The sequence below is a fragment of the Homarus americanus genome, unplaced genomic scaffold, assembly GCF_018991925.1.
Source record: "Homarus americanus isolate GMGI-L3 unplaced genomic scaffold, GMGI_Hamer_2.0 scaffold54679, whole genome shotgun sequence".
In the NCBI taxonomy this organism is placed as follows: Eukaryota; Metazoa; Arthropoda; class Malacostraca; order Decapoda; family Nephropidae; genus Homarus; species Homarus americanus.
In genome coordinates this window covers 2,364,481-2,436,569 of record NW_024722701.1, presented here as the reverse complement: position 1 = coordinate 2,436,569, position 72,089 = coordinate 2,364,481, and the positions used below count along the sequence as shown (strand labels likewise).

The 72,089-nt window shown below is 47.0% G+C and overlaps 1 protein-coding gene and 1 long non-coding RNA gene across 15 annotated transcripts in view; both read right to left on the bottom strand.

Moving 5' to 3' along the window:
- The window catches only part of LOC121863069, a 14,344-nt gene extending 9,790 nt beyond the window's left edge, over positions 1 to 4,554 (bottom strand). Inside the window, exons 1-3 of one of the 9 annotated variants that reach the window (XR_006088325.1) lie at positions 981 to 4,554; positions 672 to 759; positions 1 to 62 (exon numbers count right to left, since the gene is read on the bottom strand). The exon at positions 1 to 62 is cut by the window's left edge and continues 71 nt beyond it. This is a non-coding gene — a long non-coding RNA (uncharacterized LOC121863069). The other 8 variants (XR_006088323.1, XR_006088319.1, XR_006088321.1 and 5 more) reach the window with 8 other exon arrangements.
- Positions 4,555 to 23,796: 19,242 nt separating this feature from the next.
- On the bottom strand, positions 23,797 to 56,788 carry LOC121863066 (tyrosine-protein phosphatase non-receptor type 4-like). Of its 6 annotated transcripts, XM_042361557.1 has the most exons (10): positions 56,076 to 56,213; positions 49,955 to 49,987; positions 40,125 to 40,307; positions 37,262 to 37,379; positions 29,938 to 30,192; positions 29,452 to 29,665; positions 28,830 to 28,959; positions 28,335 to 28,452; positions 27,611 to 27,777; positions 23,797 to 27,117 (listed from the first exon to the last, which is right to left on the bottom strand). In XM_042361557.1, exons 3-10 carry the CDS (start codon positions 40,260 to 40,262, stop codon positions 27,031 to 27,033), a joined length of 1,227 nt encoding a protein of 408 aa, XP_042217491.1. In that variant the 5' UTR covers positions 40,263 to 40,307; positions 49,955 to 49,987; positions 56,076 to 56,213; the 3' UTR covers positions 23,797 to 27,030. The 6 variants fall into 6 exon arrangements, with proteins under 6 accessions (XP_042217491.1, XP_042217489.1, XP_042217490.1 ...); XM_042361555.1 differs by lacking the exon at positions 49,955 to 49,987 and having other exon boundaries at positions 56,076 to 56,788; XM_042361556.1 differs by lacking the exons at positions 40,125 to 40,307; positions 49,955 to 49,987 and having other exon boundaries at positions 56,076 to 56,788.
- Between the last annotated feature and the right edge of the window lie 15,301 nt (positions 56,789 to 72,089).

Genomic DNA, 72,089 nt, shown 5'->3' with positions numbered 1-72,089 from the left:
CCATGACGGACACTATCAGGCAGTCATCACAATAGGGCTGTGGTCCTCTGGCCATAAGGAAACTGTGGGTGGGGTGAGTGTACACAACAGATGGGTAACAGCAGCCTCAGTGGCAGGGCATCCAAGGAGGTTTACACAGATAATCATTTTTGTAATCTGGCAATATCTTGGGAACAGATAAATTGTTCCATTGTAGCTGCCAGAGGCAAGGATGGCTGACCTGACAGTGCTGCTTTGGAATAAAAAATATTAAAACTCCCAGCCTTATTGGAAGATTGCTCCAAACCCAACACCAGCATCAGATTTGGAACCCTCTGTTCAAACACACTCCAAGCAAGAAGGACCGTAGACATGAATCATTCAGCTATGAAACAGTCTTAACCAGTGATGAAACAGTCACCATGAGTCTAGAAGACCTCAGGCAGTACATGTATATATTCACCTTCATTTTCCAAGATGGCGGCCAAACTATAGGATTAGTAGACACTCTCGAGCTAAAATCCATCAAAAATGAGTAGATAATAAATTTAAAACCTTAAAAAAGGTCCCCCAAAATTCTGACTGGACCCTTATGTACACAGCTGTTGTAATGTGAATTATTTGTTTTATTTCATCTTTTTGGGTTCTCAAGATTTTAGATTTTAATATAAAAAGAAACATTTACTTATCACCATTTTGTGATTAATCCAGGTATTGATGTAGTGGGAGCCCTGGCTGCCTGTGTTTCTTGCAGGGCACAGTCATCCAGGGGGTCATCTTCTGTAATGGAATATTAACTTAATACCTGTACTGTAGGTCTTATGTTAAATATTTATAGATAACTTTATTTAACTTTAAAATATAAAGACCACATAAGAGACAACAGCCATTCATTTGTAGACCTTAATCTCTTGGTCACACAACATAACCTGTACTGTACACCAACCAAAACATAACATTTACCACACAGACAAGCTCCAGACATACAGCACCTGGTTTACCTTTATCCTCTTCACCATTGATCGGCTCGTTAGCTGCTTGGGCGGTCGGTCACGGCTGTTACTGTTGAGAAGTACTGGCAAGCACCGACACAACTACTGCTACAGTATTAAATGGTACAAATTGTCAACACTACAAATAATAAAACTACAATACTGTATTAAGTAAGGTCAACTTACACATGCTAAGATGGTCCTACAATACACTATACATTGTGGTAAATACATTTAATACAATAATGTACAATGCAGCCTGTATACATACTAAATACAGCAGTTTACTCATCTACAAAATATAACAAAATATAACAATGAATCAGACGACTACAGTACTGTAATCATGCTGGTAATGCACAGTAGCAGGGTGCCTGTTAAACATTCCTGAAACTACAGCAGCACAGTGCACCACTTGACCTGGTAAGAAGCCAACAAACAACTGGATAATTAGTTATATAGCGGAGGGCAAGCGGATCATATTACATCCGCACGGCTCTTACGCACGGTTTAAGACGAGTCGATGCAATACGTATTGTCAGAGTCCGCTCATACATTTAGTAGATGGATCGCACCGGTCACAGTTTCATTTAATTCATCTCGTAAATGTAATTAATTTCACACGGTTTGGTAGACCTGTACGCATCAAGATGGTGTGAACTGAATACAACAGTTCAATGGTGGAGTGACTAAGCTGTTGAATGATTGGAAAGAATAATATTGCAATATGAAAAAAACCGGTAAAAAAGTAAATACAAAAATAAGATTACATGACAACATAATTAAGACCTGTAACATAACCCTAAAAAACATTAATTAAGACTGTAACAAACCTGAAAACAATGAGTAAGACCTGTAACATGGCACCAGAGATAATTAATGGTAAAAAGTTGAAAATATAATTAAAATGACAAACTAAAACAAAACGAGAAAGAAAAACCCAAAAGGAAACAACAACATTAAACCTTTAGAAAATCAAGAGTTAAGTCAACATTATGGTTCATGTTGGTAATCTACGAGGAAACTGCCACCAGGAGTTAGGTCTGGTTTAGTCCACATAGTAAGTACTGTACTTTAATTATAAGTAGACCGCTTTTTATTTTAATTATTTTTAGTTTTCTCTACGAACATAAATCACCTGTAGTGGACAGGGCATGAAGGGTGAGAGAAATTGTGGGGCAAGAGTGAAAAACTGATCATATGACTAAAATGATGTCGGAGTTCTTTGTACGTGAATTAATTAATTACTGTAAATACTACTAAAAAATCTGCAGTCACGGCATGTCGGCTGTTTGTCTACAACCGACCCATTCGGTCCGAGTGTACACAAAAAATGTAAATTACCTGTACTCCATAATGCTTCAACAAAGTAGCTTTAATTGGTACCAGATATTAAAATAAGTACTTTCTGTTTAATATGGCAGGGGGTCTGCCCTCTGGCTAGGAAGTTAGGTAAGATAGGTAGGTTTATTTGGTTGGTTAGGTCAGGTTCTAGTAAATGTTGCCTCTTAAAATACTTACAATAATGTTAAGAACATCTGTGGAAAAAAATGAACAAAATCTTAACTCGTCCTAGTGGCAACAGTGTTCTCATACATTATACCTTCATGTTTAAGCGGCTGACCGGCGATATTTTAAGGTGATCAGCAAAGACGACCTGTTAGGAAAAATAATCACAGGTAATTAAGGATAAAAGGTAAAAACAATAAGCAGTAGCCTCAAATATATTAGGCATGTTTTGGCCACAACTCTGTAAACCACATCTATCATCACTGTTCCAGCCTCTGATGCCTGAACCAATATGGGAAGACCTTATCAGACCTTTCTCATGTATATATCAGACCTGCCACATGTATATATCAGACCTTCCTCATGTATATATCAGACCTTCCTCATGTATATATCAGACCTGCCACATGTATATATCAGACCTTCATGTATATATCAGACCTGCCACATGTAGAGATATAATAATGGTACACATGGCAGTGACGAACCCTCAGTAAAGTACCACAACAAGGAGGTAAAAATCATTGCTTAAGTCAGTCAGTCAGTCAGGGTTAACTAATGCAACATAATAGTAAATATTGGTGAGCTGGAAGTAATAGTCAACAGTTAAAGCGGTGATCCATCAGGGCCACGACTCCTCTTATCACGTCTGAAAAATACGTCTACTGCATTAATGTGACGGACATTAAACAATATTAATCTAAACAAACCTCCAATAAGTATTCCTCGACATAACACTAGCAGTAATATAACCACGGCCTTTTAAACTTACTACGCCATTCATAGCGGACTTTAAACTGTACCAGCCAACATTTAAACTGGTCCATTCCACTCACAAATTTAACTCCCTTAAATTAATTGTATTTATAGTACATGGAATTCTGCTTGTTTATTGTTAGAAAATCATTATTATAAAATGTTGTTATACTTGACTTTATCCTCTGTTATACCGTGTTGACAAGAACTGGCTGTTACACTATTGGCAAGTATTAGGTGTTGGATTACAACTGAATTTACGTAGAAATTATAAACTGGCAAAACGTGTAGATCAAACCTAACTATCTTTAAATATATGGCCACAAATACTATACCTTACGGCAGATGTGGAGAGCAAGGAGTAACGGGATAAAAGACATATTGTAACCTGTGTCACATTATTCTACCCATAGACTTGTGAACTCTTGGAACAATCTGCAAGAGAGTTTTAAACAAGTGACCGATTTTTCCCAATATACTCTATGTCCATAATGTGGGTAAAATTAGCAGTTTCGGCCAATATGCCCTAGTAGTTTAGAAATTAGTTTACCCTGTGTATTTTGGGACGAATTAATCGAATTTGACTCTTATTCCGGGAGGGGGAATACCCGAGTTAGTTATCACCCAGAAGCATGGAAAAAATTTTAAATCCATTTCCTGTTATTTTTCTTTGCCCTCGAGGTTGAAATGGGGTGAGAAATACTCCCAATAAAACCATGTACAGGTTGGAGAGGTTAAAACAGTCGGTGGGGCAGACAACACCCATGTGGTCAGCCCACCACCTCTCCCCCACCTTACATATTTAGTTAAAAAGTTAATGGTGGGCTTCTATTTGACGAAGGGTCGCTAAAGTTCTTAAATTAAGTCACTCTGGAGACTGTAAATGCAATACATAATGGAAAAATAGATCTAACTACTTGGCTGGGTCGTAAACTATCCTTGTAATGGTTAACGACGCTAAGCGGTTGTTACCTCACGAAGCCGTTTACACAACACTAGTAAATCAACCTATTAAACATTATCTACGTATCACTTTATATCCTACAAGTTATTGATTGTAAAATTAATAAATAATTAAACTTTCCCTGGACGTTCACAAACTGTATAACGACACCGCGTCTAATTACACTGTGCCAGCCTCCAATTGACCCACATAAACTCCCCACATCTGGCCAATCAAGAAAGATAATAGATAAAAAATAATAGTAAACGGTTATACTTACCTTACACGAGCCTCAAAGAGTTGTTAAAGTAGTCTTAATTGATGGAAAACCGAAGATTCCCGCAGAGAAAACTTTCGATCCTTTCACTACCACACCCGAGGAGCAACTGACCGGCGTGACTGTTCAGTGTTCAGTCATGTCCCCCCCGACCCCCCACCCCCCACCCTTCAGTCATGTGCCCCCCAACCCACACCCCCTGTCATCTTCGCCAATAAATGGACTATGGACGCGGCCTTTACATCCTAACATGGAGCAGTGAGTCTGATATGAATAATAACACAAGAAGTAGAGGTGGAATTTGAGATTAACTCCTCACCCCCATTAATTCTTCATCCCTCCCACCCCTCTCACCCCTCTCACCCCTCTCGGAACTAGATTTTATTTAGGGCCTTGCTGATAGATGGCGCCGATTCAGGCTTTGGGGAGCTCGGTTCATTCAATAGTTCTCCTACAAGCTTTCCCATCTTTCTTATATATAATCTTGGGTCCAGAGGAGACTGTAATGGCCTCCCACAAAACACAATAAAAACGGCTTAAATTATAAAGAATTAATTTCCTATATCGTAATAATTATTGTAGTTTATTTTATAGTTTATTATCCAGGCGAGTTCAAGTTATATTAACAAGTAAATCCGGATATAGAAGTCAATTATCTTTTAATAGGAAAAAGATAACATTCTCAACAATAATGACAGGATATACAGCATCATAATTGGTTAACGTTGTCTCATTGTGTTGGTGTTGGTGGTGGTGTTGGTGGTGATGTTGGTGGTGTCGACGGAACCCCTACGCTCTGGATTCTACATCACGACGATTCAGTAACAAGAACTTCACTGGTAATATAATCTACTTGACCTTCGCGTTAATGTATCGGCAGGGAAGGGGCGGCTCCTGATGGTGACTAGCATATGTGTGAGTATTATAGTGGTTTGTTAAAATGGCTTGGTTATACCTCGCTAGTTTGTTTCTGAGTTAAATTATTACATGTTACAAGACACTTCCCCACCATCTTTCCCCCCCCACCACCACCACCACCACCTCCCCCAACACACCCCACCACCACCTCCCCCAACACACCCCACCACCACCTTCCCCACCACCACCACCCCCCAACACATCCCCACCACCACCACCACCCCCACACACAACACCACCACCCCCAACACACACCACCACCACCTCCCCACCACCACCACCACCTCCCCAACACACCCCACCACCACCTCCCCACCACACCCCCCAACACACCCCACCACCACCACCTCCACCCACCACCACCACCTAACACACCCACCACCACCTCCACCACCACACTTCCCAACACACCCCAAGACCACCACCTCCCCAACACACCCCACCACCACCACCCCCAACACACCCCACCACCACCACCTCCCAACACACCCACCACCACCACCTCCCCAACACACCCCAAGACCACCACCCCCCAACACACCCCACCACCTCCAACTCACCCCACCACCACCACCTCCCCAACACACCCCAAGACCACCACTCTCCACACACACCCCACCACCTCCCCTAACTCACCCCACCACCACCACCTCCCGCACACCCCACCACCACCTCCCAACACACCCCACCACCACCACCTCAACACGGTGGATACAGGCCGGTGTCTTTAACATCTCCCAACACGGTGGGGATACAGGTTGTCTTTACATCTTTGTTTTTCCAAGATGATGGAGAGTACTATTAAATAGGCTCTTGCATATTGTGTAATCCATCTTGTAATTTCCATTCTATTCTTTTGAGCTTTGTCGCACTTCCAGACTGCGTTTATAAAATTGATCAAACGACGTGACAGACGAGATTCTTTGTGACTCTACGTTTATACCTGGATGTGCTCCATGCCAGCTGTTTACGAAATGAACCTGTCAGTTCCAGGCACTCATATGGTTTTCGTTCACATCCTGATTGTATGACCACTTGCATGAATGATAATCTGTATGTGTACCGTGACGTTCTGTCTCGATGGTTTGCCACCATCCAGCACTCTCATGTATACTTATCCAAATGTTATTTAAATGCTTAATGAACAAGATAGCCTCACACAAATATTCTAAAGGAGTTGTAAATTCATTGTTTATGCAGACACATCTTTTATTTTCAAGGAAATCTCTGTAATTTGTAGATTGCATTACAATACTCTTAGTGTTCTTTCTCAAAGATGGGCTTAGTTATCAATGGGTTGAAAAACTATGAAATGTAAAGGAAGAGGAATTGAATCTTGCTTAAAATGGGAAAATTTGGTAGAGAAAGTGTCACATAAATATTTAGGAATGTATATTGGTTTTACTAGTGGAAAGTAAAGAGGCAGAACATATCATGTCCCTCACTCAATGTAGAGAGCAAGATTACAGCCCTTGAAGGCTCTAGCATGTTGTAAAGGTGCTGAGTACCCATACCGAGAATGAGTTTGGTTATTTCTACCATCAGATCACTCTTACAGACTATGCTGCAGTTTAGGCCAGATAGTGGTGGCTGCTTGATTATTTTTTTTGTCTCTTATTGACTTTTGCATAACTCCTATAAAATGAGTATGCTCACAGACTTTGTACTAAGGTTAGGTTAAACAGACACTGGAGCAGTACACAGCACACCCTTTGCTGTAATGGGAGCATTATCGGGAGCGTGATTTGTCCTCCATGAAAGTTATGGGTTAGTTAGGTATATCTTATAGTGGTTGGTTGTTAGGTAGTTGCCTGTATTATTATTCTATAAAAATTTCATATCCCCCTGTTAGACCTTTTTGGCCTTTTCACTATCAAACAGTCTGTTTTTGATAGTGTATTGCCTGACTATTTCTGTCTCATTGACTCTGCATACCTCTTGTACCTCAAGAATATGAAGTTTTCTGAGATCGCTTTTTTAAAATGAAGTAAATGAGAATAATTTTAGAGTGTCAAAAGAATGCAAATGATTGAGATAAATGAAAAATGGAACTAGGGTTACAGTATATTTTCATAGAGGGTCACGAAATTAAGCAGGTTAGTAGCAGTTCGATTAATGAGAGGGAACAGTGGGGTAATTTGTACAAGATATAAAATGATTGTTTAAAAGATAAAAGGACCTTTCTGCAGGTAAGCAAGAGAGGATACATGAATAGATTAGTAAATATTATTAAAAATGTAATCTACAGATCATGTACAGCTGTTATAGTTGAGTTGTAAGAATCCACTCCTGGGAAGAATGAGAAGTAGAGTTAGACATAGTGCCTCTCACAATGAAGAAATCATTACATGAACCAGACAGTTATATTTTATATGGGAATAAGATTAGTAATTTGTTTAAATAAAATTATTGCATGTATATTGCATTTGTCTAGTTATGTCATGTAGGTGTTATGGGTGTGGATCCTTATAAGACAGTAAGGCTATGAACAAGGAAATGATGACATCAAAATTGACTCTGGTTGAGTGTTTTATTTGTCAACACAAGCGAGTTATATGCAATGTTAGTAGGATTGAAAATGTTAAATGTGTATAAAGATGTTATTTTTTTTTTACATAGGGCAGCTAGATTTTTGAAATATGGGAGTCTCAGTTCTTTGGACACATTATTGGTTCATGTAAAAATTAAATGGCTAACAAGTACTTACATAATGTTAAATTTGTATGGGTCCCTTCATTAGCTTTTGGGATTGGTCTTAATTTAGCTATAGATATATTGTTAAAGAGAGCTAATTGAAAATGTCGAGGATCTGATTATTATAATTAAAACCTTAGCTAAATTATTACAATCAATAGAAGATAATTTCAAAGGAATGAAATATACGAAAAGTGAAACAATGAAACATTACCATCATGTTCTCATGAACACAAAAATTTACACATGGGAAAGATAGGGTAGGTGGAAAGATTCAGTGTATATGAGGTTAAGATTAGGATATAAATATTATTGGGAACTTGGAGCTGAGAGAAGTGAACAGGATAAAGAATGTAGAGTTTGTAGAACATCAGATCCCATACCTGCCACATTATATACTGGGTGCCCATTGTGATAATATACAGAAATGCCATATAAATAATGTCCCTAAGCAAATAGAGGTGGATGTTTGGAAATGGGAAAATAGATGAAATATTAAGAAATAGAAATTTTCATCTAGAATATATAACTATGTATTATAACTAATTATATGAAATATTAAGGATTTATGTGAGTCCTAGAGGACATTCCTGGACTGGGGTGAGGATGACTTATGTCACTTCATCCCTTTGAGAATGTTATTAATGTTTTTGTATCTCAATAAACGTATAAATCAATCAATCTAACACACCCCACCACCACCTCCCCCAACACACCCCAAGACCACCACCTCCCCAACACACCCCCACCACTACACCACCTCCCCCACACACCCACCACCTCCCCCGACACTCGCCACCACACCCACCATCTCCCCCGACACTCACCACCACCACTCACCACCACTTCCCTCAACAGCTCGCCAGCAGCCCACCACCACCACCTCCCCCAACACCCCCACCACCACCACCCCCAAGCACACCCCAGCACCACCACCGCCCCGCCAACTAGCCGCCTGCACCACCACCTCCCCCGACCTCACCACCAACACTAGCCGCCACCACCACCTCCCCACACTCACCACCAACACTACGCCACCACCACCACCTCCCCGACACTCACCACCAGCACTAGCCGCCACCACCTCCCCCAGCCTCATACCAGCACTCGCCACCACCACCACCTCCCCGACACTCACAACACTAGCCGCCACCACCCACCTCCTCCGACACTCACCACCAACACTAGCCGCCACCACCACCTCCCCACACACTCACCACCACCACCTCCCCCAACAATCGCCACAACCTCACCACCCCTCCCCGACACTCCACCACATGCACCACCACCACCTGCCCCGACACTCACCACCAACACTAGCCGCCACCACCACCTCTGCCGACCTCACCACCACCACCCCCAACACTCGCCAGCACTCCACCATCACCACCACCTCCTGACACTCACCACCAACACTAGCCGCCACCACCACCTCCCCGACACTCCACACCAACACTAGCCGCCACACCACCTCCCCCAACCTCGCCACCAGCACTCACCACCACCACCACCTCCCCAACACTCGCCACCATGACCAGCCGCCACCACCACCACCGACACTCCATCCCACCACCTCCCCTGACACTCACCACCAACACTAGCCGCCACCACCACCACCACCTCCCCCCACTCTCGCCATCAACACCAGCCGCCACCACCACCTCCCCGACACTCATGCTGCCACCACCTCCCCCGACACTCCTCCGCCACCACCACCTCCCCCGACCTCCTTGCTCACCACCACCTCCCCCGACACTCACCACCACCTCCCCGACACTCTCCGCCTCACCACCAACACTCACCAACACTAGCCGCCACCACCACCTCCCCGACACTCCACCACCACCACCTCCCCGACACTCATACCAACACCAGCCTACCCACCACCAACATAGCCACCACCACCTCCCCGACTCACCACCGCCTCACCACCAACACCAGCCGCCACCACCACCTCCTGACACTCACCACCTCACCACCAACACCAGCCGCACCACCACCTCCCCGACACTCGCCGCCACCACCACCTCCCGACACTCACCACCAACACTCACCACCAACACCAGCCGCCACCACCACCTCCCCGACACTCACCACCAACACTCGCCATCAACACCAGCCGCCATCAGCACCAGCGCCACCACCACCTCCCGACACTAGCCGCCACCACCACCTCCCCGACAATCACCACCACCACCACCTCCCCGACACTCACCAACACTCGCCACCAACACCAGCCTCCACCACCACCTCCCCGACACTCACCACCACCCGCCATCAACACCAGCCGCCGCCACCACCACCTCCCGACGCTCTACCAACACTCACCACCAACACTAGCCACCAACACCTCTCCGACACTCGCCGCCACCACCACCTCCCCACTCACCACCAGCACTCACCACCAGCACTAGCCGCCACCACCACCTCCCCGACACTCGCCGCCACCACCACCTCCTCCGACACTCACCACCAACACTAGCCGCCACCACCACCTCCTCCAGCTCACACCACCAACACTAGCCGCCACCACCACCTCCCCGACACTCACCACCACCACCTCCCCCAACAATCGCCACCAGCACTCACCACCACACCTCCCCGACACTCACCACCGCCACCCACCACCTCCTCCTGACACTCACCACCAACACTAGCCGCCACCACCACCCTCTGCCGACACTCACCACCACCACCCCAACACTCGCCACCAACACTCACCATCACCACCCACCTCCCCGACACTCACCACCAACACTAGCCGCCGCCACCACCTCCCCGACCCTCACCACCAACACTCACCACCAACACTGTGCCACCACCACCTCCCCCAACTTCTCGCCACCAGCACTCACCACCACCACCACCTCCCCCAACACTCGCCACCCAGGCCAGCCGCCACCACCACCACCGACACTCGCCGCCACCACCACCTCCCCGACACTCTGCCAACGCACTAGCCACCACCACCACACCTCCCCAACACTCGCCATCAACACCAGCCTGCCACACCTCCCCGACACTCGCCGCCACCACCTCCCCGACACTCGCCGCCACCACCACCTCCCCGACCTCGCCGCCACCACCCTCCCCGACACTCTACCACCTCCCCGACCTCACCACCAACACTCACCACCAACACTCACCACCAACACTAGCCGCCACCACCACCTCCCCGACACTCCCACCACCACCACCACCACCTCCCCGACACTCGCCACCAACACCATGCGCCACCCACCACCAACACTAGCCCATCACCACCTCCCCCCGACACTCACCACCAACACTCACCACCAACACCAGCCGCCACCACCACCTCCCCGACACTCTACCAACCTCTACCAACACAGCCGCCACCACCACCTCCCCGACACTCCTGCACCACCACCTCCCCCGACACTCACACCAACACTCCACCACCAGCACCAGCCGCCACCACCACCTCCCCGACACTCTCACCAACACTCGCCATCAGCACCAGCCGCCATCAGCACCAGCCGCCACCACCGCACTCTGACACTGGCCGCCACCACCACACTCCCCGACAGTGCCACCACCACCACTATCCCAGGCCGCTCCACCACCAAGCACTCGCCCAACAGGCCTCCACCACCACCTCCCCGACACTCTGCGCCGCCACCGCCATCAACAGCACCGGTACTCGCCACCGCCGCATCTCCGACACTCTCCACCAGCACTCACCACCAAGCACTGGCCACCACCAGCGCATCTCCCGACGCTCGCCCATACCACCGCACTCCTCGACACTCACCACCAACGCTCACCACCAGCGCTGGCCACCACCACCTCCCCGACGCTCGTAGCCACCATCTGACATCATACCAGCCTCACCACCAACTGGCCGCCACCACCACTATCTCCGACACTCTGCGCCACCACCTCTATGCTCACATACCACTCACCACCAACTGGCCATACCGATATCCCCAGACGCTCATGCGCCGCCACCACCTCCCCCGACGCTCACCACCACCACCACCTCCCCAGCACTCACCACCAACGCTATTGCACCACCGCATCTGCACTCACCACCTCCCCAGACGCTCACCACCGCCTCCCCAGCACTCATGCCGCCACCACCACCCCTCTGGCACTCACCACCAACACTAGTAGCCACCACCTCCCCGACCTCACCACCGCCACCACCACCTCCCCGACCTCGCCACCAACACATCTGGGCCTCATGCACCAGCACAAGCCGCCACCACCACCTCCCCGACCTCCTGACCACCTCCCCGACGCCACCACCAGCACTCACCACCAACACTCACCACAACACTGGCCGCCACCACCGCACTCTCCCGACACTCATGCCACCACCACCTCCCCGACCTCTCCACCAACCTCACCACCAACACTAGCCGCCACCACCACCTCCCCGACACTCACCACCAGCGCACCACCACCAACACTAGCCCATGCCACCACCTCCCCGACGCTCGCCGCCACCACCTCCCCGACACTCGCCGCCACCACTCACCACCAACACTAGCCGCCACCACCTCTCCGACACTCATGCCACCACCACCTCCCCATTCCACCACCACCACCACCTCCCCAACCTCACCACCAACACTGGCCGCCACCACCGCATCTGACCTCACCACCACCACCCCATCTGACACTCCGCACCACCACCACCTCCCCAAGCACTCGCCCGCCACCACCACCTTCCAACACTCACCACCAAGCACTAGCCCGCCACCACCTCTCCGACGCTCACCACCACCACCACCACCACCACCTGCCCCAGCCTCGCCACCAGCACCAGCCACCACCACCTCCCCGACACTCACACCACCAACCTCGCCATCAACCTGACCGCCACCACCTCTGACCTCACCACCAGCTCATCAGCACCAGCCGCCACCACCACTCCACCGACACTCTGCCACCACCACCCCTCCCCAGCCACTCACCACCAACGCTCCACCAGCACTGGCCGCCACCACCACTCCCCGACGCTCGTAGCCGCCGCCGCCGCATCTGACATCATACCAGCACTCGCCACCAGCACTCACCACCACCACTGGCGCCGCCATCGACATCGTGCCACCACCACTATCCCGTATACCACCAGCACTCGCCACCAGCGCTGTGCGCCACCTGCACCACCACCGCACTCCCCAACTATCGCCAACAACGCCAGCCGCCACCACCACGTCACGACGCTCGCCGCCACCACCACCACCTCCACCACCAACTGTGCGCCGCCACCACCACCACCTGACACTCACCACCAGCACTCACCACCAGCACTAGCCGCCAGCACCACCTCCTGACACCCTGGCCGCCACCACCACCTCCCCGACACTCACCACCAGCACTCACCACCAACACTGGCCGCCACCACCACCTCCCCGACACTCACCTGCCACCTCTTCCCCGCCACCACCGCATCCCCGACACTCGCCGCCACCACCACCACCTCCCCCAGCACTCCCACCACCACCATCTGCACTCACCACCCTTATCACAACACTCTGCAAACAGCATACCACCGCATCGCTCGCCACCACCCTCCCCGACACTCACCACCACCTCGCTCACACCAGCCGCCGCCACCGCCACCCTCCTGACTCTACCACCTCCCCAGCACTCACCACCACCACCCCTCCCCAGCCTCGCCACCAACACCGGCCGCCGCCACCACCAGCTCCCCGACACTCGCCCGCCACCACCACCTCCCCGACACTCACCACCAACACTCATAATCAGCACCAGCCGCCACCACCACCTCCCCAGGCCTCACCACCAACACTCTTACCAGCACCAGCCGCCACCACCACCTCCCCGACACTCCGCCGCCACCACCATCCCCGACACTCACCAACTCGCCATCAGCACCAGCCGCCACCACCATCCCACACTCGCCGCCAGCACTCACCACCAGCGCCATCCACACCACCACCACCCCGACGCTCATGCCGCCACCACCCATCACCACCAACGCTCATAATCAACACCAGCCGCCACCACACCTCATCTGGCACTGGCCACCACCACTCTGACACTCACCACCAACCTCGCCACCAACACCAGCCGCCACCACCACCTCTGACCTCCACCGCCACCACCACCTCCCCGACACTCACCACCAACACTCGCTCAACACCAGCCGCCACCACCACCTCCCCGACGCTCTACCATCACCACCAACACTAGCCGCCACCACCTCCCCGACACTCACCACCACCACCACCTCTAGCACTCGCCACCAACACCACCTCCCCGACACTCACCACCAACGCTCGCCATCAGCACCAACCACCACCTCCCCGACACTCACCACCAACACTCAATCAACACTGCCGCCACCAACCTCACCACCACCACTGGCCGCCGCCACCACCACCTCCCCGACACTCTGCGCCACCACCACCTCCCCGACACTCATGCGCCACCACCACCTCTCGACACTCACCACCAGCACTAGCCGCCACCACCACATCCGACGCTCGCGCCACCACCACTCCCCGACACTCACCACCACCACCACCTCCCTCAGCACTCACCACCAACACTATACCGCCGCACATCCCCGACATCGCAATCGCCGCCGCATCTGACTCACCACCAGCTAGTGCCGCCACCACATCTGCATCACCGCCAGCGCTCGCCACCACTCACCCCAACTGCTACCAGCGCTGGCCGCCGCCACCGCATCTGGCACTCGCCAGCACCCGCCACCACATCTCCGACCTCACCACCACGCTCTGCATCAGCACCAGCCCATACCTCTGACACTCTGCAACCACCGCACCTCTGACACTCGCCATGCCGCCACCACCCCTCCCCGACCTCACCACCTTCACCACCACCACCACCACCTCCCCGACCTCCACCACCAACACTCATACCAACACCACCAGCCGCCACCACCACCTCCCCCGACAATCGCCGCCACCACCACTCCGACCTCACCACCAACACTCACCACCAACACTGGCCGCCACCACCACACTCCCCGACCTCGCCACCACCGCATCTGACCTCACCACCAGCCTCACCGCCACCACCACTGGCCGCGTACCACCGCATCTAGACACTCATGCGCCACCACCACTATCTGATGCTCATACGACACTCACCACCAACACTGCCGCCGCCACCAATCCCCGACACTCGCGCCACCACCACTATCACCGACACTCCTACAGACACTAGCCATCACCACCTCCCCGACATTCATGCGCCACCACCACTCCCCAACACTCACCACCAGCACTCACCACCACCACCTCCCCGTCCACCACCACCTCCCAACACTCATGCGCCACCACCACCACCTCCCCAACCACTCACCACCAGCATAGCCGCCACCACCACCTCCCCGACACTCACCACCACCACCACCCTCCCCAACACTCTCCTCAACACCAGCCGCCACCACCACCCTCCCCACCTCGCCGCCGCCACCTCCCCGACACTCACTGTACTCATAACTCACTCCAGCCGCCACCACCACCTCTCTGACCTCACCACCAACCTCGCCATCAGCGCATCGCCACCACCACCTTCCCCCCCAGACACTCACCACCAACCTCTGCACCAGCACCAGCCGCCACCACCACCTCCCCAGACACTCGCCGCCACCACCACCTCCCCAGAGCCCACTCACCACCAGCCACTCACCACCAGCACTGGCCACCTGCCACCTCCCCGACACTCACCAGCACCACCAACACTAGCCGCCACCACCACCTCCCCGACCTCACCACCAACACTCTGCATCAACACCAGCCGCCACCACCACCTCCCCGACCTCACCACCAACACTCACCACCAACACAGCCGCCACCACCTCCCCGACACTCCGCCGCCACCACCACCTCCCCAGCTCTGCACCAACACTCACCACCAACACTAGCCGCCACCACCACCTCCTGACACTCACCACCAACCTCACCACCAACACTAGCCGCCATGCACCACCACCTCCCCAGGCCACTCACCTGCAATCAGCACCAGCCGCCACACCACCTCCCCGACGCCACCACCAACCTCACCCACCAGCACCGGCCGCCACCACCACCTCCCCGACACTCATGCGCCGCCGCCACGCATCTGACGCTCACCACCAACGCCACCACCAGCCGGCCGCCACCACCACCTTCACGACGCTCATCCAGCCGCCACCTGACATCACCGCAAACATCGCCACCACCACCAATGCCGCCGCCACATCACGTCATCGCCACCGCATCACCACCAGCGCTGTGCAGCCACCACCTCCCCAGACACTCCTGCCACCGCACCTCCCATCAGCCAGCTACGCCACACACCGCCACGCATCTGCCATCGCCGCCGCCTGCACTCATCGGCACTCGCGCCAACCACCACCTCTGGACACTCGCCGCCGCCACCGCATCTCACGCTCACCGCCAGCGCTAGCCGCCGCATCTGGCCGCTCGCCGCCACTGTATGCGCACCGCATCTGCACGCTCTGCCACCAACACCAGTACCGCCGCATCTGACGCTCGCCGCACACCGGTAGCCACCACCACATCTGACCTCTGCAACACTCGCCATCAACACCAGCCGCCACCACCACCTCCCCGACACTCGCCGCCACCACCACCTCCCCCCAACACTCGCCGCCGCCGCCACCACCACCTCCCTCACCACCACCACCACCTCTGAGCACTCACCACCAGCACTCGCCACCAGCACCACCAGCCGCCACCACCACCTCCCCCGACAATCGCCACCACCACCACCTCCCCGACACTCACCACCAGCACTCACCACCAACCTCGCCAGCACCACCTCCCCCGACACTCGCCGCCACCACCACCTCCCCCGACACTCACCACCAACACTCACCACCGCCGCTATGCAACCACCACTCCCCCGACACTCGCCGCCACCACCACCTCCCCGACACTCACCACCGACACTCACCACCAACACTGGCCCGCCATCGCCACCTCCCCCCCGACGCTCATCACGCCACCACTCCCCGACACTCACCACCGACACTGGCCGCCGCCGCCACCACCTCCCCGACGCTCGCCGCCACCACCACTCCCCAGCACTCACCACCAGCACTCCACCACCCCTCCCCCGACTCACCACCACCTCCCCTGCTCAACATCCACCACCACCTCCCCAACACTCACCTGCAAGCATACCACCACACTCACGACGCTCCACCCACCACCACCACACACTCCCCTCGCCACCAACACCATCGCCACCACTCGCCAGCCGCCACCTCCCCCGACATCACTACCAACCTCATGCATCGCTCCAGCCGCCACCTACCTCTGACGCTCACCACACCTCTGCATCGCCACCACGCCACCACACCACCTTCCCCGACACTCACCACCAACATCACCACCAGCACCAGCCGCCACCACCACCTCCCCGACACTCGCCGCCACCACCACCTCCCCGACCCGCTCACCACCAGCACTCACCCACCAACACTATGCCGCCACCACCTCCCATCTCTCACCGCCAGCACTCCGCCACCAGCACTTCGTCGCCACCGCCACCTCTGCGACACTCACCACCAGCATCTGCGTCACACCGGCCAACCACCACCTCCCCACTCTGCCAACACTCCAACACCAGCCGCCACCACCACCTCCCCGACACTCGCCGCCGCCACCACCTCCCCGACACTCACCACCAGCACTCCACCTGTTTACCGCCACCACCACCTCCCCGACACTCACCACCAACACTCACCACCAACACCAGCCGCCGCCACCGCCACCTCCCCGACACTCACCACCACCACTCGCCATCACACCAGCCGCCACCACCACCTCCCCAACACTCGCCACCACCACCCCCCTGCCACCACCTCCCCAACACACCCCACCACACCCCACCACCACCCCCAACACTCACCATCCCCAACTAAAGCGGGTACTTTCCCGCGGAAATACAGATAAAATTCTATTCAATCACTCCAAATTACACAGGATAAACTAATTTCTGAACTAATTGGGCATATTGGCCGAAACTGCAATTTCACCAATTCGGGCCCAGAAGAGCATAGAATTTTAGCCATTACTAAAACAGCAATAGATATCCTTATGTTATTCCTGACTCATGAGGTTCACAAGTGGGCAAAACCATACGACTCCCAGCTATCATAGTGGCGAAGAGTTTCTTACAACAAATTATTCGTCAGTTATTTAGTAAGGGGTATAAACTACTAATACAGTTTATATAAATATTATGTCATGGCATGCGATATAAATGGACTATTTATCAATCTGTACTCCTGCAGCATCCAGCGTGTGAAGGAGACTAAGGTACTACTGTGTGTTGGATGATGGTACCTGTGGCGGTGGTGTTGATTACAGACGACAACCAACACTACCCACCTACAGGAGTACAAGAACCAGTGAAGAAGGAACTTGTGGGTGCCTCTAGGTGCATCAAGAACTTGTGGGTGCCTTGGGGTACGTAAGGAACTTGTGGGTGTCTCAGGGTACATGGAACGTGGGTGCCAGGGTGCCAAGAACTGTGGGTGGCACGGTGTAAGGAACTTGTGGGTGTCACAGGGTAAGCAAACTTGTGGTGAGGAGCTGGGGTGTGTTGTGAGGAGCTAAGGGGTGTGGTGGGGAGCTGGGGTGTGTGGTGAAAGGCTAGAGGTGTGGTGAGCTGGGGGTGTGGTGAGGCTGGGGGGGTGTGGTGAGGCTGGGGGGTGTGTGGTGAAGAGGCTGGGGGTGGTGTGGTGTGAGGAGCTGGGGTGTGTGAGGCTGGGGTGTGATGAGGGGCTGGGGGGTGTGGTGAGCTGAGGGTGTGGTGAGGCTGAGGGGTGGTGAGGGGGTGAGGGGTGTGAGTGAGGCTGGGGGGTGTGGTGAGGCTGAGGTGTGGTGAGGGGTGTGGTGAGGGCTGGGGTGGTGAGGGCGGAGGTGCTGGTGAGGAGGCTGGGAGGTGCTGGTGAGGGCTGGGGGGTGTGGTGGGGGTTTGGCGAGGGGCTGGGGTGTGGTGAGCTGGGGGTGTGGTGAGGCTGGGGGTGTGGTGAGGCTGGGGGTGTGGTGAGGACTATGGTGAGGGCTGGGGGGCGTGGTGAGGGCTGGGGGTGTTGTGAGGGGGGGGGGTGTTGTGAGGGGCTGGGGGGCGTGGTGAGGCTGGGGGTGTGGTGAGGCTGGGGGGTGTGGTGAGGCTGGTGTGGTGAGGCTGGGGTGTGGTGAGACTGGGGGTGCTGCTGAGGGGATAGTGGGTGTGGTGAGGCGCGTGGTGAGGGGCTGGGTGGCGTGGTGTGAGGCTGGGGGCGTGGTGAGGGGCTGGGGGGGGTGGTGAGGACTATGGTGAGGGGCTGGGGGCGTGTGAGGGGCTGGGGGCGTGGTGAGGGCTGGGGGCGTGGTGAGGGGCTGGGGGCGTGGGTGTTGAGGGGTTGGGGGGCGTGGTGAGGGGCTGGGGGGTGGTGAGGGGCTGGGGGTGTGGTGAGGGCTGGGTGTGTGGGGCTATGGTGAGGGGCTGGGGGCGTGGGGAGGGGACTGGGGTGTGGTGAAGGACTGGGAGGTGCTGGTGAGGACTGGGAGGTGCTGGTGAGACTGGGGGCGTGGTGAGGCTGGGGGTGTGGTGAGGGGCTGGGAGTGTGGTGAGGGGTAGGGGGGTGCTGGTGAGGGGCTGGGGGCGTGGTGAGTGGCTGGGGTGTGTGGTGAGGTACTATGGTGAGGGGCGGGGACTTTACCAAATCAAAGTTGAAACCATGTACCCCATGGTTTGTGATGTGGCTTTAAACGAATGTGACCTTCATTTCTGTCTCAAATCAATAGTTTCTGAGATAGCCCCCTCCCCACCTCCCATCTCAGAATCTGGGGATTTGCCGTAAAAAGAAAGGTGAAAAGTTTTCAAAATACACCACAAACCATCGGAAAAACTAACTAATGGGGGGGGTCCAAAGTGCCCTGCCACATACGAGCATACATAATAAAATGTTAAATATCTTGCTTATACGTAATTTGCACCAGAAAGTTTCAGTATACACTACCTGTTTCCTGGAGACATGTTCCGTGCATACTGTATTATCAAGTAAACTTTGTTGAGGCGTAAACTAATCCCAAATTAAGTCTTGTTCCACACGTCACTTGAAAACACCGGGTCCCGCTCCGGCCTCTCCTCGTCCCACTCGTTCACGGCTAATGGCACTTACTGCTAGTTAATGTCCAGTACCCATTCCTTCCATCAATATATTTCAAGGTGTCACATGAAGCGCGTAACCCAAGGATATAAGCTCCGAAAGATGATGCATGTTTTTTTTTTTCCCTTGGGCGACATCTCAGTCAATTTTTTAAGAAGTTGAAATTCGTAGGCGATAATTGCTAAGTGCTTCTACAACTATGTTTTGTTATTCAGTTATATTTTGTTGGTGACGTAGGCTGATTATGTTTTCCATCTACCACTTTACTGTTATTATTTTCCAATTATTTCCGAATTGAAATCGTCACTTTTGCACTGTTTTCTTGGTGGGAGTGGCGAGGCTAGGTGGAGGTGGGGAGAGAGTGGACACGTCTGTTCGCCTGGGCCGCAGACAAACGAGTGGTTTGAAGTAGCCTTGGGTCAGACCATGAACCGCTCATTGGTTCTTTTCAGAGCTTCACTCCTCACTGACTATGACGTGAAGTATTATATGTGTACGAGGATCATATGAAGATCCTCCCCCCCAAACCTACTTGGGGGGGAGGATCTTCATATGATCTAGCCTGGGGGGGAGGATCTTCATATGATCAAGCCCAGTCGCGCTCATCTGAAGATCCACCCCCCCTAACCTAACCTAACCTAACCTAACCTAACCAAACCTAACCTAACCAAACCTAACCTAACCAAACCTAACCTAACCTAACCTAACCTAACCTAACCAAACCTAACCTAACCTCCCCCCCAAAGATCTTCATATGATCTAGCCTGGGGGGGAGGATCTTCAGTTGGATACTTTGGGGGGGAAGATCTTCATATGATCCGTGTACGAAATGAGAATATACAAGATAATCTTGATGTTATTAATATATATTTATATTAATGGAAAGTGGTCCACCCGGGCACATAGATCTACCACCTCCACCACAGCTTGAGCTGGTAGACTGGTTTACTGCTACCACAGCTTGAGCTGGTAGACTGGCCTACCATAGCCTGAGCTGGTAGACTGGCCTACCACAGCTTGAGCTGGTAGACTGGCCTACCACAGCTTGAGCTGGTAGACTGGCCTACCACAGCTTGAGCTGGTAGACTGTCCTACCACAGCCTGAGCTGGTAGACTGGCCTACCACAGCTTGAGCTGGTAGACTGGCCTACCACAGCTTGAGCTGGTAGACTGTCCTACCACAGCTTGAGCTGGTAGACTGGCCTACCACAGCTTGAGCTGGTAGACTGGTCTACCACAGCTTGAGCTGGTAGACTGTCCTACCACAGCTTGAACTGGTAGACTGTCGTACCACAGCTTGAGCTGGTAGACTGGTTTACTGCTACCACAGCTTGAGCTGGTAGACTGGCCTACCACAGCTTGAGCTGGTAGACTGTCTTACCACAGCTTGAGCTGGTAGGCTGTCCTACCACAGCTTGAGCTGGTAGACTGGTTTACTGCTACCACAGCTTGAATTGGTAGACTGTCCTACCACAGCTTGAGCTGGTAGATTGGTTTACTGCTACCACATCTTGAGCTGGTAGACTGTTCTACCACAGCTTGAGCTGATAGACTGGTCTAGCACCACCACAGCTTGAACTGGTAGACTGGTCTACCACCACCACCACAGCTTGAGCTGGTAGACTGGTTTACCACCACCACAGCTTGGGCTGGTAGACTGGTCTACCACCACAATTTGGGCTGGTAGATTTATTTTTCTCATGACCTGACACTGAAACTATTATTATTTGTGTGTCATGTTAAGTTTAAAGTAAAGACGAGAATTTATTGTGATAATTTATTTCAGACATAGAGAGTACAGTATAGTCAAGATGCAGCTGGATGGTGTCACGTACTGCTGCTTCCACCTGCTGCCTCCACTTGTTGACTACCTTCTGCCTCCATCTTGTCTTCCTCCTGCTTTATGACAACCCTGGAGGAGGAGGAGAAGATCTTGGGTGCTGCAGAAGGTAACAAATGTAACCTGAAGGATGCAATCAGGTTGACTGCACACAACCCTTCTGCCTTATCTCCATTATTTGTGTCAGTCAATATTATTATTATTATACCTGTGGAGATAATTAGTTTGTGGAGAAGGCAGCTCTCAAACAGGGAGGTAATACAGCCTGGGAAGATATTGGGAGCAAAATCTATTGTCTAATGGTAGACCCTGCTGCCCAATTGTTTCTCTTACTTTGACAACAGAACATACATCTTGTTTCTCACTATTGATTAGTTTTTGTATTTATTTATGATCCTTTATTATTATGAACATTATTATATTTTTATTTAATATTTTATGTATACTTGTACTGTATGAATCTTTATTACAAAACTTTAAATTAAATCACTGATCATTTGTGTAGTTTAAGTGACAGGTCTTCCAACTATATTGTATGTCAGTACAGTATATCCAACACTAAACCCATTTTGGTTACTGAACAAACATCAGTTATCTCAAGCCTTGGTATTGATACATTTAAGGTTATTCTCAACAGCTTCAATATGTCTTAAGTAATGTAGCAAAATTTAATAATGTAGCACCATTATGAAGGGAAAGTACATCGGTTACTCCACTAGTAGGAATCAAAGATATATTACATTATAGATTTGTTTTAAAGTTACCAGAGATATGCAAAAAGGGGAAATATTATACAAACATAAGATAATTAATGCTGCTTAAGATATTTTACTTCATATGAAATAGGCATATCAAGATACCATCACTTACAATATGTTGTGGGTGGACATATTAAATATATGACACAAGATTGGTTATTGTTGCAGGCAGGTGTATAGCTTAGAGGAAACATAAATTGCAGCATTAATTACCAGGCACTTGTTATTTTACTAAGGTGATCTTTTAGTATTTTTGTTATTTTGGATGTGCAGAAGCAGCTAAATATATTAATTTCTCGGTCAACAGAAAACTAAAGAGGTTTCAACAATTCCTTTAGATGATGGACACTTTATAGTTTCTCTCCTATAACTTAGGATTTAGTTACTAAAATAAGATGAATGCCCAAGAATGTTTCACAAATATCCAAAGTTTCAATTTAATCCCTAAAAAACACTCTTGATAATAGTCAGCATTTGTATCTCCCTGGTTGTGTTGCTTTATCCTGAAGGGTGAGCTGAAAGAGTTGGAAAGGAAGCACATCATTGGTGAATCAAAAAATAGAATAAATTACTTCAGACACCATTTCAAATTTCTGAGTATACAAGAGTACCACTGAGTACCTAAGAGTATGATATTGTTCAGACCAGGGCATCAAGCTTTGTAGTTTAGTTTTAACATCAGGAAGAAAGACACTGTTTCTATCTCATAAATGAATCAGTATCTGAACCTTGACATTATACTGTACACCCACCCAAAAAAATTCCTGTCAAGTACTCTCTCCCATCCATGAACCCTGGGACTCATGAACCTGTGAATCCAAGACACCACACATTGTTGGGTCTATAGATGGTGCACTGTGTGATGTCTTGGATTCACTGGTTCATGAGTCTCAGGGATCATGGATGGGAGAGAGGACAGGATTGTTTTTGGTAGGTGTACATTTACCTGGAGGAAAATTTGTAAAGTTGGTGACCAAAATAATACCAGCCATTACAAACCACTTCACTTTATTGCTCATTTATGTCCAATACAACACACGTTCCCTGTCACACTCATTTACATTACCAAGACTTAAAATAAGACAAACAGGGTATAACTTATACTGTGTGTGTATATATATATATATATATATATATATATATATATATATATATATATATATATATATATATATATATATATATATATATATATATATATATATATATATATATATATATATATATATATATATATATATATATATATATATATATATATATATATATAACTAAACCATTTACATTGCAGTGACCAACGCATTTGGCAGTGATCGTCGGTCAGCTGTACAGTATACATACATTATCTGCCTAATAAATTTAGCATCAGAAACTCGCAACATTTTAATTCCATGTGTAGTGAAACCTCTATTTAATGGACTATATGGTGAACAAAATCCGTTATATGATAGGACCGTTAGATGTAAAACTTCCATCTAATGAACTATATAGAGAAGAAAGTCCGTTATATTGAGGGTACATTAGATGTAAAAACTCATCTCACGGATTACATGGAGAGAGAAGTCCGTTATATGGAGGTTTCACTGTATTAGGAAAATGGTACAACGAAAATACTGTACTTCTAAGCTTACACCCATTATTCAGTGATCACAAAGCAACAAACAAAATGTCAGTTGCAGTCACTTTGTAACCTGCATGTCTTTCATTCCACCACAATTCAAATAACGAAAATTAAAATTTTTCATGTTATCATGCATGAGGATAAAATCACAGTGTTATAACTTAAGAGGGATCTGACATACCAGTCAATATACTGAAGAAAAAAAATAGGTAAAAAAGGGATCAAATACAGGCAAACAAAATGTATGTGGGGCATAGTCTTCACATATTGGGGAAGACTACAATAAGAATTAACCCAGAATAAAGGTCAGACCCCTTTATTTCTTTGGCAAAGTAACAGACGACCATATTTTTCAGTTTACAAATAATAAGTTTCCTTCTGTTTATAGTACTGAACAATTCTGAATATTTGGTTAGAGATTGAGGCAAACATTTGTCTCAGTAACCTGTGTAGCAGATAATGCTGGGCCTTTAAAGCTTGCCAGACTCAACTCTTTTCTATGTACAGGAGTTATATCTTCATAGGAAATGCATCAATTGTGAGATTCAATGTTTGTTTTGTTTTGGAACTTGTAGTTTTCATTTTATAAAGGTGTAACCTCTAGCCAGTTGGGAGAGAAATTGTAACAATGAAGTTGTTTTTGAAATATTTCCTTCATAATTTAAATTAACAGAATGAAAATGAAGACAAATAGAGCAATAATGACCAGGATTACCACACACACAAACTATCTTGCATTGTTCTACACAACTGACACCTTTACATGGTAATTACCTTAAATGAAAAAAAATTCACATTTAATTAGTACCAAAGGCAATTGTGTGTTGTCTATGTGTGTTTATTACACCCTGAGTGGTAGAGGGGCACACAGCACCCAAAGTTGTCCATGAATTGTATTTATGTATTAAAAAGCCTACAAGGCAATTGGACATTTCCTGAATAATCCAAACAGTTTGTAAGGATATTTTAAAACTTCCACACTAATAATTGAAGTTTTACCTCTGGCACTACAAGATTTAGGATAATTATTCCTCTATGTCGTAAGTCAGAGGCACTTTGCTGTGCAACACTATATAAAAATAAATAAATAAATAAATAAATAAATAAAAAACAGCTTCAATTTATGGGAAGGTGACTGTGTGCATCACCAGTGTGGGATTGTCGGTTGCTTGAGTCAGGCTCTCATGACAAGAGGAAGGCACATGTGGGTCCCAGGACTGTGAGAGGGTAATGGCTGACTCTTGTACTGCTTGGGGGAACTAATGGACTCATTACCAGTCAAGATATAAAGCTTATGAAGATAGTTCAACACCTTGGGGGACAGGCACTGTGGTGAATATACCCTGTAATGTGGTGTTGTATTACATTGCCTTCCACAACTGTCCATGATTCTTCAAATTAATTTCAAACTTCAAGTAATTAATTAGATTTTTGAATGACCTGCCTGATTGGAAGCAATTTATAAGGCAGTTAATTCAATAATAATAATAATCTACACTAGTGCCTGACTGGTTAAGGGTTTCATTTCCCTGAACATGATGGTGATGACCCCAGCAGACAAGAGAAAGATCTGGCAGTGGACATGAAAAAAATTCTTAAGTTATCACTGAAAAGTCCAACAAATATATCAGGTTAAAATTTCACAGTAATATTTAGTATAAGAGAGTGCCGAGGACACACCTGGTGGTATCATTAGTAATATAATGATGACTTAAGAATTTGTATCATGGTTCACAAGGCTTGAGTGGTGAGGAGGGTAAGGTGGGGATCAGATTATCTCATGTGTACACTACGTTATTTTCACTAATAAGTAGAAAATATCCTTGGAGTAGAAACACCACGAGGGCTATGATTTGTCTTTTGAAAAGTCTCATGTTATCTACAGTGTTCACATTCCAATGAAACATTATGTACAGGCATCTTGGTAACCATCTTATGCATGTACTGTACACTCACAGTGTTTCAGTCACACACTCTAAGGTGTGTCGGTAAAAGTACAAATATTTAGAAATCTAGAAAGTCTTTCATTTGTTCTCCATCATTGCTGCAAGAGATGTTTGGTGGATAGCAAAGTCTTGAGCAAGTATTATTTTGATGTTTCTCTCTGCAGTAACTGGGGCCACCAACGACACTATTGAGGAAATATCCACCAAATAGCCTCAAGTTGTAAACAGCCTAACATAATCTTACAGGAGGCTCATTATCAACACATCTTACACCAGAGTCGTTGCTACAGCACATGTTTTTGATGTACTGCGCTGTTATAAAAATCTTGGCCTTGGCTCTTCTTCATAAAAGGTTGCATCAGACCCCAGACAGATTCATACTCTCTGGGACAACTAGGATTTTTTTTATAGATCATTTTTCTTTCACATATACGTACTGCAGATTTTTGTATATACAACCCAATGTTTCCAAATTTTGTGCTTTCTGCAATTTCCTGGTTATTTTCTCAGAGGATTTCCAGTTCTCTCATAACACTGCTTCACATATATTCACATCACAATCCCTTGTTGGTTAATGTACAGCTCATCCTCCAGCACAGGATATGTACAACAATAATATTCTTTTTAATGTCACCACTTGTGCACATTACCCAACATCTCATCTTTGCTGGTACTCGGCCAAGGGTTTGACAAGACCTTCAGAGTACACTCGCTGAATTGCTTCACATACAAATCTGAACTGACTCTGCAAAAGAAAAATAATAAGAATTTAATAATTAGCCATAATATATAGGAAATTCATTGCATATTTTCCTTCACAACAAACATACAGGCAAGCACACATCCATTCACATATCGTTTACCAAAAGACAAACATAAAACATAACACACAAATATACATGCGGACAAACAAACACATTCACTCATTCTTAGGTATCAGTAAATGGATCACCTGAAGATTAACCACCCCAACTTATTTCACTTGATGATTAAATACCCTAATGCTGCCTGGGGGGAGGGAGGTTAAATTAGTTAAAGTTATAATATGTTAGGTTAACTTAGGATAGAATAGGAGGACATTATGTTAGGTTAAGAGTGGTTAATCTAACGGTGAACTAAACTTGGGGAGGAGACTAATCTTCAGGCGATCCCTATAACTTTTCACATATCATCATTACTGTAGTATAACAACAAAGTACATCCAACAAAGTACATGCAACAAATCACTTAAGACTCACAGCTGTCTGGATCATCATGGCTCGTTGATCCCTCATTGATCTCACAACATCGAGGGGATAAACTGGTTCATTCGCCTCAATAAGACACTGAGCAGTTTCCATGAGGATTAGTACTCCTGTTCTCCCGATGCCGGCAGAGCAGTGGACTATGGTGGGTTCTACCATGCCTGTAATTTTAACAACAGTAATTAACCACAAATAATGTTATGTCTTTTTTTATATTTTCAAGACCTTAGCTGCTTGAGGTCTGTCTTAACCCCTTGAGTATGATGTCCTAATCCCTTGTGTATCATAACTGACCCCTTGAGTACAATGGCATTATACTCAAGTGTTCGAATGATACACCAGCTATCATTATGTTCTCTTTACATAATTATAACATACTGGTGAAGCATAGTCATCCATATATAAATTTTGGATAATCTCTTTTAGTGTTGGTAAATATTGTAGTTGTAATTCTTATGGAACATCTATCTCAGGTGATACTAAAGTAGTGCATAAAGTTTTAAATGTTCTGCTGCCGAGTCTATTTCAGTACAGTACAGTACGTATATCATAATGTACAAATGTTCTATCAAAATATATCATAGTGTTCAATTGTTCTAGCACAATATATCATGATGTACAAGTGTTCTGTCATGACATATCATTATGTACAATTGTTGTATCACAATATAATAAACATTAAAAAAAATCACATCTTTAAATATATAACTCGACTCACCTGTTCTTGCCTGTCGAACCTGAGCAACAAAGTTTAGAAAATCTGTGGAGTCTTCTGGCACGCCATGGTCAGGCCACGCCAGATACTGCATGTGGGTGATGTGACGCTCATCTTGGTTCTGTAACAACAACAAAATCTCAGATAAACTTAAGGTTTTTAATAAAATATCTGTGAGGGATGAAGGACGGTTGGTACTGTATGAAGATAATATGTATATTACTGTACTGGCATTCATGTATAACTTATTGATAAAGCACACCTGAGTTGGTTTAGTTTCGTTAATCATCACATCAAATAAGCTAAGGTACCTAATCTTCAGGTGATCTAGAAAAACAGGTACAGCTACAGGTATTTCACAGGTAAAGGTAAATCATTCTTGAAATCAATGTTCTTTCAGGATATCATTCTCTAAAGAAGTGAACAATAACACAAATCAAGAACAAATATACTCCAAATATTCTCCCAGGGCGATAAATAAGAGAGTCACCAACTAACCTCTGTGTTGATGAGAGTAAATTCTCTAAATGCAAAACCTGGTGTCTCCTCCTCCTTCAGGCAGGTCACTTGTAGGGTACCAAAGTCTACTGTCTCGTAAAGTCTGGGCCAATATCTGTGGCATTTAACTCTGGAAGATGAGAATTAACATGTAAGTAATACATTACATCACCAGTTATTATATGAATAATAATAGTTATACTGTATAATATTCCCCAAACAGTACTAATATAAATGTAATATTGTATAATAACTAAATATATGGCAGTAAAGTATACAATATTTATACTAATTACTGTACTGTATTGAGTATATATGTATTGCAATGATTAAAAATACCCCAGTATGTAAGAGTATTCATACTAACATGTATCATTTATTCATGTTCACCTTGTCACTACTATGGTCCTGGGTTTAAACCCCTGGGACAGATGTGAGAAGGGTGTTATCCAGTGTAACAGTAACCTACACGGCAAGTTTTCTCTGGGTACTACAGTTTCCTCCTGTACTAACACTGGATAATGAAGGTCATAACAGAGTAACAAACAGACCAACCACCTGAACAGCTAATAAGATGATAAGTAGCAGAAATGATAAATAAATATAAAATCAGACATCATACCTCCCCTGCTCCACAACTGTTGTCAGCATCACTATAAGTGTTGACTGCTGTTCCCACACCATCTGCCAGAAGTCGGTGCAAGTCCCCGCTAGTGGACCCTGAGAGGCAATATAGCGATTGATGATTCCCGACCCTTGAATTTCCATGTTGACGTAGGAGGCATTGATATAGTCGCCGGACACGGCATTGGTGAGAATGACTCGAGTTGTGTCATCTGGGGGGCAGAAGGAAGATGGGTGAGAGGACAGCACACTACAATACACATTGGGTCATTTATCTAATTATATTTAAAATATAACCTTAAATAAGTTTCCTGTATTACATTCATGATTTTCTTCCTATTTCAGTATACTTGTATTAACTAAATATTACAGTACGTATTACTATTCATGAAACATAAGATTATTATCACTGAGAGTTTAACAGTAAGTTACAAAAAGTTTGGAGACTGATCCTACTCAAAAAATCTAAACAGGACAAACTTACATGGAGAAATGTCACGATATCTGTTTTTCTTCTCGTTGTCTGGTCTGCGGGCTTCCGTGACAGTGAGCCCAGGTTTACGGCGATACAACTGTTCAAACTGTGCCACCAAGGATCCTGCCTCTAGACCCTCAGAGAGTAAGAGCATAGACTCATGGAGAGGGGCTGTCTGACCTGACACCCCCACACTGACACTGTTGGGCAGAGCTTCAGGAACATACTGGAATTCTGGCTCTTCGAGTTCTTCTGCCAGGTACACTGTGGGCAAACGTCGTACTCATTAAAAATATTGTAAAATAAAGAAAAATGTTTATCAATAAAATAAATAATGTACTGTATACTAGGGAAGCTATACATGTTGTAAGACAGTACTCTGCAACACATGGAAAACATTTTGAAGAACATACTGTAATAATGATACACTGTCACAGGCATTGGGTATAGTCATCATATAAATTAATACTCCATCAACTACAATATTGTACTAAATTCTACACAATTATAAATAATACCAAGAAGTACAATACTTTAACTCGACAGATATTTCCTGTTCTCTGATATCTAGAATTAACTGACAAAGAAAATTGGTTGTCAAAAGATCACCTGAAGATCAGACACCCTTGCTTACTTCACCTGACGATAAAACAAATTTGGGGCGGGGGGGGGGATTAAGGTATTTAATCTTCAGGTAAAATAAGCTGGGGGGCTAATCTGCAGGTGATCCATCTATGTGATAGATACAATCTGCAACTTTTCAGGAAATTTTTAAATTTTATTTGTTAAAGCCATCATCCAAATTTCAATAACACACTACAGTACATCAATTTACATTAAACTAAACTAAATTCCCTCCAACCACAACAATTATCTGTGTGTTGGCAGCTCTATATCTGACCCTCAGTGACAGAGAAAGTCACCTCCCTCAATAAGTCGACTCACAGACCGGAAGTGATTTCTACATTGAACGCTGCAACATTGAGGAAGTCGGAAAATGACTTGGGTGGGGTGTAAGGATGGATCATTTCAAGATTCAACCTCATGACTTATTTCACTTTCAGATTAACAACATTATCGCTACTTTATGGAGTTAGGTTAAGTTAGTGTAGGTTTGGCTAAGTTAGTTTAGCATTAGGTAAGGTTAGCTTTAGGGTGGCCAATCTTCACGTGATCTCATGACTTGTACGACAAGTTAGTGATGATTCATCTGTATAAGAGAGAAGCAGTGTGTGAGTGTGCGTGGAGTGCAGGAAGCAATACCACGACACTTCCCAGAAGGAGACCTGTTAACCTTCACTTAATTCTACACATTGACCAGTGTCATTATATCAGGACATGGGTACTGTACTTAAATGTGAGGTCTGGCGCACACACACACACACACACACACACACACACACACACACACACACACACACACAATTTTAAAACTAGAACAAGACAACCAGAATTAAACATGAAAGTGTACACATGAACAGGTATAGACAAACAGGTGTACACACAAAAAGGTGTACTGTAGACAAACAGGTGTACACACAAATAATTGAAAACAAACAGGTGTAAACACAAGCAGGTGTACACACAAACAGGTGTAAACACACAACAGGTTTACACATGAACAGGTTTACACAAACAGGTGTACATAAGCAGGTCTAGACACACACAGAAGTACACACACATGAATTAATACTAACCCCGGGTAGGGGTGCACGTGGCCCAGAAGGAATGAGGTGCCTGCAGGCCGCTAAGATACCCCCGAAAAGGCACCGACACAGACATGTTCACTCGATTGATTAAGTGACAGCACTGATCACCTGCAACGGGTAGTCAACACCACCACCCAATACCTTGATTCTGTAAATTCATCTAATCAATGATATCCCATGGGTGTTAATTCCCGTACCTCCCCCAGGTGGTATGACGCTGGTGCAGGTGTGTGTGTATTAAGGTCACACATTCAGATATCTTATCAATTCCTGAATATTTCGAGATGTACAATAGTGATTACTTCAATACACTCTGAGAGGTAAGTGGTCACAGTACTGTTAACACAAGTAATACTGAATCTTGTGCATGTAGACAGCAGCAGTGAGGCAGGTGACAAGAGGCAGTAGTAGGTGCCTGAGGAAGCGCACGACCGAGTGATCCACAACACAGTAAGGTCGTGACACTTACAACACGCCGGGATTAACACGGAAACCAGTTCAACTTAGCCATGTTGCCACCCACTCCCACACCCCGCCCCACCCACTTCCACACCCCGCCCCACCCACTCCACCGCCACACACACCTTCCTCAATACCTAGCAGTAACAATGCCAATACAACTTTACATAAGACAGTCAATGAAGGTTTTAAAGGGCTACCATCAAGTGACACATTTGGCAATGTTCATGGGTGGAATGTTGACACTATTTCAAGTAATACTGTTCACTTTATAACATGATTGATTATGACCGTACATACATGTGTGTGTGTGTGTGTGTTTGTTTGAGTTCTATTCAGTAGTTCAGAATTGCTAAACACTTGACTCATAGCCACTTAAAATGATTTATACACACACACACACACTACAAAAATGGAGTCATACCAACTCTATAGCCCAGGATATGACTCCATAACGTAATGTCCGAGGAGGAAGAACAAGAGTAGGAGGGAAGGAGGAGAAATAGAAAGGCGGAAGAAGAAATGGAGGAGGAGGAGGAGGAGGAGGAAGAGAGAGGATGTCAATCTGGTGAGTAACACGGTTAGAGGTAATCCTATTTCAGCCACAACACCCGACATTCCTTCTCGCTGCTACACTAATGACTTTTAACCTTAAGTGAACTATAAACCAGGTCTTGATATAATTACTGTATTAAAAAAAAGTCAATTTATTAAGTGATAAAACGAATAATTTAGGTCATGAATGTTAATATAGAGAAATATGTTTGTTTCCAACTTTATATTGTTCAATTATTCTCAGTTCAACAATGATGATAACATGTCATCATTCACCACCAGGTTATTCAATTCTCAAACCAAAATTTCACATAACTGAGCTGCGTTTTCGTTACACTGTACTGGATTTCCACGCAACTATGATATAAAAATGGGTTAAATTTGAGTTAGTTTAAGGTTTAAGTAGGTTAAGTGAAGGTAAGGTTCAGGTCAGTATCAGGTTAAGGTTAGATAGTACACGTATTATTATGTAACATGTAAATATTGCTCGCACGCTGTATCAAGATCACCTATCAAAAACACGTCACTTCGCTTCCTGCCTGACTTATAGGGTAGAGAGGTACAGATTAGATTAAGGTTTAAATTAGGCTAGTTAGGTTAAGGTAGCTAAAGACTACATTAAGGGTTAAGTTAAAGGTAGGTTAAGTCTCGTTAAGGTTAGGTCAAGGTCACTGAGGGGCTGGAACAGAGGAAGCTGACTAACTGTGATTGACATACCAGATGCTCCATGTGAAGCCCACATAGTGTACACAGGGCGAGTATGATGGTGTGTTGGGGATGTTAACCTGACTTAACCTGACTTTCAAACTTAACCTAAGTAAAAGTAATCTCACGTAACCTAACCCAACTTGCCTCAGTGATAAACAATTTGGAAGTGGAGGAGGAAGAAGAGAAGAGATAAAGGAGGAGGAAGAGAGGAAAAAGGAAGAGAAATGAAGGAAAAGGAATAGATAGGAAACAGGAATGGAGAAGAGGAGCAGGGAGATGAGGAAGAGAAGATGAAATGAGAGGAGGAGGAAAATGAACAGAAAGAGAGGAAGTGGAGAAGGATGTGGAGAGAAGATGAAACAAGAGGAGGATGAATGGAGAAGAAATGATATAGACGAAGGATAAATTCACCAACATGGTATGACACGACAATTCAAGAATATGAGGAAATACCACTTCATGCCCATAATCCTGACCGAATTTCACACATATTTCTTATTGCTCCATGAATGTGTTATCAAGGCCGACTGATGACTGCTAGCGGAAGACAGCCAATTCAACAGATAAACATTTTTAATAAGAGTTATAATTTTTGAGAATACAGTACTGTATTTCTTTGTTATTGTCACTTGTACCGTGGTGAAAAACAGCAAGAATAGTATCACAGGCAGACAAAGGAAGATGGATATCAGGCCAGAGTCAATTATCACATGTAACAGGATTTCAACATCCGCTGAGAGACAACAGACTCCATGACAACGCCATCAGCTCCTGCCATGGCCTGACTTACCTCAACCTACCCTACCATATCCTAACCCTACCCTATCCTAACCATACCCTATCCTGCCATGCCCTACCCTGCCCTGCCCTAACCTAACGGGGAAATACTGAGGACCAGTCGTAATCGATTCTAATGTAACTAAACAAAACAGGAGAGAGAGAGAAAGTACCGTGAATTTGTTCATGATAAGTTCATATAAAAAAACCATAAATCAAGGAATATTAGAGTCGTTATCACAACCCACGATGATATCACAATCTGATAAACTGAAGCTTTCCCGGGGTGTGGGGATGGGTATGGTGTGTGAGGGTGTGGTGTGGTGTGAGGGTGTGGTGTGAGGGTGTGGGGATGGGTATGGTGTGTGAGGGTGTGGTGTGGTGTGAGGGTGTGGTGTGGTGTGAGGGTGTGGGGATGGGTATGGTGTGTGAGGGGTGTGGTGTGGTGTGAGGTGGTGTGTGGGTGTGAGGTGTGGGGATGGGTATGGTGTGGTGGGGTGTGAGGGTGTGGGGTGTGAGTGTGGTGTGAGGGGTGTGGTGTGTGGGGATTTGTATGGTGTGAGGGTGTGGTGTGCTGTGAGGGGTGTGGGTGTGTGAGGGTGTGGGATGTGGTGGAGTGTGGTGTGAGGGTGTGTGTGGTGTGGTGTGAGGTGTGGTGTGAGGGTGTGTGGTGTGAAGGTGTAGTGTGAGGGTGTAGTGTGGTGAGGGTGTGGTGTGAGGGTGTGGTGTGTGGTGAGTGTGGTGTGAGGGTGTGAGGTGTGGGAGGGGTGTGGTGTGGTGTGAGGGTGTAGTGTGAGGGTGTGTGGTGTGGTGTGAAGGTGTAGTGAGGGGTGTGGTGTGGAGGGGTGTGTGGGGGGTGTGGAGTGTGGGTGGGAGGGTGTGAGTGTGGTGAGGGTGTGGGTGTGGTGTGGGTGTGAGGGTGTGGTGTGAGGGGTGTGGTGTGAGTGGTGTGGGGAGGGGTGTGGATGTGGGTGTGGTGTGGTAGGGTGTGATGTGTGGTGTGGTGGTGGTGTGAGGGTGTGGGTGTGGTGTGTGAGGGTGTGGGGTTGTGGTGTGAGGGTGTGTGAGGGTGTGGGTGTGGTGTGAGTGGGTGTGGTGTGAGTGTGGTGTGAGGGTGTGTGTGGTGGTGTGGGTGTGGTGTGAGGGTGTGGTGTGGTTGTGGTGTGAGGGTGTGGTGTGGTTGTGTGTGTGAGGTGGTGGGTGAGGGTGTGGGTGTGGTGTGTGTGTGGGTGTGATGTGGGTGTGGAGGTGGTGTGTGGGTGGTGTGTGTGGGTGTGATGTGGTGTGGGGGTGGATGTGTGGGTGTGATGTGGTGTGGGGTGTGGTGTGTGTGGGTGTGATGTGGTGTGGTGTGTGAGGGTGTGGTGTGAGGGTGTGATGTGGTGTGTGGGTATGATTGAGTGTGGGTGTTGTTGCGTGTGGTCTACTATGTGATAAGGATCTCAGGTGCTTATGAGTAATTAAGATAAACAGGTAAGTATTCAGTGATAAATTTCCCACGTACGCAAGATCTAAGTCCAGGGTCACAGGTAACTGATGACTAGTCCCTGGACTGGACATACAAAAATGACCCAACTTTGCTTGAGAGAAAACCAGTGAAATAGCATCCAGGGATGACATCAAAAATTATCACAGAGTCTCTACCTTAATGAGGTACTGTAAGTGAACTAGTTAAGGTAGAGTCTCAGTGTTAATTTTGTCTCCTAACTGGTATTAGGTGAAGGTATCTAGTTAAGGTAGAATCTCAGTGTTAATTTTGTCTCCTAACTGGTGTTAAGTGAAGGTATCTGGTTAAGGTAGAGTCTCAGTGTAATTCTAATGCTAATTTTGGACGTGCCTCTTGTGTTACACTATAAATCAACCGGTGATATAAATTTTGACATCTTCAGTTCTGATGCTATTTCTTGCACATTATCAGCTAAATACATCCAAACACCTTGACTTATAAGAACATTGAACCCACATTTAAAAGTTAAGTGAGAGTGGAGATTTTAAACAAGTAATGAGTCTACAGTAGGTTCACGTAACAACTGACGGAAAACGGAAGTGGAAATGATGTTGATATCGAAGAGGGAAATCAGACGGCCTAAATATCTCGTTAAGTCTGTTATTCTTTCATTTATAATAACTGATAATGATGTTTTCAATATACTGTAATTATCCTGTAGGTAATATACGATAGAATTACCAGAAAGTTAATAGGTTGAAATAAGTTAAGGGCCTAATCTTCACATAATTCAAATACTTATATCTCAGATGTTTAACACTATACAGACATCTAAACACCGTACATAGAACAAGATACTTTATTACAGTGACAAGAAACCTTTACAGCATCACAACACTGTCATCTCTTCATAGAAAACGTGAGCTTTTGGTGACCTGTGTGTTGCTTCCATGGCCACAGACTATGACACAAGGGTCTACAGTATATGTGTCACAACAAGGTTACAACAAGGACCTCTGTGTGATACAAGGCAACACACAATAGCCTTCATGTGACACAAAAGTTGACACACAAGAGCCTTCATGTGACACAAAAGTTGACACACAAGAGCCTTCATGTGACACAAAAGTTGACACACAAGAGCCTTCATGTGACACAAAAGTTGACACACGAGAGCCTTCATGTGACACAAAAGTTGACACACAAGAGCCTTCATGTGACACAAAAGTTGACACACAAGAGCCTTCATGTGACACAAAAGTTGACACACAAGAGCCTTCATGTGACACAAAAGTTGACACACAAGAGCCTTCATGTGACACAAAAGTTGACACACAAGGGCCTTCATGTGACACAAAAGTTGACACACAAGAGCCTTCATGTGACACAAAAGTTGACACACAAGAGCCTTCATGTGACACAAAAGTTGACACACAAGAGCCTTCATGTGACACAAAAGTTGACACACAAGAGCCTTCATGTGACACAAAAGTTGACACACAAGAGCCTTCATGTGACACAAAAGTTGACACACAAGAGCCTTCATGTGACACAAAAGTTGACACACAAGAGCCTTCATGTGACACAAAAGTTGACACACGAGAGCCTTCATGTGACACAAGGCGACACACAAGGGCCTACATATGACACACTAGACACAGGGTGGTGTAACACGTACCGTTCTGCTTGACGGTGAGAACAAGCTCGCCTGAATGACACTCTCTGGAGGCTCGAATAAAGTTGACGACCTGTTCGTGGGTCATTGCTGACACGTCCCTCCCATTGATCAAGAGCACCTGCAACACAACAACACATCATCACACACTTGTACTTAAACCTGTATAACATCATGCAATAAAACACGTATTAATGTTGCTAGCTTAACACATAAACACCATCACACACCTGTTCTTAAACCTGTACAACATCATGCAATAAAACACGTATTAATGTTGCTAGCTTAACACATAAACACCATCACACACCTGTTCTTAAACCTGTACAACATCATGCAATAAAACACGTATTAATGTTGCTAGCTTAACACATAAACACCATCACACACCTGTTCTTAAACCTGTACAACATCATGCAATAAAACACGTATTAATGTTGCTAGCTTAACACATAAACACCATCACACACCTGTTCTTAAACCTGTACAACATCATGCAATAAAACACGTATTAATGTTGCTAGCTTAACACATAAACACCATCACACACCTGTTCTTAAACCTGTACAACATCATGCAATAAAACACGTATTAATGTTGCTAGCTTAACACATAAACACCATCACACACCTGTTCTTAAACCTGTACAACATCATGCAATAAAACACGTATTAATGTTACTAACTTACCCCAAATTGCATTGCCAAACATCTGTCCTCATCTCTGATACCTATTAACACCACCAATCACCTCTAAAACATCACACACCACATATCTTTCACCACAACATTATACGTAAACAAACTGCGTGCTGAAAATACTCCTCAAACGTACTGTAGACGTCGAGAAGAAGAGGAGGAGGAGGAGATTATCAATTACCTCGTCCAGATAAACTCAATTCACCAACAGAATACCTCATTACCCACTGACAGCATTCTTTCACTCACCACACACACACACAGTAAGGCACCCCATTGAATCCCATCTCAACATTACTTACCAGACGATTTGAGCCATCCTGAGCTATGCCGATGGACACTTCCCACTGTTGGCCGAACATGATTAGGACGCCCACACACGACAGAGTCACACACACATATGAGTGAGAACGCAGCACGCCAGGAGTGTGTGTGTGTGTGTGTGTGTCTACTCCGGATGTGTCTCTTCTCTCTCTCTCTAAAACATCTTTCTTTAACATATAATGACGAGAGAGAGGGAGAGAGATGCACAATCAAGTGATCACATTATGGAGCTGCTGAATAAGAGGAAGAATCAAACTAGCTAATAATGATCTTGGCATTCCCCAGACTTAGTGAAATGTGGCGTGCCACCTCATCACTCACACACCAGCCAGACCTTTAACCAACTATGTAAAGCCAGTGGATAAAGTTACAATACAATAGCATTAATCATTTCGTAGGCGGGATCGTTATGGCATTCCGATATCGCAACTTTAACCACCGATATCTACAGAGAACCCGATAAAATCATGGCCTTTCTATCGTTTATGTAACATCAATCTACTCAAAAATCTATGAAAGTTATGCCCAATAAGGTCTCGGACGCAGGACGAACAGAGGGGGACAAGGTATTCAAATTAGTTAAGCTTACCATTCGCGTTTTCTTTCATGTTCACCCATGATGACGTCACTCTTTGTTTACCTTAATGCCTCTTGGAACTGATATGAGACGGAGGAAGGAATGCAGGGGTGCAGGGAGCCCATACACGGACTTTGTGAGGCCAGATGCGACGGCTATTAGGTTATTTGAAAACATAATCGCGGGGTAATTTAGAGTGAGAGTAAACATTCAATGTCATAACAGACACTTGAAAATGAAAAATTACAAGGCAAGTTCAACGTATAAATCATGTTTTATTTTTTATTACACATGAAGAGTAACTTATCTATACGCTATCATTACTACATTTTGAGTTAATTAACATTTTATTTTGTATTGTTTAAGCAATCACTTCGTTGCAGTTACACATGATCATCTGCAATAATATCAACAAGTTCCATTTTCCTTGGATTTCGCAGTGGGCATTTCGATGCAGAAGTGACATTTACATCATCGTACTGTAGCTTACGTCTCACTGGGATGCTTGCAGTTGCACTAGAGTCAATGTGGGTGGACGATGATGCACCCACAGTCTCCTTGGTGACGTCCCTGGTAAGGCTTGACGGCTTTGACTGTACACCAGTCGGGCTCATAAAATTGCGAATATCCAAAGTGGACCAGAAACCAAACAATCAGACTACACACGCACGGGAATAACACGGTAATGTAAGAGTGCGCATGTGTTCTTCACAGCTGAAACAGGAGCTCGCGACTGACACCTGGGTCAGAATTTGGTCATTTATATGGAGACGCCAGTGGTCCTGAGGGTCATGTCAGGTCATAAGCTGAATTTATGACCTGACATGACCCAAAATTCCGCACACAAGTATGTCTTATAATCAAGCCGCTTGTATTAGACCATATTAAGATTAAATATGACAGGTAAGGGAGGGAGATGACGGCAGATCAAAGACACTTCAGACGAGCAGCGTGGTCTTCGAGGAGGGTTTCCGGGCAACCAGGAAACTCCCCTGGATACGCCCCTGCAATGTACAGTATATAATAACGGATGTTTTTGGTTTTTACGTTTAATGACACACACACACACACACCTTCGTTAACCACCACCTACACTCACCTGGTCACCTTCGTTAAGCATCACCTACACTCACCTGATCACCCTCGTTAAGCATCACCTACACTCACCTGATCACCTTCGTTAAGCATCACCTACTCACCTGATCACCCTCGTTAAGCATCACCTACACTCACCTGGTCACCTTCGTTAAGCATCACCAACACTCACCTGGTCACCTTCGTTAAGCCTGGGATAGCACCTGTCTGCCGGGGTATTAGGTGCTACCCGGGACACAAGGACTGGCAGGTTCTGATCAGCGCCGCCTTTGACGTTGAAGCCAAACTTGCCACCTTCGTCAGGCTTCATCCTGATGGTGACGAGGCCATGCGCACTCTCGTCACTGGCTCCCGGCTGTGTGTGTGAGGTGACCCAGCGGCGAGCCAGGAGTGAGAGAAGGCGCGGGGGAGAGAAGCAAAAGTGAGTTTGTGCTACCAACACCAGCAAGCAATGAATGAAGACTTACACCATTATAGAGGTAGATGTGTGTGTGTGTAAAGGAGACGTTCACATATTGTGCATGTGTAAGGAAAACAGCTGTGAACGCCTGACCTAACCTTATACTTTACCCCGGCGAAGATGCAACAAGCTAAGGACGTGAGAAAAACACACATAGTTCTCCATACAATAATAATATAAGTGAGGTATGGTTTACAGTCTGCCCTGCCCTGCCCTGTCTTACCCTACCCTACCCTACTCTGCCCTGCCCTGTCCTGCCCTGTCTTACCCTACCCTGCCCTGTCCTGCCCTGTCTTACCCTACCCTGCCCTGTCTTACCCTACCCTGCCCTGCCCTGTCCTGCCCTGTCTTACCCTACCCTGTCCTGTTCTGTCTTGCACTTACCCTGCCCTGTCTTACCCTACCCTGCCCTGCCCTGTCCTGCCCTGTCTTACCCTACCCTGTCCACGATGCAATATAATATAAAGACATATAAAAGATACAATCGTTTATAATATAAAGTCATTAGTGACTGATGTAAACGCCCTTGTGGTCATCCCGGTACTGACGTCCTTGTGGTCATCCCGGTACTGACGCCGCCCTTGTGGTCATCCCGGTACTGACGCTTTGTATTACCCCCGGTACTGACGCCCTTAGGGTCATCCCGGTACTGATGCGGTCATCCCGGTACTGACGCCCTTGTGGTCATCCCGGTACTGACGCCCTTGTGGTCATCCCGGTACTGACGCCCTTGTGGTCATCCCGGTACTGACGCCCTTGTGGTCATCCCGGTACTGACGCCCTTGTGGTCATCCCGGTACTGGGCCCTCATCGTACCCAGTCCCCACGGAGATATACGAGTTACTATAATATATCGCTGTTTTACCCCTAAGGTCAAGAATTAAATTAGTGGTTATAATTGTTTCCCAATTTTAAACATTTATCATGAACAAAAATAAAAATTCCTCCGGTATTTTTTAATAAATAATGTTTTTTGTCCCACTAACGGCGACAACTTTGGATAATATTGAAGGAAGGGTCAGAAGAGGCTGCTAGGAAAGTTCAGTTTAGGTTAAAAATTTATAAACAAGTAAACAGACCATCACTTAAATGACTACACAACTATAGAAGCCCTTATTAAACTCGTGTACATTACAAAATTAAACTTTCCTTTAGTTCTATATCAACATATCTTGGTTTTATTTACAGCAGTTCTGATAGGTTACTTCATCAATAAATGCTTTACAATCAGGAACACCACTTACAATCACCCGGGTACATGAGTTATGGGGGACGGGTATCACAAGTTTACACACAGCTTACAGGGCATGAGATCATATTTACCCGTCACCCATCTTACATATCGGGTACACATCACATAACGTCACCCAGCTCCTCCCTTCACAATAACCAAACCTAACCCATTTCATCACCCCAATCTAACCTAACCCACCTCATCATAACCCCAATCTAACCTAACCCACCTCATCATAACCCCAATCTAACCTAACCCACCTCATCATCACCCTAACCAAACCCTAACCAAACCCAACGTACGTACATTCCCTTACACGGACGTAATGGCTAACATCTTCACTATGACGTCAAGAACAAACAATAAGAAAACAAAAGAGCATCATGGAATAAGACAGAGATTTAACACATAAACAAGACACTAGGTGAAGTATCCCCCATTGACGTCATTAATGTAAACACGACCCAAATCCCCCCCTTGTATGTGAGTAGTGTTGTTACGGTAGTGTGGGGTGGTGTTACGGTAGTGTGGGGTGGTGTTACGGTAGTGTGGGGTGGTGTTACGGTAGGGTGGGGTGGTGTTACGGTAGTGTGGGGTGGTGTTACGGTGTGTAGTAGTGTGGGGTGGTACAGTAGTGTGGGTGGTGTTACGGTAGTGGGGTGGTGTTACGGTAGTGTGTGGGTAGTGTGGGTGGTGTTACGGTAGTGTGGGGTGGTGTTGCAGTAGTGTGGGGGTGGTGTTACGGTAGTGTGGGGTGGTGTTACGGTAGTGTGGGTGGTGTTACGGTAGTGTGGGGTGGTGTTTGCAGTAGTGTGGGGTGGTGTTGACGGTGTGTGGGGTGGTGTTACGGTAGTGTGGGGTGTGTGGTAGTGTGGGGTGGTGTGTACGGTAGTGTGGGGTGGTGTTACGGTAGGTGTGGGTGGTGTTACGGTAGTGTGGGTGGTGTTACGGTAGTGTGGGGTGGTGTTACGGTAGTGTGGGGTGGTGTTACGGTAGTGTGGGGTGGTGTTACGGTAGGGTGGGGTGGGTGGTGTGTGGTGGTGTTACGGTAGTGGTGGGGTGGTGTTACGGTAGTGTGGGGTGGTGTTACGTAGGGTGGGGTGGTGTTACGGTAGTGTGGGGTGGTGTTACGGTAGGGTGGGGTGGTGTTACAGTAGTGTGGGGTGGTTGGGGTGGGTGGTGTTACGGTAGTGTGGGGTGGTGTTACGGTAGGGTGGGTGTGTTACGGTAGTGTGGGGTTGTGTTACGGTGAGTGTGGGGTGGTGTTACGGTAGTGTGGGGTGGTGTTACGGTAGTGTGGGGTGTGGTGTTAGGGTGGGGTGGTGTTACAGTGTGGGGTGGTGGGGTGGTGGTGTTACGGTAGGGTGGGTGTGGGTGGGGTAGTAGTGTGGGGTGGTGTTACGGTGTGGGGTGTGTGTGCAGTGCGGTAGTGTGGGTGTGTGTGTACGGTGTGGGGTGCGGTAGTGTGGGGTGTGTGTTACGGGGTGGGGTGTGTGGTAGTGTGGGTGGTGTACGTGGTGTGGTGTTACGGTAGTGTGGGGTGGTGTTACGGTAGTGTGGGGTTACGGTAGTGTGGGGTGGTGGCGGTAGGGTGGGGTGGTGTTACGGTAGGGGTGGGGTGGTGTTACGGTAGGGTGGGGTGGTGTTACGGTAGTGTGGGGTGGTGTTACGGTAGTGTGGGTGGGATGAGACTACCTCTTCCATACGCGTCTAAAATTAGCAACAGTTTAAAGGTGAGGTTGTGTGCTGGGTGGTTCATGTTCCCTCCTGCCGCCCGCCCTGCCACCCACTACCACCCACTAACCCACCAAAACCAATTACAATTACTGCCTGTCTGCCTGCCACAATAATCTATCACCATTACCACCATCACCACAACCCACACCACAACCACTATCACCACCACCAGGATGTAGCCAAACTCACAATTACACGTCCCGGGGCTAACTACGCGTGTCCTAATGATTCAGTAACCACGTGTCCTAATGATTCAGTAACCACGTGTCCTAATGATTCAGTAACCACGTGTCCTAATGATCCAGTAACCACGTGTCCTAATGATACAGTAACCACGTGTCCTAATGATTCAGTAACCACGTGTCCTAATGATCCAGTAACCACGTGTCCTAATGATTCAGTAACCACGTGTCCTAATGATTCAGTAACCACGTGTCCTAATGATCCAGTAAAACCACGTGTCCCAATGATTCAGTAACCACGTGTCCTATCGATCCAGTGACCACGTGTCCTAATGATTCAGCAAACTACGTGTCCTAATGATCCAGTAAACACGTGTCCCAATGATTCAGTAACCACGCAATCCTAATGATTCAGCAACCACGTGTCCTAATGATCCAGTAACCACGTGTCCCAATGATTCAGTAACCACGTGTCCTAATGATCCAGTAACCACGTGTCCTAATGATCCAGTAACCACGTGTCCTAATGAGCCAGTACCCACACGTGTCCTAATGAGCCAGTAACCACGTGTCCTAATGATCCAGTAATAGTTGTTGTAATTGTTGATGACTATTTGTGATAGAGAGAAAAGAACAGAAAGGCCGAGAGATAGATAGATAGATAGATAGACAGACAGACAGACATCATATCCACCCCCCACCCAACACCAGTGAGTCACCATCCTAGCCTCAGTCTGGCAAGGAACGCAGTGGCGGCGGGACTTAAAGGTGAACTGACGAGGAGTGCAACACCTTCCAACCAGACACACACACACACTATATACCGCCCTCCCGCTCACAATAGATTTCCAGCTTCCAGTGAGAAAATTCCTCTACTCTTTTTCTTTTTTATTCTGAGGAGTAAGGGAGGGTAGGGAGAGGTGAGGGAGGGTAAGAAAAAAAAGGGTGAGGGAAGGAAGATCTATGCTTAAGATGTCTTGAGAATTTGGCGCCATGGTATAAGGTTTCGAAACTCTTCAAGAATGATTGTTGCGATTTTGTTTTGTTTATTGGTAGTAGTATAATGGGTTGATTATTATTATTACTATTATCATTAGCAGAAATTAAAAAATAATCTGGTATAAAAGCCAAGAACCAATCAGAGGTGTTCCTGCCCTCATACACGTGGAGCTACCCGGACACATGGCAGGGAGAGAGGTCCGGTTAATCCTTACTGACGTCAGCTTGAGGAGTCCAGTAGAGATAACCAGAGAACCTTATGATAAATGTTTCTGGTGAGGGATCATGAATAAGGGTGCACCTAACTGAGAATCTACCTGAACTAGATACGGTAAGTGAACGTGTCTAGTAGAGTCTCGTGTTAAGATAATATTATTTTTAGAAGTTATTTAAGTTTTTTACCTTAAGTCAGCCAGTTAGGTACATTTATATAACGTCATTTACTAGACACATTTAACACAAGGACCTTCAAGGATCCGGGTGAAGGATCTGTTGGCATCCTGGCGTCACCACTTGACCCTGTGACTATCCCTCGACACTGTGACTATCCCTCGACACTGTGACTATCCCTCGACACTGTGACTATCCCTCGACACTGTGACTAACCCTCGACCCTGTGACTATCCCTCGACCCTGTGACTATCCCTCGACCCTGTGACTATCCCTCGACCCTGTGACTATCCCTCGACCCTGTCACTACGCCTCCACCTTGCCACTAAACCTCCACCCTACCACTATCCCTCCCACCACCACCACTACCCTCCACCCTACCACTATCCCTCCCACCACCACCACTAAACCTCCACCCTACCACTATCCCTCCCACCACCACCACTCCCCTCCACCCTACCACTTCACCTCAACAGACGCCCACTGTCCCTCACACTCCTACTAAGATAATGATGAGTAAAAATAAATCCCCCCCCCCTTGGATACAAACACTATTGCGTTGTTCACCTTAGAGAGAGAGAGAGAGAGAGAGAGAGAGAGAGAGAGAGAGAGAGAGAGAGAGAGAGAGAGAGAGAGAGAGAGAGAGAGAGAGAGAGAGAGAGAGAGAGAGAGAGAGAGAGAGAGAGACTCTCTATTGCCCCTACCCACTGTTGTCCCCGGGGCTGTGTCCTACTCTCAACAACCCCTATACACCTGACACTCTACACACCTGTCATTACCACGTACCTGTCAACACTACACACCTGACACCCTACACATCTGACACCCTACACACCTGAAGCGTTACACACCTGAAACGCTCCACACCTGACACCCTACACACCTGACACCTCATAAACAAACACCACTATCAACACTCGTGACGCTGAGGGGTGGAGTCTCAAGGTGTTGTCATTATGTAAGACCTGACCACCGTTAATCAACCTCAGGTATTTCTCTCTCTCTCTCTCTCTCTCTCTCTCTCTCTTCTCTCTCCTTCTCTTCCCTGCACCACTGTCAACACACCACTCAATACCTTCGCCCATTTGACCCGTTAGAAAGTTACACTACTGACTTTGAGGATGCTCACCCTCCCTCCCCGGCCACTTATACAAGACGGAGGAGGGGGGGGGTTGAGCGGCAAGAGCGGGTCGGGGGCAGGAGGAGGGTGGGGCAAAACGAACGGGGCAGGGGGACAGGAAAAGACGGAGCAAGAGCAGTGCGGGGAGGGGCAGGAGCAGTGCGAGACGGGGCGGGGCGAGACGGGGCGGGGCAGGAACAGTGCGAGACGGGGCAGGAGGAGCTAGAGGTATCCTACAAGATCAGCTAAAAATAGCCCTGAAGTCAACTGGCAGCTTTCTCCGTGAGCCGCGGCGGCCGAAACCAAACCTTACATGGGCAACCCTCGCTAAGTGTAGCCTACTATGGTAGTGACGAGGAACCTGGAGAGTACCTGTGTGTGTGTGTGTGTGTGTGTGTGTGTGTGTGTGTGTGTGTGTGTGTGTGTGTGTGTGTGTGTGCCTGTGTGTGAGTGTGTGAGTGTGTGTGTGTGTGTGTGTGTGTGTGCCTGTGTGAGTGTACCTGTGTGAGTGTGTGTGTGTGTATGTACCTGTGTGTGTGTGTACCTGTGTGAGTGTGTGTGTGAGTGTGTGTGTGTGTGTGTACCTGTGTGTGTGTACGTGTGTGTACCTGTAGCTGTTACCTGGTGATCCAATGCTACCAGACAACACCAGAACTAGAGCCACACAGTAATTAACACCTGTACGAACAATCTCTTAATCTACCTGGTGACTAATTAAAGGTAGTTATGACACCAACCACCTGGACAAACATATTATTGTGTATCTTATCACCAGCTGTCACCGCCTGTCTGTGTCGTGATCGATGAGTTAACGAAATGTGGAGGAATAAAGTGACCCCAGATATGAGCTTCGTGGCCAGGTGGTGGTAACTCGTATACAGGTGTTACGTGGGGTCAGCTGAGGTCACACACCACCTGTATGGTCGATATACCTGCTGGGAGTCATGTAGCCCCACGGAGACACCACATCAATTTTACACCTCCACCATCTGACCTGTTTACACCTACTAGAATAACGTTTGTTTACATCACCCATAACAACGTTTGTTTACACTTGCCATAACAACGTTTGTTTACAGCAGCAATAACGTTTGTTTACCTTTACATGTACACACACACACATACATACATACATACATACATACAGTGTGGTTTAGCGACACACTTGAGATAAACTTTGATTAGAAAATTCTATAATTAACACCTTAATGGAGCTTATCAGGGGTGTGTGTGTGTGTGTGTGTGTGTGTGTGTGTGTGTGTGTGTGTGTGACGTACTTAGTGGCTGTTTAAGACTGTATCCGGCAGCAATAACAATAAACAATACAATAATTAATAAGCTAGACGCGCCACACACACACGGCAGCGACTCGTCAACTAAAGCCACACCAGAAGAATGAGTCATATGGCGGAGGTGGTGTGAGGTGGAGGGAGAGGGTAGGTAGGAGGAGATGGGGGGAGGAGTAAGGAGGTGGGGGGGAGGGGTAGGTAGGAGGAGATGGGGAGGGTGGGTGGGAGGGAGAGGGGAGGGTGGGTAAGGAGGGAGAGAGGGAGTGGGTAAGGAGGAGAGATGGGGGGAGGGGGGGTGGGGTAAGAGGGAGAGAGAGAGGGTAGGGGTGGGAGATGGGAGGGGGTAGAGGAGGAGGGGGGGAGGGGGGTAGGTAAGGAAGGAGAGAGGGGGGTAGGTGGGAAGAAGGAGAGAGGGTAAGGAGGGAGGAGGGGGGGAGGGGGAAAAGGAAGGAGAGAGGGGGAGAGAGGAGGGAGAGGAAGGGAGAGATGGGGTAGGTAAGGGTGTTAACAGATCCTACAAACAGGTGTGGTCCGTTCCTCTGACTGCCCACCATCCAGACCAAACCATACCACAGTATAGCCCAACCTTCACCCCTTATACTTTTACGCTTACTCACCCACCACCCGTCCTCACACACCTGTCTACCATTCACCTGTCCTCACTGCCCGTTCTACACTCACCCACCACCCGTCCCTCACTCACTCGTCTACCACTCACCCACCACCCGTCCCTCACTCACCCATCCCCCTACTCTCAGTCTTGCAATCATTCCTACACTGACGCACATACACGGGACCACAGTTGATGCATTATCATTTCCTGCATTGCATACATACAGTCTGCAATGAATTCAATAATACGCCCTTAACCTTCAGTGTTGCATGCAATTACGGACGAGGACTCTCTCTCTCTCCTGTACTAAGTATAATGGAACGTTTGCCACGACAATATTTACTTCTACGAAAGACTCATGTAGGAAGCGTTCTAGAGGTCGCGGGTAACAAAGGCGGTGTGTGTGGTGTGTGTGTGTGTGTGTGTGTGTGTAAACTTTATCTCCTCTAATATATACTGTACTATATATTTCTAGTTCATTAATCACAACCACACTTGATTTACCCAAGAAAAAAAAGAAATGGAAAAACAAAGACAAGATATGAGTGTAACAGTTTGTATTGACATATTTAAAACCTTGATAACACTTACGTAGGACCAACCTGATAAACACACACACACACACACACACACACACACACACACACACACACACACACACACACACACCATACCACACCACATCCAGCACTTCCTTGTCACACCTGGTCACCATCTTCACCATATAGGAAGAAGGAAAAGTTGATCCTCTCATTGTTGTGGTGTTTCCGGTAAGAAGTCCACACCTGTTGACTCATTATACACCTGGTAAACTAACACCACTTTATATACCATCTAAATCCACACAGGTAAGCCACAGTAGTCCACACAGGTAGTCCACACAGGTAGTCCACACAGGTAGTCCACACAGGTAAGCCACACAGGTAGTCCACACAGGTAGTCCACACAGGTAGTCCACAGGTAAACCACAGGGAAGCCACAGAGTCCACACAGGTAGTCCACACAGGTAGTCCACACAGGTAGTCCACACAGGTAGTCCACAGGTAAGCCAAAGGTAGTCCACACAGGTAAACCACACAGGTAGTCCACACAGGTAAGCCACACAGGTAGTCCACACAGGTAAAACCACACAGGTAGTCCACAGGTAGTCCACCAGGTAGTCCACACAGGGTAAGCCACACAGGTAGTCCACAGGTAAGCCACACAGGTAGTCCACACAGGTAGTCCACAGGTAAACCACACAGGTAGTCCACACAGGTAGTCCACACAGGTAGTCCACACAGGTAGTCCCACAGGTAAGCCACACAGGTAGTCCACACAGGTAAACCACACAGGTAGTCCACACAGTAAGCCACACAGGTAGTCCACACAGGTAAACCACACAGGTAGTCCACACAGGTAGTCCACACAGGGTAGTCCACACAGGTCCACACAGGTAAGCCACACAGGTAGTCCACACAGGTAGTCCACACAGGTAGTCCACACAGGTAAGCCACACAGGTAGTCCACAGGTAAACCCCACAGGTAGTCCACACAGGTAGTCCACACAGGTAAACCACACAGGTAAGCCACACAGGTAGTCCACACAGGTAAGCCACACAGGTAGTCCACACAGGTAGTCCACACAGGTAGTCCACACAGGTAAGCCACACAGGTAGTCCACACAGGTAGTCCACACAGGTAAGCCACACAGGTAGTCCACACAGGTAGTCCACACAGGTAAGCCACACAGGTAGTCCACACAGGTAGTCCACACAGGTAGTCCACACACCTCCTACACTAAACACAGACTATACAAGGCATCAGCCAGCCCCACACTCCCAGGTAAAACACTGTCAATGATAATGTTCAACCCCGCGTAGGAACATCCCAATAACCCCCCCCCCCCTTAAAACATCACTAAACCTCAAAATAAACCTTAAAACAATCTCTCACGCGGTAGATTAATCATTAAAACATCCCTCTCACGGCTACACACCTTGAGTCAGGTCAGGAGAGGCGGGACTTGAGGCTTGGTAAAGAAAAACAATATAATAATACAAATATCAAGATATTTATGGATTTTTTAAGACCAATTTTCTTTAAATAATAATAATAATAATAATAATAGTAGTAGTAGTAGTAATAATAATAGTAATAGTAGTAATAGTAGTAATAATACCACCACCACCTATCGTGTACCTGTAGGTGACTCCAGGTGCTGCTCGACTCCCACCACCTGTTGGGCGTCACCTTGATCCATAACAGGGAGCCCACCCACGCCCACCTCCCTATCTATCCACGCCCACCTCCCTACCTACCTACCCACGCCCACCTCCCCTACCTACCTACCCACGCCTCCACCTCCCATTCTTGTCCACGCCCATCTCCTGCCTCCACCACGCCCAATTTCCTACCCACCTGCCACCACGCCATCTCCCATTCACCACGCCCACCTCTTAACCTGGCCAACAAACACCTGTAAACTTATATAACTGACAGACTGAATCATCTCTGCCTTTTTGTTTACATTCTTAATGCCTGTCTCTCACGCCTTTGTTTACATTCTCCATCAGACTTGCCCCACGCCTTTTGTTTACATTCTCAATGCCTTGCCCCACGTCCTTGTTTACATTATTCACGCCTGGGTTCCCCCACGCCTTCATTTATATTCTCCACGCCTTGCCTCTACGCCTTTGTTTACATTATTCAATGCCTTGCCCCACGCCTTTGTTTACATTCTCCACGCCTTGCCCCCACGCCTTTGTTTACATTCTACACAAACACAAGTACAGGTGTTGCTATCAGGTGTTAATGTCACGAACAGACAGGTTATACAGGTGTAGGGTTAATGTTAATCAGTGTTAGGTGAGGAAGCGAGAAACAGTTTCATGTAGTCTTTCTTAATATGAGGGAGATAGGGGGGTGGGGGGTGAGGAGATAGGGAAGAGAGGGGGGTGGGGGGTGAGGAGATAGGGAAGTGAGGGGGGGTGGGTAGTGAGGGAGGGTGCGGGGCAGTGGTGTGTGTGTGTCCCTCCCAAGTCGTACCCATGCCCGTCACCAAAACTCACCTCCACAACACCTGTACACGTGGTTCTTCCTCACAACAAACCACTACCCCTTACCCTTATGTATATACCTGGACACTCAACACCTGCACACGACACACCTGTTCGGTAAGTGTGGCGTCCTACTGATACACCTGTTAGCGCTTAGAGGGAGTGAGGGAGGTGTAAACTGCGCCTCTACTCCTGCTGCTGCGCCATTATCAGTAGTCACATTCTTTTGGTTCGTGAGGTGAATGCGGCTCCCACCTCTAGGTGTCAGAATGTATGTAATTGGTTGATTTATCATGTGACACTAAAACAACTTCCCTAAAACTGCATTAAATATCTACCTTAACTAGATACCTTCACTTAAGACACCAGTTAAGAGACAAAAGTTAAGTTATAGAATATCTAGTTAATGATTCCCTGCCTTCTTCAGTCCACACTATGAGTTTCTTTCTTCTCGTATCCGTCCATCAACCTAACTTAACCTAACCTAACTTAACCTAACATTCCTCACCTAACTTAACCATCCTTGTTTTTCATGACTCAGCAGATGTAGGTTGACCTTGTTAGTGTGTCAACAATTCGGCCTTCAGGGGACACACCCAGGAGCATCTCTCTTCACCCATCACCATGTTGAAAGGTGAAGGAGTTTAGTTAATAGAGTCACCTAAAGATTAACCCCCCCAAGCTTATTAACCTTAATTAACTACCCTGACTCTAACCTAACCTAACCTAATCTTATATAACCTAACCTAACATGACCTAATCTAATCTAACATAAACTCCCCAAACCTTACTTAACATAACCTAACCCACAGGTAACATGAGGGGTCTTTAATTAACAGGTGAAATAAGCTAGGAGGGCAGTCCAGTTTAGACCAAACCCCTATCGCTCCTGGTTGGATAGGTTGAGTACCTTTGTTATATCACCTTTGTTTAGCCCTGACTTCCATTTATACAGATCGATCATATCGCCCCTCACTCCACGTCTCTCGAGGGAGTGCAGATTAGGATGCTTTAACCTGTCTCTGTACTCAAGGTTCCTAATGCCCGGGATTAGAATTATCATTCTCCTCTGAATTCTTTCTGGGGATTCTATATCCATTCTGCAGTACGGTCACCAGACCTGAACCGCGTAATCCAGGTGAGGATTCACAAGTGCAAGATATATATAGTTTTAGGATGACCTCGCTAGTCTTGTAACTAACACTCCTTTGTATGAACCCAGTACTCCGATAGCCTTGTTTCGAGCAAATACACATTGTTTACTTGGCTTAAGATTCTTACTTATCATTACTCCTAAATCTTTCTCACAGTCGAATTTCTCTATAACAACGTTGTTCATCTGGTATCAGGTTTCTCTGTTTACATCTCCTAGACTAAGTACTTTACATTTGTCCACATTTAATTTCATCAGCCATTTTCCAGACCATGCGAACAATTTGTTTAGATCTTCCTGTAGTTTTGCGGACTCCTAGTCAGATTTAATTACACGCCCGATTTTAGTGTCGTCAGCAAATTTACTTATGTTGCTGTCTACGCCTATATCTATGTCGTTTATATATATAATAAATAGTAATGGTCCAAGTACTGAGCCTTGGGGAACTCCACTAGTGACGTTATCCCAATCGGATTTAGTGCCCTTAATGCTCACTCGCTGTTTCCTGTCCTGCAACCACGCACCAATCCATTTTAGAACATCTCCTCCAATGCCACGAGCCTCCACTTTTCGTATTAGACTTTCGTGGGGGAACTCTGTCGAAGGCTTTACTAAAGTCGAGGTAAACCACATCATAAACGGACTGGCCAGGCAAAACACGCCAGCCAGTGTACTAGGTATAAATGCAAGCGGCTGTACATTCAGATACATTATTACGTATGAAACCTTAGTGAACACCTGTACAGTACCTCTCAGGTGTTCAGGTCATGTACACAGCCTTTTCCACCTGAGTTGTCGCGACCCAACCTGCCTGCACTTACCGGGTACAGCAGAACCAGTCTTGGCCTCCCCCACACCCTCCTCTCTCCCCACACACCCTTCCCACACCCTCCTCTCTCCCTACACACCCTTCCCAACCCCCCTCTCTCCCTACACACCCCTCCTTTCCCTTACCCAGATCTGACCTAGCCCTACACCTGAGGGTCGTATCACTTCTCACAGCCACGCAGGACAGAGGTTCATGCACAAATAAATGGATCATATTCATTAACAGTATATATAGGTCAGAGTCATGTGGGTGATGTCACTGTTCACTGCCACACAGGACAGAGGTTCACATACATTAGACGCCATATTCTAATTGAGGACTAATCAGTGTGGGCTAGCAGCAAATTTTGGATAAATAGCAAGAATGTCTTCACCTCCACCTTTTTGTCTTCACACGGGAGGGAGAGAAAGAAGGAGGGAGAGAAGGGGGGAGGGAGAAGGAGGGAGAGAAGGAAGGAGGGAGAGAGAAGAAGTGATGGAGGGAGCAAGAGATTTACTGTACCTTAACACGAGACTAAGAGGTAAGTTCAGGGAGGGAGAGAAGAGGGGGAGGGGAGGGAGAGAGGAGGGAGAAGGAGGGAGAGAAGGAAGGAGGGAGAGAGAAGAAGTGATGGAGGGAGCAAGAGATTTACTGTACCTTAACACGAGACTAAGAGGTAAGTTCAGGGAGGGAGAGAAGAGGGGGAGGGGAGGGAGAGAGAACACACGCCACCTCCAGATGATAAACAAAAGAGACAAACTCATAACAACATCGGGACTTACCAGAGTTACGCCACATCCTCAGGCACTCAACAACACACTCACTCACACACTCAACAACACACTCACTCACACACTCACTCACACACTGATCATGACCTTCACACACTCACCATCACAACATCTTCACCTTATCGTAACAACCAACCAACAACCAAACCACAACCAACCAGACAAACCTTCACCCAACAGCACTAATTCAACTCCTCAAGAAAACCCCAGGAGATAAATTAATATACAAACACTGTTCAAGGTTCTAAAGAGATGTGTGAGAGATAACGTCCTGAGTGATAGATAACGTCCTGAGTGATAGATAACGTCCTGAGTGAGAGATAACGTCCTGAGTGAGAGATAACGCCCTGAGTGAGAGATAACGCCCTGAGAGATAGATAATGTGCTGACCTTCTCTCGTGGCCACAATATTGATTCACTTGTAAGGTAACCATCTCGGCCTTGTCTCTTGCCTTGTGTTCAGGGTCTCAACTCTTGCGTTACTGACTCGACGCTTTTATCTCGAGGGTCAAGGCAAGTGCTACGACAGCGTGTATACAGTTCCAGCAGCTTAGACTCGTTACCGGTCATTCAAAATCGTTCCAGCCGTACAGAGAATCATTCCAGCAGTTTAGACACTCGTTCTTGCCCTTCAAAACCGTTCCAGCCGTACAGAAACTCATTCCACCCTCCCCCCCACGATATTATCAACAAAGGTACAGGTCGCATCACGCAGGTAACCTCCTCCTCCTCCTCACCTGAGCTTTACTGGTGACTGCCTGTGACTACACCAGAGGCACAACATAACGGTGACCCACATGCAGTTGTTGATGATACTCTCTCCCCGCCTTCTTCTTCCCCCTCCACTTATCTCTTACTCCCTCCATTAATCTCATTCTTCTATCTCCTCTATTATTACCTCCCACCCCTCATCTCCCATTACCCACTTCCCTCACCCCTCAGCTCCTCTCCACCTGTCCACCTGACTCCACCCCTGCACCAGTCCTCCTTAATACCTCCTCCATACACCATCACCACTACTACTCACCCACACTAATAACCCAGAGCTGTTATAACAAACGTACTCTTGCTGTTATAACAAATAAACGTTAACTTCGACAGGTATAATCATAAACGTTAACTTCGACAGGTATAATCATAAACGTTAACTTCGACAGTATAATCCAAAAACAAATACTTAACATACTTTCTCTTGTACACAATAAGTTCAACAATATCTGTTCTTGAGTTTATAACGGAGAGAATAGTGAAAAAAACAGAAGAGCATCGAGGTGTGGTGGTTATGTAAACAACAAGTATTGCGTCTGACCCGTCACCACACACACAAACAAGCCTTCATTATCCTCTATATCTTAGAGGATTCATTATAATGTTCTATATCATCATTATATCACATTAAAACATTATAAAACGTCTTAGATACAACGTTAAGACACCTGACCATTAATCACTTGAGGTGTGTTAATGTGGTGTGCCTTGTATAGTGTGGGCGACTTATATGGTTGAGTGTGTGTGTGATCCAACCCTCACTACAACAACACGCACACACACCTCTACAACCTGTGTGTGATGCAACCCTCACTACAACAACACGCACACACACCTCTACAACCTGTGTGTGATCCAACCCTCACTACAACAACACGCACACACACCTCTACAACCTGTGTGTGATCCAACCCTCACTACAACAACACGCACACACACCTCTACAACCTGTGTGTGATCCAACCCTCACTACAACAACACGCACACACACCTCTACAACCTGTGTGTGATCCAACCCTCACTACAACAACACGCACACACACCTCTACAACCTGTGTGTGATCCAACCCTCACTACAACAACACGCACACACACCTCTACAGCCAACACAATATACACATACACATACATGCTGAAACACACATATTGACACACCCACGCACATACCGACCACCACACACATGTTGTTAAAGAAGGAACAGGTGGTGGTGTAGTCAGCCAGTGTAGCCCACGCCACCTACACCTACACCTGTGTACCTTACCCACCACGTTCAGCTACACCCCTCACTACACCTAAAGCCTCAGTACACACACACACACGTACACAGAGCCGTGAGTTCAGAGAGAAAGCTCATGAATTTACATCAATTCCCAGGTTAAGTACAGTTACCCAGCCTCCATTGGGGTCTTCCTGAACTACGAAAACACAACGTATATTACAAACTGAGGTCCTCCTGAACTGAGTAAACACCATATTAAAATACTATCCTCAATGGGATTCGAACCCGGGACGAGTAAGGACACCACGAGTAGAAGCTTACCTTCTGATCATTGTGTCGCCTGCGTGAGCTCTTGTTCGTCTGGCGTTTCCTCCTACGTTCGCTAGTGCTGCCGCTGCCTCTACTGCTTCCCTCACTCAGACTGCCCTCACCTTCACTGGACCTCACACCACTAGCCTCCTGTTTCGTCTCCTCCAGGGCGAACCTCACCTCCTTAACACACCCACCGTTCTTAACAGGTGACGAGTCTCTATTATGTAAGGCACTGACTCGACCACCATGCCGAGTGTCAGAGTCAATCAGGTGCCGGGTCACAGTGCCACTACTGCCCCGTCTGTGGCTGTGACTACTCCTGTGCTGGTGTGAGGTGGGCAGGTTGTCTGGCCCTCGTCTGTTCACCACCCCACTACCACCACTGTTAGTTTTAACTTTCTGTTTATCCCTGGGAAGCGTTATGCGGATCTCGTGTTTCTGTCCGTGTTTGAAAAAGTTGGTTGTATCCATTTTAAACACCAACATGTTGTCTGTCTGTGTGTATCGTCAAACACAACAACAACAAAGGTCTTGAGCGGCGTCACAGTTGTTCACCAGCTATAAACTTCTTCACTCCAGCACAACAGTGATCCAAAAATAATTTACAACAACTGCGTCACTGTAAATGTTACTTGTATTAAATAAATGTTTGAGTAACACGTCAGTCCGGCCACCCTAGCACGCCTTCTAAGGCTGTCGTCAACGAAATGTGGTCAGAGCTACATGGGTAAGGGGGCATCTATCTCGCCCCAAGACGCAGTTATCGTACAGCACAAACTAGAAGCGGCATTTCATCGCTCTGTCTCAACACGAATAACACACACATGGATATACACCTAAAAAACTATCATGTACAACTACCATACACATAGTTAATAATGTACATACACACTACAGGTATATAAATAACAGCAAGAGAATCAAACTCGGGTCGTCTCATAGTTACGTCAAAATAAAACCTAAAGGACCAGAAATACATCAAAAACATGAATCTTCGAAGGAATGAAAAAATAAATGATAAAAAATGCAGGAGAGAGGAAGGAGAGGGTGGGAGGAGGTAGCCAGCAGTGTTGTACGCCTGGCACTGCGGCGGTGAACACGGTCAACAACTGCCCCTGTATGACGTCATTAGGAATCTGGTTTAAGGGCGGCAGAATCCAGTCCTAATCCGACGGCAACTTCACGAACCCAACAACTATTTATTACAGCCGCAGTAGACGTCATAAACACGTCATCTGGCTTCTGTACCAAACTCTACAACGAAAAATGACAAGACAATAATCGGAAATAAATGATGGTAGTGATGTTTCCTTGTATTTTGTACCCGGAAAAAAAAAACCCTCATTAGATGCCAGTTTAAGCCACGTCAACAATAACAAATATAGACAAATAGCCCCGGGGTGATAATGACTAGCATAATAGCCAGTAAGTATAATGACACTTATAGCGCAGAAACGGAGACAAAAGACGAACGACTTGTGTATACAGTACGTCTTTGTAGGGTGTGTGTGTGACGCGTCAGTCAGTCATTATGTGGGTGTTGCTTCACACGTGCCTCACTTGACTGTTCTGCGTCACTCGGGTGGGGAGAGGAACAGAAGAAGGAAAGGAATGGAAGGAGATGCGAGAGAGAAGGAGGATGAGAGGGGAAGGATACCTCCTGACACCTCCTAACACCTTGATACCTCCTGACACCTCCTAACACCTTGATGCCTCCCTGACACCCTTGATGCCTCCTGACACCCCTTGATGCCTCCTGACACCCCTTGATACCTCCTGACACCCCTTGAGTGCCTCCTGACACCCCTTAGTGCCTCTGACACCCCTTGATGCCTCTGACACCCCTTGATGCCTGCGGCACCCCTTGATGCCTCCTGACACCTTGATGCCTCCCTGAAGCACCCCTTGATACCTCCGGCACTATGATACCTCCTGACGCACTTGATGCCTCTCCTGGCACCCCTTGATGCCTCCTGACACCCCTTGATGCCTCCTGACACCCTTGATGCCTCTGGCACCCCTTGATGCCTCCTGACACACGCAGTGCCTCTGACACCCCTTGATACCTCTGACACTTGCCAGTGCCTCCTGTACCTTGATGCCTCCTGACACCTTGATGCCTCCTGACACCTTGATGCCTCCTGACACCCTTGATGCCTCCTGACACTTGCCAGTGCCTCCTGACACCCCTTGATGCCTCCTGACACCCCTTGATACCTCAGGCACCCCTTGATGCCTCTGACACCCCTTGATACCTCCTGACACTTGCCAGTGCCTCCTGACACCCCGCCAGTGCCTCCTGACACCCTTGATGCCTCCTGACACCCTTGATGCCTCCTGGCACCCCGCCCAGTGCCTCCTGGCACCCCTTGATGCCTCTGGCCTTGATACCTCCACGAGCACCCTTGATGCCTCCTGTGACGCACCTTGATACCTCCCTGACGCATGATGCCTCCTGACACCCCTTGATGCCTCCTGACACCCCTTGATACCTCCTGGCGCGCCAGTGCCTCCTGGCCACCTTGAAGTGCCTCCTGACACCCCTTGATGCCTCCTGGCTGCCTTGATGCCTCCTGACACCCCTTGACTACCTCCTGACACCCTTGATGCCTCCTGACACCCCTTGATGCCTCCTGACACCCCTTAGTGCCTCCTGACACCCTTGATACCTCCTGGCACGCCAGTGCACTCCTGACACCCCTTGATACCTCCTGGCACGCAGTGCCTCCCTGGCACCCCTTGATGCCTCCTGACACCCTTGATGCCTCCTGGCCTGCCAGTACCTCCTGACACCCCTTGATGCCTCCTGACACCTTGATGCCTCCCTGGCACTTGCCAGTGCCTCTGAAGGCACGCCAGTGCCTCCTGACACCCCTGGCACCTCCTGACACCCCTTGATACCTCCTAACACCCCCTTGATGCCTCCTGACACCTTGACAGTGCTTCCTAACACCCCTTGATGCCTCTGACACCCCTTGATGCCTCCTGACACCCCTGATGCCTCCTGAGCACCCCTTGATGCCTGCTGGCCCCTTGATGCCTCCTGACACCCCACCCATTTTCCTGACACCCTTGATACTCCTGACACCCCTTGACACCTCTAACACTCCCTGATACCTCCTAACAACACCCCCTGACACCCCTGATACCTCCCTGAGCCCTGACACCCCTGACACCTCCTGACACAGTTTATGGACCAGATCTACAGTAAAAGAATCAATTTATTATTACAGAGATACTTTATAATATCAGGTCTTTTTATAATAAGGGGAGAGAGAGAGAGAACCTGTACACGGAAAACTATGAATGAAAAAGGAGTCAGGCAGTAAACCATAAATGGGTGTTATGAGTCAATGTGTGTGCGTGTGTGGCGAGTGTTTTACCGGAACTATCATGAGTTTTGGGCGTGAGTCACCTGTGGGCGTGGGTCACCTGTGGGCGTGAGTCACCTATGGGCGTGGGTCACCTGTGGGCGATTAGTCTGCCTGTCTGTTATCTGCCCAGCAAAAGAAGATGAAATTTGACTGGACATGAATACAGGTTTGATAAGATTAATAGAACACCTGTCTGATAACACACACACACACACACACACACACACACACACACACACACACACACCTGCAGTCCCCCGCCCACCTCGCGCAGTCCGCAACTACAACAAATTTCAGCCCATAAGAGCCCGCACCGATAGATATAAGAACAGCACCATGCCATCTATTGTTAAAATAATAAACAACTCCTGATTTATGTACTGTACAGCCCTGTAAATGTAATCAACGTATATCATTATGTCTAAATCACATGTAAGTTTGTAGAGTTTCAGCCACAGACAGCAACTCTATTAATAAACCGTTTATTATTATTATTACACCCACACACAGAGATGGTTAGGTTAGGTTAGGTTAGGTTCTGGTAACTGGCGGAAATATGTCCCTCCCTCCCTCCCTCAATGGACTGTACGCCCTCCCTCCCTCCCTCAATGGACTGTACGCCCTCCCTCCCTCCCTCCCCACGTAAACTGGACACCTTATACAGCTCCGCCCACACACCTCCAGCAGTGAGTTCTGACGTCACCCTCAACCTGTGACGTCACCGATTCCTTGTACCATCCATCCATACACACACATACGTCCGCGTGTGTGTGTGTATGTATGTGTGTGTGTGTGTGTAAACATGAGAACAAACGCCTAAGTAAACACAACAAATGATAAACTCAACCTGCCGCCCACACCTGCAACACTACACAACTGCCGCCCACACCTGCAACACTACACAACTGCCGCCCACACCTGCAACACCACACAACTGCCGCCCACACCTACAACTCATATCTCTCTGCCTACTGGACGAGTCAGTGAGTGGGCGGAGTGGGCTGAGAGGGGAAACAGCGCAGAAGGAAGGTAGGTGAGGTGAAGTGGATAGGAAAAGAGGGCGAGAGTGGGAGGGGAGAGGGGACTGGTGGGGAGAGGGGAGAGGTGGGGGGAGAATGCCCGAGAGGAGAGAGGGGACGGAAGGAAGAAGTGAATAGTCATGGAAAATTAAATATCTTTTGGGGACAGACAAGAGTGAACAGTCAACCCGTCAGCCTGTCAACACCCTATATATTTTAGATTGCCCACGAGAGGGGGGTAGTTTATTATCTGTCTAAACCGTCCGGACCTTGAAATATGACCTCTGACCCCCTGCCCCCCCACCCACACAGAGGCCACCACTTGCACCTTCACCCATCTGTTACGTTTGCTAGGTGAGTCAGGGTGTGTTCTGTGTAGTCATGGCAACCCTCCCACTACCGCCTGCCACCACCACCACTACCACCATAACATAACCTCTACCACAACACCACATACACACATACTACCACAACACCACATACACACACTACCACAACACAACCGTCATCATCATACTTACATGAAGCCGCTACCACAACACTACACCTCATACCACCACACCCTAACACCACCACACTAACACCCACCACACCCTAACACCACCACACACCCTAACACCACACCTAACACCACACACTACACACTAACACACCACACTAACACCCACCACCCTAACACCACACCCTCTCACACACTAACACCACCACCTAACACACACACACTAACACCACACACCCCTAACACCACCACACCCCTAACACCACACCCTAACACTACCACCCCTAACACCCACCACACCCCTAACATCACCACACCCCTAACACACACCCCTAACACCCTACCACACCCTAACACCACACACCCTAACACCACCACACCCTCAAACAGACCCTCGCACCTGGTCACACCCACAAAACTCTATGGAACAACTCTATACTGTTTCACTTTCTTCACCTCTCCTTTCTCCTTCCTTCCCTCTCTCCCTCCCTCCTTCCTCCCCTCCTTCCTTCTCCCCCCTCCTTCCTTCCTCTCTCCTCCTCCTTCCTTCCTCTCTCCCTCCTCCTTCCTTCCCTCTCTCCCTCCCTCCTTCTTCCCTCTCCCTCCCTCCCTTCCTTCCTCTCTCCCCTCCCTCCTTCCTTCCTCTCTCTCCCTCCTTCCTTCCCTCTCTCCCTCCTCCTTCCTTCCCTCTCTCCTCCCCTCCTCCTTCCCTCTCCTCCCCTCCTTCCCTCTCCCCTCCTTCTTCCCTCTCCTCTCCCTCCCTCCTTCCCTCTCTCCTCCTTCTCCCTCTCCCCCTCCCTCCTTCTTCCCTCTCCCCTCTCTCCCTCCCTCCTTCCCTCTCTCCCTCCTTCCTTCCCTCTCCCCTCCCCTCCTTCCTTCCCTCTCTCCCTCCTCCCTTCCTTCCCCTCTCCCCTCTCATTACCTCACAGGCACCAGGTCCAGTGTCGCCAACTTAAGTATTCAGTAAACCTTCACAGGTACTGGGACCCGTATCTTCCCGTGTGACCACCAACACTCACCTCCCCTCAGTCCCCGTGTATAGAACCAAATACACAATGTGCTTGAATACTTCTCACGCAAATGTGAATAACAAAGTGTGAGGCCAGACATACTGCCTCCAGCCTGTACTCAAGCATTTGTGAATAAGTTACCCTTTATGTATAGAACTAAGCAAATAACGTAACATTACATTCAGTGCCATAATATCCTGACCACGGGGGTTAATTATTATGACCCGTTGTAAACTCTACTCTGTAATCCTTTTGTGCTACCGCTCACAGGATGAGTGTGGGGTGCACAATAAACTACCCGCTGTAAGAGGCAAAATCAACCCTACCGTGTACCCTCTGTCTGTCTGGAGGAGGAGGGAAGGAAAGAAAGATTAAGAGGTGGATCATATATAAAGTAGAGGCCAGAGCTCACGTTACTATATATACTGTACACAAGGAGGGAGGAAAGAAGGAAGGAGGAGAAATAGGAGGCAGGGAAGAGAAGCTGAGGGAGAAATGGAGGTGAAAGCAGGGAAGGGGAGGTGATCAGCTTCACTACTCTATGGTGCCAACACATACAATTTCAAAGTTAAGTTACGTGTGTGTATGTGTGTGTATGTGTGTGTGTGTGTGTATGTGTGCATTTTAAGCTACAACATCAAGTACAGTCCCCTTCACTACTGCGTTTACAGGGGGTCATCAGGTTTAGTGCAGTGTGGTAGTACAGTGTTTGTTTACATTTGACAGAAGTAAACTCACAATAGTAAACAAACTATGGAATCAAATTAAAACAAACAATATTAAAACAATATTAAAACAAACATCTCAATGATAATGATCTGTGGAATGTTTATATGACGAGCCCCTGTAAACGCACTAGTGAAGGGGACTGTACATTCATTCCGAGTTACCAAAATCAGGTGTACGTGTGTTGAGTGTAGGTGTGGGGGACTTACTGAACCTACACACCTGCGCTACACCTGTGTCCTCGTACAGGTGTTCACTTAATGTTTATACCCCTGGTAGCGACTCGAACAAAGGTTTCGATTTTAATAGGCCCCAGTTCTAATAGGCCCCAGTTCTAATAGGCCCCAGTTCTAATAGGCCCCAGTTCTAATAGGCCCAGTTCTAATAGGCCCCAGTTCTAATAGGCCCCAGTTCTAATAGGCCCAGTTCTATGGGCCTCCAGTTCTAACAGGCCTCAGTTCTAATAGACCTCAGTTCTAATAGGTTCCAGTTCTAATAGGCCCCAGTTCTATAGGCCTCAGTTCTAATAGTGCCCCAGTTCTAATAGGCCCCAGTTCTAATAGGTCCCAGTTCTAAAGACCCCAGTTCTAAAGGTCCCAGTTCTAATGAGACCAGTTCTAATAGGTCCCAGTTCGAATAGGCCTCAGTTCTAATAGACCCAATCGTAATAGGTTTCAGTGGTCAAGTTGTAATACGCCCCAGTTGTAATGGGATTGGACCCTGCTGTAATGGGACCAAGTTCTAATTGCCCCCTAACACGTGTCCCACTCACTCTCCCTAACACGTGTCCCACTCACTCTCCCAACACGTGTCCCACTCCTTCCCAACACGTGTCCCACTCACCTCCCTCACCTGTCCCCCCCCTCACTCCCTCATCTGTCCCCCCACTCCCCTCACCTGTCCCCCTCACTCACCTGTCAGCCTCATTCTGTCCCTCCTCACCTGTCCCTCCACTCTCCCTCATCTGTCCTCTCACCTCCTCACCTGTCAGCCCTCATTCTGTCCTTACCGTTAATGACAGAGTTGAGACAGAACTCTCAGGCCACACCTGTACCGTATACATAAGAGGAGGAGAAGGAAGAGGTAGGAAGATGAAGGAGAGGAAGAGGAATGAGGAGGAAGAGAAAAGAGGAGAAGGAAGAAGGAGAGGAAGAAGGAGGAAGAATGAGGGGAGGAAGGAGAAAAGAGGAGAAGGAAGGAATATGAGAAGGAGGAGGGGAAGACCAAACGTGTCAAGAACACACACACACACACACAACACACACACACACACACACACACACACACACACACACACACACACACACACGGGGTGACTCAGAGGTAGTAGTGTCTCAGTTTTATGTGAGCAAGTGTTTGGCACAAGTGTGTGTGTGTGTGTGTGTGTGTGTGTGTGTGTGTGTGTGTGTGTGTGTGTGTGTGTGTGTGTGTGTGTGTGTGTGTGTGTGTGTGTGTGTGTGTGTGTGTGTGTGTTTTCCTGACAATACTCCCCACAGTGAGGACTATAACCAAGGTAAAGGGAGGGTAAACAGGAGGGTAAAGGGAGAGACAGAGAATAAAGGAAGGTAAAAGGAGACAGGAAAGGTAAATGGAGAGAAAGGGAGTTAAAGGAGCTAAGGAAAGGTAAAGGGAGAGAAGGAAGGTTAAAGGAGCTAAGGAAAGGTAAAGGAGAGAAGGGAGGCTAAAGGAGTTAAGGAAAGATAAAGGGAGAGAAGGGAAGGTAAAGGTATAAAAGGAAGGTTAAAGGATAGATAGAAGGGTAAAGGGAGGTGAAGGCAGAGGCAGGGAGTAAAGGAGGTAGTTGTCACGACCCCCCGCCCACAACCGCCTGAGAGAGAAGAGGAGGCAGGTCGACCAATAGCATTCCTGGCTCTCCATGACCCAGATTCTTTCTCCTCCTCCTCCATCACCTCTCCTCCTCCTCCTCCCTCCCTCCATCACCTCTCCTCCTCCTCCCTCCCTCCTCCATCACCTCTCCTCCTCCCTCCATCACCTCCTCCTCCTCCTCCTCCCTCCTCCATCACCTCTCCTCCTCCTCCTCCTCCATCACCTCTCCTCCTCCTCCATCACCTCTCCTCCCCCTCCATCACCTCCTCCTCCTCCTCCTCCTCCTCCCTCCCTCCATCACCTCCTCCTCCTCCTCCTCCTCCATCACCTCTCCTCCTCCTCCTCCTCCTCCTCCTCCATCACCTCCTCCTCCTCCTCCTCCTCCATCACCTCCTCCTCCTCCTCCTCCATCACCTCCTCCTCCAACACCTCCTCCTCCTCCTCCTCCTCCATCACCTCCTCCTCCTCCTCCTCCTCCATCACCTCTCCTCCTCCTCCTCCTCATAACAGGAGGTAAGTCACACTTAACTACCTCACTTAAGTCACCCCACTACAATTTCCCTTATAAGTGATGACAGAGGCACTTAACGCCCTCGGTATTAGAAATTGACATTGAAGCAGTTTATTAGGCCGGGATAATACGGTTAAATAGTTTATTAGGCCGGGATAATACGGTCATATAGTTTATTAGGCCGGGATAATACGGTTAAATAGTTTATTAGGCCGGGATAATACGGTTAAATAGTTTATTAGCCGATAATACGGTTAAATAGTTTATTAGCTCTCACTCAAATTAAATGTGTTAAATTAAGATCCCAAATGACCGCATAACAACCTCCCATCCTTCCCTCACCCCACTCTTCCCCCTCTCACCCTCTCTCCCCCTACCCCTCTTCCCTCCTCTACCCCTCTTCCCTCCCTCTACCCCTCTTCCTCTCCCCCACTTTCCCTCCCTCTACCCCCCCCCTAGCAATGCTGCAACAAGAAATGAGATCACACCTGTGTACTGACATCTGTGATAACCTGTGTCCCTGACCTGCCAGCCTGCCTGCCTGCCTGCCTGCCTGCCTGCCTGCCTGCCTGCCTGCCTGCCTGCATCCGTTTTATCACCTCCCCCCTCCTTCTCCATTTTATCACCTCCTCCTTCCCTCCTGGTATCCAAGCCTCCCTCATCCTCCTAGCCCCCCCTCCCCTCTCGCCCTCCTCATCTTAGCCTCCTCCCTCATCTCCAGCCCCCCTCACGCAGCCGCCTGGTTCCCACGACCACCTTGGCACCGGGGAGCCACATCCGTCACAGGAAGTAGAGGCCACCATCAGGAGGGAGGAGAGGTAGAGGCCACCATCAGGAGGGAGGGAGGTAGAGGCCGCCATCAGGAGGGAGGAGAGGTAGAGGCCACCATCAGGAGGGAGGCTGTGAGGCTGTTGGGGGAGGAATAAAGGAGGGAGGGAACGAGGATAAACGGGAGAAAGGGAGATGTTAGCAGTAGAGGGTCGTTTACCTCACACACACACACACACACACACACACACACACACACAGGCCACCATCCTAAACAAGAGGTATTGGACGCCAGTAAGAATGTCACAGAAGAAGAGGAGAGGAGGAAGACACGAGAGGAGGAAGACACGAGAGAGGAAGACACGAGAGGAGGAAGACACGAGAGGAGGAAGACAGAGAGGAGGAAGACACGAGGAGGAGACACGGAGAGGAGGAAGACACGAGAGGGAGGAAGACACGAGAGGAGGAAGACACGAGAGGAGGAAGACACGAGAGGAGGAAGACACGAGAGGAGGGAAGACACGAGAGGAGGAAGACACGAGAGGAGGGAAGACACGAGAGGAGGAAGACATGAGAGGAGAACATGAGAGGAGGGAAGACACGAGGAGAGGAAGATACGAGAGGAGGAAGACACGAGACAACATTAACACTGAGACTTAACCTTAACACGATATGACTTGGCATCAGTTACGAGACAACATTAACACTGAGACTTTACCTTAACACGATATTAACTTGGCATCAGTTACGAGACAACATTAACACTGAGACTTTACCATAACACGATATTAACGGCATCAGGTTACGAGACAACATTAACACTGTGACTTTACCTTAACACGATATTAACTGGCATCAGTTACGAGAGCAAATATTAACACTGAGACTTTACTTAACACGATATGTTAACGGCATCAGTATAGAGACAACATTAACACTGTGACTTTACCTTAACACGATATTAACTTCGCATGGTTACGAGACAACATTAACACTGAGACTTTACGATAACACGATAGGCATCAGTTACGAGACAACATTAACACTGAGACTTTTACCATAACACGATATTAACTTGGCATCAGTTACGAGACAACATTAACACTGAGACTTTACCATAACACGATATTAACTTGGCATCAGTTACGAGACAACATTAACACTGAGACTTTACCATAACACGATATTAACTTGGCATCAGTTATGAGACAACATTAACACTGAGACTTTACCTTAACACGATATTAACTTGGCATCAGTTACGAGACAACATTAACACTGTGACTTTACCTTAACACGATATTAACTTGGCATCAGTTACGAGACAACATTAACACTGAGACTTTACCTAACACGATATTAACTTGGCATCAGTTACGAGACAACATTAACACTGAGACTTTACCTTAACACGATATTAACTTGGCATCAGTTACGAGACAACATTAACACTGAGACTTTACCTTAACACGATATTAACTTGGCATCAGTTACGAGACAACATTAACACTGAGACTTAACCTTAACACGATATTAACTTGGCATCAGTTACGAGACAACATACACTAGAACTTAACCTAACACGATATTAACTTGGCATCAGTTACGAGACAACATTAACACTGAGACTTTACCTTAACACGATATTAACTTGGCATCAGTTACGAGACAACATTAACACTGAGACTTTAACTTAACACGATATTAACTTGGCATCAGTTACGAGACAACATTAACACTGAGACTTTTAACACGATATTAACTTGGCATCAGTTACGACAACATTAACACTGAGACTTAACCTTAACACGATATTAACTTGGCATCAGTTACGAGACAACATTAACACTGAGACTTTACCTTAACACGATATTAACTTGGCATCAGTTACGACAACATTAACACTGAGACTTAACCTTAACACGATATTAACTTGGCATCAGTTACGAGACAACATTAACACTGAGACTTTACCTTAACACGATATTAACTTCATCAGTTACGAGACAACATTAACACTGAGATTTACCTTAACACGATATTAACTTGGCATCAGTTACGGGACAACATTAACACGAGACTTTACTAACACGATATTAACGGCATCAGTACGAGACAACATTAACACTGAGACTTTACCTAACACGATATTAACTTGGCATCAGTTACGAGACAACATTAACACTGAGACTTTACCTTAACACGATATTAACTTGGCATCAGTTACGAGACAACATTAACACTGAGACTTTACCTTAACACGATATTAACTTGGCATCAGTTACGAGACAACATTAACACTGAGACTTTACCTTAACACGATATTAACTTGGCATCAGTTACGAGACAACATTAACACTGAGACTTTACCTTAACACGATATTAACTTGGCATCAGTTACGAGACAACATTAACACTGAGACTTTACCTTAACACGATATTAACTTGGCATCAGTTACGAGACAACATTAACACTGAGACTTTACCTTAACACGATATTAACTTGGCATCAGTTACGAGACAACATTAACACTGAGACTTTACCTTAACACGATATTAACTTGGCATCAGTTACGAGACAACATTAACACTGAGACTTTACCTTAACACGATATTAACTTGGCATCAGTTACGAGACAACATTAACACTGAGACTTTACCTTAACACGATATTAACTTGGCATCAGTTACGAGACAACATTAACACTGAGACTTTACCTTAACACGATATTAACTTGGCATCAGTTACGAGACAACATTAACACTGAGACTTTACCATAACACGATATTAACTTGGCATCAGTTACGAGACAACATTAACACTGAGACTTTACCTTAACACGATATTAACTTGGCATCAGTTACGAGACAACATTAACACTGAGACTTTACCTTAACACGATATTAACTTGGCATCAGTTACGAGACAACATTAACACTGAGACTTTACCTTAACACGATATTAACTTGGCATCAGTTACGAGACAACATTAACACTGAGACTTTACCTTAACACGATATTAACTTGGCATCAGTTACGAGACAACATTAACACTGAGACTTTACCTTAACACGATATTAACTTGGCATCAGTTACGAGACAACATTAACACTGAGACTTTACCTTAACACGATATTAACTTGGCATCAGTTACGAGACAACATTAACACTGAGACTTTACCTTAACACGATATTAACTTGGCATCAGTTACGAGACAACATTAACACTGAGACTTTACCTTAACACGATATTAACTTGGCATCAGTTACGAGACAACATTAACACTGAGACTTTACCTTAACACGATATTAACTTGGCATCAGTTACGAGACAACATTAACACTGAGACTTTACCTTAACACGATATTAACTTGGCATCAGTTACGAGACAACATTAACACTGAGACTTTACCTTAACACGATATTAACTTGGCATCAGTTACGAGACAACATTAACACTGAGACTTTACCTTAACACGATATTAACTTGGCATCAGTTACGAGACAACATTAACACTGAGACTTTACATTAACACGATATTAACTTGGCATCAGTTACGAGACAACATTAACACTGAGACTTTACCATAACACGACTTAGTAACAGCATCAGTTACGAGACAACATTAACACCAGGACTTTACGCTTAACACGGTGATATTAACTTGGCATCAGTTACGAGACAACGTATTAACCCTGAGACTTTTTGCATAGCACGATGACCGGCATCGGTTACGAGACAACATTAACCTGGGGACTTTACGCTTAACACGATAGCAGCATGTTGCAGAGACAACATTAACGCGGACTTTACCTTAACACGATATTAACGGCATCAGTTACGAGACAACGATAACCCTGAGACTACCTTAACGATATTAACTTGGCAGTTACGAGACAACATTAACGCAAGGACTTTACCTTAACACGATAGCAGCATCAGTTACGAGACAACATTAACACTGAGACTTTACCTTAACACGATATTAACTTGGCATCAGTTACGAGACAACATTAACACTGAGACTTTACCTTAACACGATATTAACTTGGCATCAGTTACGAGACAACATTAACACTGAGACTTTACCTTAACACGATATTAACTTGGCATCAGTTACGAGACAACATTAACACTGAGACTTTACCTTAACACGACATTAACTTGGCATCAGTTACGAGACAACATTAACACTGAGACTTTACCTTAACACGATATTAACTTGGCATCAGTTACGAGACAACATTAACACTGAGACTTTACCTTAACACGATATTAACTTAGCATCAGTTACGAGACAACATTAACACTGAGACTTTACCTTAACACGATATTAACTTGGCATCAGTTACGAGACAACATTAACACTGAGACTTTACCTTAACACGATATTAACTTGGCATCAGTTACGAGACAACATTAACACTGAGACTTTACCTTAACACGATATTAACTTGGCATCAGTTACGAGACAACATTAACACTGAGACTTTACCATAACACGATATTAACTTGGCATCAGTTACGAGACAACATTAACACTGAGACTTTACCTTAACACGATATTAACTTGGCATCAGTTACGAGACAACATTAACACTGAGACTTTACCTTAACACGATATTAACTTGGCATCAGTTACGAGACAACATTAACACTGAGACTTTACCATAACACGATATTAACTTGGCATCAGTTACGGGACAACATTAACACTGAGACTTTACCATAACACGATATTAACTTGGCATCAGTTACGAGACAACATTAACGCTGAGACTTTACCTTAACACGATATTAACTTGGCATCAGTTACGAGACAACATTAACACTGAGACTTTACCTTAACACGATATTAACTTGGCATCAGTTACGAGACAACATTAACGCTGAGACTTTACCTTAACACGATATTAACTTGGCATCAGTTACGAGACAACATTAACACTGAGACTTTACCTTAACACGATATTAACTTGGCATCAGTTACGAGACAACATTAACACTGAGACTTTGCCATAACACGATATTAACTTGGCATCAGTTACGAGACAACATTAACACTGAGACTTTACCTTAACACGATATTAACTTGGCATCAGTTAACACAGTATAAAAATAATTCTCAAATACAGATACTTGCACCCTGGTGTTAGTGTTGCCATCTCGTGAGTCTTGTTATTGTTATCATTTTGTTTCCTGTCTCACCTGGCCATCATGAGGCAACAAGCTCACCTCACCTGACCCTCATGAGGCAACAAACTCACCTCACCTGGCCATCATGAGGCAACAAACTCACCTCACCTGGCCATCATGAGGCAACAAACTCACCTCACCTGGCTATCATGAGGCAACAAACTCACCTCACCTGGCCATCATGAGGCAACAAACTCACCTCACATCTGACATGAACCACATTACACGTGACATGTTTTCCTCGCTGCCGTAATTCACCTGACCCAAACGTACGACTAAAAATTATCAAAAAATATCAAAATCAACAAAAACAATTAATCCTTTTACATAATCACAAACGCATTTTTTTTTTATTATAATTTTTACTTCCCAAAAGGTCAAAGGTTAATTGACTTCTGTTTATTAAGTCAATTTTACATAACGTCAATCATTGGAAGAACAAAATACTGTACAACCGTTTAACCCATATTATATAACACACACACACACACACACACACATCATTGTTGTTACTCTATCTCTCATTATTGTAGTTTCTTTTCCTTCTCGTTTATCTCTTTATTTATACTCTCACTTCCTCTTCCTCCCGCTGATACACTTCCTTCCGTCCATTCACACCCTCAGCATCATGTCCAGTATCCGGTCGATGTTGTGGTGACGAGTTTCCTGGCGGATCTAAGTGTTGTAATTACATGAACTATGTAAATGATTGTTATTTATTTTATCATGATGGGTTGATATTATAATCTAATTTAACCTAACCCAACGAAAACTAAACTAGCCTAACCTAACCCAACGAAAACTAAACTAGCCTAACCTAACCCAACGAAAACTAAACTAGCCTAACCTAACCCAACTAAACTAGCCTAACCTAACCCAACGAAAACTAACCTAACCTACCGACTCATTTCATTGAATCGGTGAATATAACTCCCAGTAGGAGTATGATTCAGTTTGACCCCAGTATGAGAGTTTAACCCCAGTATGACCCAGTATGAGTGAGTTTGACCCCAGTATGAGTGAGTTTGACCCCAGTATGAGTAAATTTGACCCCAGTATTAGTGAGTTTGACCTCAGTATGAGAGTTTAA

What these genes read in the sequence shown, in the direction of transcription:
- LOC121863066 (XM_042361555.1), bottom strand. Translation starts at nt 56,552, where the DNA reads ATGTTGGTGTTTAAAATGGATACAACCAACTTTTTCAAACACGGACAG. An exon ending in ATATCGTGACATTTCTCCAT is followed by an intron (nt 29,666 to 29,937) that starts GTAAGTTTGTCC and finishes TCTGCCCCCCAG; the next exon opens with ATGACACAACTCGAGTCATT. An exon ending in ACAGTTGTGGAGCAGGGGAG is followed by an intron (nt 28,960 to 29,451) that starts GTATGATGTCTG and finishes CTCATCTTCCAG; the next exon opens with AGTTAAATGCCACAGATATT.